Consider the following 62,149-nt stretch of genomic DNA (forward strand, 5'->3'; position numbering starts at 1 on the left):
ATGCATCTGCACACACTTCCTGTCAACCTTTCCCATTATAAATTCCAGTGTCCACATTTTATAATGGAAATGTCCTATGTAAATACGTCACGCTGTAAATACGTCACGCTGTAATTACACCATCCTGCCACTGTTATTGCAAGTAGTCTTCCAGCTCTGACATTAAAATAAGAAAGTCAGAAACTGCAAGTATCTCATTCTTTAGCCCTTCCCAAGGAAATGGTCCATTACTCAACCCTTCAAAGTACTTGCCAACATTTTGTGAATGAAGGTAACCTTGATACAAGTCCTGACAAGAGATGTTTCAGCAGGGATTCACACGGCCTATTCTTGTACCCTATAAAAGAACACCTCGAGTAGTGTTAAGTTCAGGTCCCCACGAGAAATTCAGTGCAAGTTCCAGCCATGAGACATCCTCGGTCTCATTCCTTCTATTTCGAAGTGGAAGAGCTCTCTCTCTCACACTAGTTCTGTGGGGATTGTATGTAAAGAGAAACTGTTCTATGTGAAGACCCTTGGAAAAACCCAGAAGAGAATGGTTTGTGAAGGAGAACTTTATTTAAAGAACTTCTACAGCTAATGGCCAGTAATCTATAATTCTAGTTTGACTAACTCCATAGCTCATAGGCACATCTCAGTGTAATTCAAGGAACTGGCTGCCTGGATCACAGGGCAGAGAGTTAAGCATTCCAAGCCAAGTCAGTAATTCTGGGGTAAAAGTCACAATTACTCCCGAGATTCTTCATGATTATAGCTTTCGAAGGAAGTTGACACCAATTTGTTTACTCTGTGTCTTTAAGTATTATTTCCCTCCTCCACTCCACAGCCAGTGCAGCAGGTGACCTGATCTCAGGTCTCGGTCGTTCAGGAGAATCCAAGTGTTTTCTTTTCACGGGCCACAGACCACTTTTGACCACATGACGTTTAAGTGCATGCTTTCAAGAAGTTGCATTTACATGAAGCTGCACAGTGCTACACACTAGTGAGTATAGAAATAGGAAGATAAGGCAGGTTAATGCATGGCTAGAGACATGGTGCAAGAGGGAGGGCTTCAGATTCTTGGGGCATTGGGACCAGTTTTGGGCAGGAGGGACCTGTTCAAGATGGACGGGTTGCACCTCAACAGAACTGGGACCAATGTTCTCGCAGGGAGGTTCGGTAGTGGGGGAGGGTATAAACTAATTTGGCAGGGGGATGGGCACCAGGATGTAGCATTAGAGAGGAGAAACAAGGTGCACAAAGGATTGGGAGAGACAGATAGCACAAGAGTAAGAAATAGTACAATATTGGGTGGGATCAGACTAACTGAGAATACGAGAAGGTCTAAGATAGGTTTACAGTGCATGTGTGTAAACACACAAAGTGTGGTAAATAAGGTTGGTGAGCTGCAGGCGCAAATAGCCACATGGGAATATGATGTAGTGACGATAATGGAGGCCGGGCTCAAAAAAAGAGCAGGATTGGGTACTAAATATTCCTGGATAAAAGGTGTTCAGGAAAGATAGGGAAGGAAAGAAAGGAGGGAGGTGGCAGTATTGATTAAGGAGAATACTGCAGTGGAGAGAGAGGGTGTCCTGGGGGAGTCAAGGACAGAATCCATTTGGTTAGAGTTAAGAAACAATTGAGGTGCCATTACACTATTGGGTGTATTCTATAGGCCACCAACTAGTGGGAAGGATATAGAGGAGCAAATTTGCAAGGAAATTACAGAGAGGTGCAAAAGCCATAGAGTAGTGATAATGGGGGACTTCAACTATCCTAATATAGACTGGGTCAGTAATAGTGTAAAGGGCAAAGAGGGGGAGGAATTTCTGAAGTGTGTTCAGGAGAACTTTCTTGATCAGTATGTTTCTGGCCCAACGAGGAAGGAGGCATTGCTGGATCTGGTTCTGGGGAATGAGGTGGGTCAAGTGGAGCAAGGGTCTGTGGGGGAACAGTGATCATAAGGTTTAGAATAGGTGTGGAAAAGGACAAGGAGCAATTTAGAGTAAAAATACTTAATTGGAGGGCCAATTTCAGAGGGTTGAGAATGGATCTGGCCCAGGCAAATTGGAATCAAAGGTTGGCAGGCAAAACTGTAATCGAACAATGGGTGGCCTTTAAGGAGGAGATGGTTCGGGTACAGTCACGAGGGGGAAAGGTAGGGCAGCCAAAGCCAGAGCTCCCTGGATGACGAAAGAGATAGAGAGTAAGATGAAGCAGAGAAAGGGGCGTATGACAGATGTCAGGTTGATAATACAAGTGAGAACCAGGCAGAATATTGAAAGTACAGAGGAGAAGTGAAAAAGGAAATAAAAGGGGCAAAGAGAGAATATGAGAATAGACTGGCGGCCAACATAAAAGGGAATCCAAAAGTCTTCTACAGGCAAATAAAGAGTAAATGGGTGCCAGAGGAGTGGAGAATTGCAAATGTTACACCCTTGTTCAAAAAGGGTGTAAGGATAAACCCAGCAACTACCGGCCAGTCAGTTTCTCGGTGGTGCGGAAACTTTTAGAAACAATAATCCGGGACAAAATTAATGGTCACTTGGACGAGTGCAGATTAATAAAGGAAAGCCAACACAGAGAGGGTCGATGAGGGCAATGTGGTTGATGTTTGGTATATCAACTTTCAAAAGGCGTTTGATAAAGTGCCACATAATAGGCTTCTCAGCAAAACTGAAACCCATGGAATAAAAGGGGCAGTGGCAGCATGGATATGAAATTGGCTAAGTGACAGGAAGCAGAGAGTAGTGGTGAACGATTGTTTTTCAGACTGGAGGGAGGTGTACAGTGGTGTTCCCCAGGGGTCGGTGCTGGGACCACTGCTGTTTTTTGATATATATTAATGACTTGGACTTGGTGTACAGGGCACAATTTCAAAATCTGCAGATGTCACAAAACTTGGAAGTGTAGTGAACAGTGAGAAGGATAGTGATAGACTTCAAGAGGACATAGACAGGCTGGTGGAATGGGCGGACAGATGGCAGATGAAATTTAATGCAGAGAAGTGCGAAGTGGTACATTTTGGCAGGAAGAATGAGGAGAGACAATATAAACTAAATGGTACAATTTTGAAGGGGATGCAGGAAGAGAGAGAGCTGGGGATATCCACATAACAAATCTTTGAAGGTGGCAGGGCAGGTTGAGAAAGTGGCTAAAAAAGCATACGGGATCCTGGGCTTTATAAATAGAGGCATAGTGTACAAAAGCAAGGAAGTTATGATGAACCTTTATAAAACACTGGTTCAGCCACAACTGGAGTATTGTGTCCAGTTCTGGGCTCCGCACTTTAGGAAAGATGTGAAGGCCTTAGAGAGGGTGCAGAAGAGATTTACTGGAATGATTCCAGGGATGAGGGACTTTAGTTACGTGGAGAGACTGGAGAAGCTGGGGTTGATCTCCTTACAGCAGAGAAGGTTGAGAGGAGATTTGATCGAGGTGTTCAAAATCATGACGGGTTTAGATAAAGTAAATTAAATAAAGAGAAACTGTTCCCATTGGCGGAAGGGTCTAGAACCAGAGGACATAGATTTAAGGTGATTGGCAAAAGAACCAAAGGCGACATGAGGAAAATCTTCTTCACGCAGCGAATGGTTATGATCTGGAATGCGCTGCCTGAAAGGGCGGCAGAGGCAGATTTAATTGTGGCTTTCAAAAAGGAATTAGATAAATACTTGAAAGTAAAAAATTTGCAGGGTTACAGCGGGGTAATGGGACTAATTGGGGTGCTCTAACAAAGAGCCGGAACGGGCTCGATGGGCTGAATGGCGTCCTCCTGTGCTGTAACGATTCTATGATTAATAGATCTTAGAATTCTGATGTAGGATTTACCCACCAACGAGGCCACAGTGCTGAGAAAAGCCCCATCCAGGGATACAAAACTCAAACAGGACATTCCAATAAATCAGAGCTGAGAATCGGAAGCAGAGTTGCCTGGGCATCATGCTCTGGAATAGCATGGCTCCTGCTCCAACTAGCCAGCGGAGGAGATGTCTGAGGGTCGCCAGAGGTGACCCAGCCTCCAGTTGTTGCTCAGTGCACACCGGGATCGTACGGGGGGGGTGGGGGGTGTCCCCGGATCGTACGTGGGGGGGGTGGGGGGGTGGGGGTGTCCCCGGATCGTACGGGGGGGGGGGGGGGTGTGTCCCCGGATCGTACGGGGGGGGGGGGGGGGGTGGGGGTGTCCCCGGATCGTACGGGGGGGGGGGGGGGGGGTGTCCCCGGATCGTACGGGGGGGGGGGGGGGGGTCCCTGGATCGTACGGGGGGGGGGTCCCTGGATCGTACGGGGGGAGGGGGGTGTCCCTGGATCGTACGGGGGGGGGGGGGGGGGGTGTCCCTGGATCGAACGGGGGGGGGGGTCCCCCTGGATCGTACGGGGGGGGTCCCTGGATCGTACAGGGGGTGTCCCTGGATCGAACGGGGGGGGGGGAAGAGAGTGTCCCCGGATCGAACGGGGGGGGGGGGGGGGAGAGAGAGTGTCCCCGGATCGTACGGGGGGGGGGGGTGTCCCCGGATCGTACGGGGGGGGGGGGGGTGTCCCCGGATCGTACGGGGGGGGGGGGGGGGGTGTCCCCGGATCGTACGGGGGGGGGGGGGGGGTGTCCCCGGATCGTACGGGGGGGGGGGGGGGTGTCCCCGGATCGTACGGGGGGGGGGGGGGGTGTCCCCGGATCGTACGGGGGGGGGTGTCCCCGGATCGTACGGGGGGGGGGTGTCCCCGGATCGAACGGGGGGGGGGGGGGGTGTCCCCGGATCGTACGGGGGGGGGGTCTCTCATCAGACCAAATACTAATAAAGAAACCAAGAAATATTTAGTTTGTTATTGGTGAACAGAATCTCTTGCAAAACAGTTTGTTTTCACAACAATATAATTTACTGTAAGTAACAATCACGTGTTATTACCAGATTAAAAACACTTAATAAAGATTGTATGACTTTCCTTTCTAGCTGAATATTGTGGAAATTTAATTTTCATATTCTTATAGGAAGTGTATGTTTAAGAAAGTGAAGGAAGTATCGGGGAAAAGTGCAATGTCCAGGAGAAAGTCTGGATTGTGTGTTCACCACACACACTGGCCACACAATAATTTGGTACTTCAGTATTGCTAAAACTTGCAGTTTACCTGTTCCTTTCTCCCACTGATAGTCAAGTTACTGATCGCCCATGCTGCTTCCTTCTGTGTCCCAAAATCTCCCTGGAAGGCATGACAACAATTTAATAAAGTAAGGTCATTAGTTATCGAATATTTAAACATGAAAGTCACTTTACATAAATAGTTCTCAGTACCCGAAATACAGCTGCTCAGGGATTAGCTCCAGGCACACATTAGTGGGGAAATGACAAAGGGCTGTAAAGACATGGAACTGGTCGAATAAATCAACCTATTTCTTCACTAAATTCAACAAAAAACACGATAAATAAAACTTGACATAACCAGAGAAAAGAAATGACATGCATTTATATACAGCCTCAAGACATGCAAAGTGCTTCACAGACAATGAATTACTTTTGAAGTGCAGTCACTGTTATACAGGAAAACACTGCCAATTCTTCACAGCAAGGGCCCACAAACAGATGAAGAACCAACTTGATCTGTGTTTGATGCAATTGCTCAGGGAGGAATATTGGCCAAGACATTGGGAAAACAGCCTGTTCTTCAAGTGACGTCATGGAAACTTTAACAACCAACTGAACAGGCAGATCGTACCGCAGTTTAACGTCTCATCCGAAAGACTGACCCTCCGACAGTGCAGCACTCCTTCATTACTGCCCCACCGACACTGCAGCACTCCCTCATTACTGACCCTCCGACAGTGCAGCGCTCCCTCAGTACTGACCCTCCGACAGTGCAGCGCTCCCTCAGTACTGACCCTCCGACAGTGCAGCGCTCCCTCAGTACTGACCCTCCGACAGTGCAGCGCTCCCTCAGTACTGACCCTCCGACAGTGCGGCGCTCCCTCAGTACTGACCCTCCGACAGTGCGGCGCTCCCTCAGTACTGACCCTCCGACAGTGCAGCGCTCCCTCAGTACTGACCCTCCGACAGTGCAGCGCTCCCTCAGTACTGACCCTCCGACAGTGCAGCACTCCCTCAGTACTGACCCTCCGACAGTGCAGCGCTCCCTCAGTACTGACCCTCCGACAGTGCAGCACTCCCTCAGTACTGACCCTCCGACAGTGCAGCACTCCCTCAGTACTGACCCTCCGACAGTGCGGCGCTCCCTCAGTACTGACCCTCCGACAGTGCAGCGCTCCCTCAGTACTGACCCTCCGACAGCGCAGCGCTCCCTCAGTACTGACCCTCCGACAGCGCAGCGCTCCCTCAGTACTGACCCTCCGACAGTGCAGCGCTCCCTCAGTACTGACCCTCCGACAGTGCAGCGCTCCCTCAGTACTGACCCTCCGACAGTGCAGCGCTCCCTCAGTACTGACCCTCCGACAGTGCAGCGCTCCCTCAGTACTGACCCTCCGACAGTGCAGCGCTCCCTCAGTACTGACCCTCCGACAGTGCAGCGCTCCCTCAGTACTGACCCTCCGACAGTGCAGCGCTCCCTCAGTACTGACCCTCCGACAGTGCAGCGCTCCCTCAGTACTGACCCTCCGACAGTGCAGCGCTCCCTCAGTACTGACCCTCCGACAGTGCAGCGCTCCCTCAGTACTGACCCTCTGACAGTGCAGCGCTCCCTCAGTACTGACCCTCCGACAGTGCAGCGCTCCCTCAGTACTGACCCTCTGACAGTGCAGCGCTCCCTCAGTACTGACCCTCCGACAGTGCAGCGCTCCCTCAGTACTGACCCTCTGACAGTGCAGCGCTCCCTCAGTACTGACCCTCCGACAGTGCAGCGCTCCCTCAGTACTGACCCTCTGACAGTGCAGCGCTCCCTCAGTACTGACCCTCCGACAGTGCAGCGCTCCCTCAGTACTGACCCTCCGACAGTGCAGCGCTCCCTCAGTACTGACCCTCCGACAGTGCAGCACTGAAGTGTCAGCCGAGATTATGTGAGGTCAGTAGCAGGACTTGAACCCACATCCTTCTCATAGAGCTGACACCTGGAGTCAATATGAAAAAAGCGGACTGATGCAACTGTCGTTAAAGAATGACAACCACTTTATGTTATCACATTAAATTTTTCAGGCAACAGACTGCCTCAATCCTAATACCCCACTGTAGAAGTTGAAGAGTGCTTCTCTCAAACGAATTCGTATAGAATTGTTGGGATTGAATCAAATGTCAAAAATAAAGCTATGTTCGAGCAGGGGATCATGCATGTAGACATGTGAAAGCAGAGGGTCATGCATATCGACGTGCGAGAGCAGAGGGTCATGCATGTAGACGTGTGAGCAGGGGGTCATGCATGCAGACATGAACGGGCAGAGGGTCATGCATCTAGATGTAGATAAATCTAAATAAAGGAAATTATGAAAGTATGAGGTGCGAGTTGGCTATGATAGATTGGGGAACTTTACTAAAAGGGATGACGGTGGATAGGCAATGGCTAATATTTAAAGAACGTGTGCAGGAATTACAACAATTATTCATTCCTGTCTGGCGCAAAAATAAAACAGGAAAGATGGCTCAACCGTGGCTTACAAAAGAAATTAGGGATAGTATTAGATCCAAAGAGGAGACATATAAAATTGCCAGAAAAAGCCCCAAGCCTGAGGATTGGGAGCAGTTCAGAATTCAGCAAAGGAGGACAAAGAGATTGATTAAGAAGGGAAAAATAGAGTATGAGAGTAAACTAGCAGGGAACATAAAAACTGACAGTAATAAGCTTCTATAAATATGTCAAGAGAAAAAGATTAGTGAAGACAAATGTAGGTCCCTCAGAGTCAGAAATGGGGGAAATTATAATGGGGAACAAAGAAATGGCAGAACAATTAAACACATACTTTGGTTCTGTCTTCACAAAGGAGGACACAAATAACCTGCCGGAAATGTTAGGGAACCAAGGGTTTAGTGAGAGGGAGGAACTGAAGGAAACCAGTATTAGTAAAAAAAAGTGCTAGGGAAATTAATGGGGCTAAAGGCTGACAAATCCCCAGAGCCTGATAATCTACATCCCACAGTACTAAAGGAAGTGGCCCTGGAAATAGTGGATGCATTGGTGATCATCTTCCAAAATTCTATAGACTCTGGAACAGTTCCTACAGATTAGAGGGCGGCAAATGTAACCCCACTATTTAAAAAAGGAGAGAGAGAAAAAACAGGGAATTACAGACCAGTTAGCCTAACATCAGTAGTGGGGAAAATGCTAGAGTCTATTATAAAAGATGTGATAACAGAACACTCGGAGGGCATTAATGGGATTGGACAAAGTCAGCAAGGGTTTATGAAAGGGAAATCAGGCTTACCAAATCTACTGGAGTTTTTTGAGGATGTAACTAGTAGAATAGATAGGGGAGAACCAGTGGATGTGGTGTATTTGGATTTTCAGAAGGCTTTTGATAAGGTCCCACACAAGAGGTTAGTGTGCAAAATTAAAGCACATGGGATTGGGGGGAATATACTGGCATGGATTGAGAATTGGTTGACAGAGAGGAAAAAGAGAATAGGAATAAACGGGTCTTTTTCCGGGTGGCAGGCAGTGACTAGTGGGGTACCGCAGGGATCAGTGCTTGGGCCCCAGCTATTCACAATATATAACAATGATTTGGATGAGGGAACTGAATGTAACATTTCCAAGTTTGTAGACGACACAAAGCTGGGGTGGAATGTGAGCTGTGAGGAGGATGCAAAGAGGCTCCAATATGATTTAGACAAGTTGGGTGAGTGGGCAAGAACATGGCAGATGCAGTATAACGTGGATAAATGTGAGGTTATCCACTTTGGTTGTAAAAACAGAAAAGCAGATTATTATCTGAATGGTGATAGATTGGGAAAAGGGGAGGTGCAACGAGACCTGGGTGTCCTTGTACACCAGTCGCTGAAAGCGAGCATTCAGGTGCAGCAAGCAGTTAGGAAGGCGAATGGTATGTTGGCCTTCATTGCAAGAGGATTTGAGTACAGGAGCAGGGATGTCTTACTGCAGTTATACAGGGCCTTGGTGACACCACATCTGGAGTATTGTGTGCAGTGTTGGTCTCCTTATCTGAGGAAGGATGTCCTTGCCATGGAGGGAGTGCAACGAAGGTTTACCAGACTGATCCCTGGGATGGCAGGACTGACGTATGAAGAGGGATTGGGTCGACTAGGCCTATATTCACTCGAGTTTAGAAGAATGAGAGGTGATCTCATCGAAACATATAAAATTCTAACAGGACTAGACAGACTAGATGCAGGGAGGATGTTCCCGATGGCAGGAGTCCAGGTGAGGGTCACAGTCTCAGGATACGGGGTATGCCATTCAGAACCGAGATAAGGAGAAATTTCTTCACTCAGAGGGTGGTGAACCTGTGGAATTCTCTAACACAGAAGGCAGTGGAGGCCAAGTCATTAGATGTATTCAAGGAGAGAGATACACTTCTTAATGCTAAATGGATCAAGGGGTAAGGGGAAAAAGTGGGAACAGGGTACTGAGTTAGACGATCAGCCATGATCATTTTGAACGGCGGAGCAGGGCCGAAGGGCCGAATGGCCTACTCTTGCTCCTATTTTCTATGTTTCTACGTGTGAGAGCAGAGGATCGTGCATGTAGACATGAGAGAGCAGGGGGTCACGCATGTCGCTGTGTGCGAGCAGAGGGTCACACATGCAGCCTTGTGAGCAGGGGGTCATGTGCGTAGAATTGTGCGAACAGAGCAGAGGACTGTTTGCTTGACCATGGAGCGACAGTATGAATACTGCTGACTCCATGACTCTAAGCAAGTACTTTTCGAACAGGTACATGCAGTATACCAGCCTGATAATGCGGGATTGTTAATGCCAAGGGTTCCAAAGGTTTCGTAAAAAATATAAAAAACATAGTTCATGCAGGTAACTGTTCACAGAGTAGGAACTGTACTTACTTTGGTGAGATGATGGACAATCATCGGAATGAGTCCGGCGTCTATTACAGATTGCACTTGCTGCTGGTTTCCAGCGGTGACATTTGAAAGGAACCACACTGCCTCCTGCACAGAACATTACCGCAGTTTACAGTCTGCTGGACTGAGATCACATTACAGCATTTACTTTACTGCCAGCACTTTTATACGTGCCCCGGGGGGGGGGGGGGGGGGGGGGGGGGAGGGGCGCGGGGCCCCTCCGTGCCCCGGGGGGGGGGGGGGGGGGGAGGGGCGCGGGGCCCCTCCGTGCCCCGGGGGGGGGGGGGGGGGGGGAGGGGCGCGGGGCCCCTCCGTGCCCCGGGGGGGGGGGGGGGGGGGGGCGCGGGGCCCCTCCGTGCCCCGGGGGGGGGGGGGGGGGGGGGCGCGGGGCCCCTCCGTGCCCCGGGGGGGGGGGGGGGGGGGGGCGCGGGGCCCCTCCGTGCCCCGGGGGGGGGGGGGGGGGGGGGGCGCGGGGCCCCTCCGTGCCCCGGGGGGGGGGGGGGGCGCGGGGCCCCTCCGTGCCCCGGGGGGGGGAGGGGCGCGGGGCCCCACTGTGCACCGGGGGGGAGGGGCGCGGGGCCCCTCCGTGCCCCGGGGGGGGAGGGGCGCGGGGCCCCTCCGTGCCCGGGGGGGGGAGGGGCGCGGGGCCCCTCCGTGCCCGGGGGGGGGAGGGGCGCGGGGCCCCTCCGTGCCCGGGGGGGGGGGGGGGGGGGGGAGGGGCGCGGGGCCCCTCCGTGCCCGGGGGGGGGGGGGGAGGGGCGCGGGGCCCCTCCGTGCCCCGGGGGGGGGGGAGGGGCGCGGGGCCCCTCCGTGCCCCGGGGGGGGGGGGGGGGAGGGGCGCGGGGCCCCTCCGTGCCCCGGGGGGGGGGGGAGGGGCGCGGGGCCCCTCCGTGCCCCGGGGGGGGGGAGGGGCGCGGGGCCCCTCCGTGCCCCGGGGGGGGGGAGGGGCGCGGGGCCCCTCCGTGCCCCGGGGGGGGGGAGGGGCGCGGGGCCCCTCCGTGCCCCGGGGGGGGAGGGGCGCGGGGCCCCTCCGTGCCCCGGGGGGGGAGGGGCGCGGGGCCCCTCCGTGCCCCGGGGGGGGGAGGGGCGCGGGGCCCCTCCGTGCCCCGGGGGGGGGAGGGGCGCGGGGCCCCTCCGTGCCCCGGGGGGGGAGGGGCGCGGGGCCCCTCCGTGCCCCGGGGGGGGAGGGGCGCGGGGCCCCTCCGTGCCGGGGGGAGGGGCGCGGGGCCCCTCCGTGCCGGGGGGGGAGGGGCGCGGGGCCCCTCCGTGCCCCGGGGGGGGGGAGGGGCGCGGGGCCCCTCCGTGCCCCGGGGGGGGGGGAGGGGCGCGGGGCCCCTCCGTGCCCCGGGGGGGGGGGAGGGGCGCGGGGCCCCTCCGTGCCCCGGGGGGGGAGGGGCGCGGGGCCCCTCCGTGCCCCGGGGGGGGAGGGGCGCGGGGCCCCTCCGTGCCCCGGGGGGGGAGGGGCGCGGGGCCCCTCCGTGCCCCGGGGGGGGAGGGGCGCGGGGCCCCTCCGTGCCCCGGGGGGGAGGGGCGCGGGGCCCCTCCGTGCCCCGGGGGGGGAGGGGCGCGGGGCCCCTCCGTGCCGGGGGGAGGGGCGCGGGGCCCCTCCGTGCCGGGGGGGAGGGGCGCGGGGCCCCTCCGTGCCGGGGGGGAGGGGCGCGGGGCCCCTCCGTGCCGGGGGGGGGAGGGGCGCGGGGCCCCTCCGTGCCGGGGGGGGAGGGGCGCGGGGCTCCTCCGTGCCGGGGGGAGGGGCGGGAAATGGCAAATCAGCACCTCCAGGAAGAAAACAAATAAAAAATCTACAATAAAAGTTACCTTGTTGATCTTCTCCTTCGGGTGAGTGAGTAGGTTTGGGAAGTGGGAGAGTACGTCACAGTTCAATATGATCTGCGTCTGCTCATCAGTGCCAGTTACTATATTACCCACAGCTCTCAACGCAGCCGTCTGTGAAAGAAAGGGACACAAACATTTCAAACACATCAAATTGCACTGGGCCTCAAACATATCAGTGTCATGTGTCAGCACATCGGAAGAGTTTGATATTTGATTCCAGAGTTATTGCAAGCCTTGATGAAAGCCACAGTTACACTACTTGAACTCAATAAATCTTACAAATTCATTGCAGTATATCGATATATTCATAAATGTATAAAATTAGGTACTTTTTCTGTCACCTGAATTCTAATTGGATTTACTGTGTTATAATTTGAAATTTGAGGTCCCCACTAATCTCCAAAAGGAGGAAGGTGACTTCCTGCTGCTTTTTACACTCGGACCTTTCCCTGAAGGTCCTGAGAGAATGTGGAGGTGTTGATGCTGTTAAGGGATCGAGAGTGTCTGAGGGACCCATTCTGTATTGAGCCACTAAGGTTAAAAGCCTTGACAATGCAGGCTTCACAAGTCACAAACAGCCTGATGGAGGTTACACAACACCTTAATTCTGAACTTTTCCACAATTCATGCACGCCTAGAGACCAACGTTTCTGCAGTATAGCAATAATAGGGTATATTCTGTGCTTTGCTTGACCTAAACACCAGCAGCTTCTGTTAGCCTCTGGGACCACAGATGAGAGATGTTTAGATAGCGTGGAACTTTGTGATAAAGACAGGTAGAAGCTGGTGCAGAGTGTATAAGGGTCATGGAATGTATGTTAAGTGATGCAGTGAGGAAGATATAAAAAGGGCGAGATTATAAAGCAAAGTTAGAAGGGTAAGAAGCAGATTTAGAAAGTTGAGATCAATGATTAACATGTGATCGTCTACAGCAAGGCATCGCCATGCATTCTGGGATGTTGTGTGTGAGTATGTTCACTTAACCCTTAATAAACTTGTGAGCGTTTGACTTTTGAGTCTCGAACTCTCATTGCGTCTGGTTTAGATATTCTCTCGGGTACAGTGGTGCTGTGCACTCTAACAGTATAAGCATCTTCAGAAGCGCGCTCGTACTGTCCAATATCCAATTACACATTAAGGTAACCTGGGGACCCCCTTATGATCTGAACAAGATATTGTGCCTTCCTTCTGCATGAAGTCTAATGTGTGCTTCATGAGAGACACGTTGGTGAGACAGATACGGAATGCTAAGCTGCTTTATTTCACACACAGCAAGTGAATGTACAGAGTAACAGGCAGAGCAAAGTCCAGTTAGTCAGAATGCAATCACATTTTTCTCCTTAAGAAATGGGAGAAAATAATAAACCACATGTTCGCTCCCCTTTGTTTTTGGAATTACCTTTCTTTCAGACAACTTCCACCTATAAAAACTAACCTCCTGCTTTTTAGCTTCCAGTTCCAGAGACTGCAGTCTCTTATTTAAAAACCAGACGGACTCAAAACCTGTCTTTTCCCTTCTTTGTTAATTCGGACCTCACAAAGTAGGGGACAGGGTGTCTCAGTCCTTCCCTATGCAAGGATTCATCAGCAAGCCTGGCACCAAAACTAACCACATCCTCACCCAGGGGTTTTTCTCCAGACACCTCATGCTTTGCCCATATGAACAGAATTGTCCTCACCACAATGGGTGTGAATTCTTGTTGACGAGATAACGTGACTACTACAGAAAGCATACAGTAGTGGTGAACGGTTGTTTTTCAGACTGGAGGGAAGTATACAGTGGCATTCCCCAGGGGTCAGTATTAGGACCACTGCTCTTTTTGAGATATATTAATTACCTGGATTTGGGTATTCAGGGTATAATTTCAAAGTTTGCAGATGCCACGAAACTCGGAAATGTAATAAACAATGTGGAGGATAGCAACAGCCTTCAGGAGGACATGGGCAGACTGGTGAAATGGGCAGACATATGGCAGATGAAATTTAACAGAGAGAAGTGTGAAGTGAAGCTTGCAAAGTCATGAGCAGACACAGGAACACAGTCCAGGAACGGAAAAGCCTGCAGTCTATGGGCCAGTCCTAGAAACTAACATATCTCAATCGCCCACTCCCTTAAATATTGATCCAATGTTTCCACACCACCTGAATCCACTGCTTCACCGGGTGGTCCACTTCACACATTCACACCCTGCTAGAGAAAATTAGTAAATCTAGTTTGACCATGCACCTTTCCTCTTCTAAGCTCGAGTCCATGTCCCTTGGCTGGTGGAAACCTGCAGGCACAGAATTCTCAATTCCATGCCGATCTGCACTTGTGGATGTTAGCAATTCTATAAGTCTTAAATCTTTAAACCAAAAATTCACCACTAAAACTGGATTATATTGGAATTATGTCCACTTACATTATTCCTCATAGTCCCCCACAACTTAGAATGAGAACCCAGCGATTGCTGGTCACTAACAGCAAGATGCACATTGTTAATACCCTCACAAAATGGTCACATCATTACAAAGGGTTTGATGTCAAAGTGGGTGATAGTGGTTTTGGTATCGTGACTCACATCATCACCCACCTTTTCACTGCTATTCACAAACTGGCTAGGAGGTTCAACCAATTTTATTTATTGTGTTCTCGGGATGTGGCAATACCGCATTTATTGGCCATCACTTGTTGCCATGAGAAGCTGGTGATGGGCCTTCTCCTTGAACCACTGCAGTCCATGTGGTGTTAGGTAGGAAACGTCAGCATTTTGGCCCTAGTGACTATGAAGGAATGGCCATATATGTCTCAGTCAGAATGGTGGGTGACTTGGAGGAGATGTGAAGGTGAGAGTATTCCCACAGCATGGTTGCTCTTGTTCTTCTCGGCGGTAGAGGTCACGGGGCTGCGAGGTGTTGTAGTAGTATGCGTGGGGAGTTGCTGCAATGCATCCTGTAGATACCACAGACTGTAGCCACAGTGCAACAGTGGCACAGTGGGTGGATATTGAGTTCAGTGGAAAGGATGCTGATCAAATGGACTGCTTTGTCCTGGATGGTTACGTGCTCCTTGAGCATTGCTGTAGCTGCACCCATCCAGGCGAGTGGCAATTATTCCATCACACTCCTGATTTTAGCCTTGTAGATGATGGCGAGGCTTTGAGGGGTCAGGAGGTGAATCACCTGCCACAGAGTACCCAGCCCCTGCCCTGCTCTTGTAGCCACAGGGTTGATATGACTGGTCGAGTTAAGGTTCTATCTGGTAACTCTGGGGATGTTGATGGTGGTGCCATTGAAGGAGAGAGCGAGGTGGTTGGACCTTTGCTTATTGGACATAAGAACATAAGAAATAGGAGCAGGAGTAGGCCAATCGGCCCCTCGAGCCTGCTCTGCCATTCAATAAGATCATGGCTGATCTGATCCGAACTTCAAATCTAAATTCATGTCCAATTTCCTGCCCGCTCCCCGTAACCCCTAATTCCCTTTACTTCTAGGTGATTGGTGACTGCCTGCCACTGACGTGGTGGGAACGTTACCTAGCAATTGCGAGTCCAAGCCTAGATGATGTCCAGGGCCTGCTCTAGGCTGGAATCTACTGCTTCATTATTGGAGGAGTTTTGAATTGAGCTGAAAACTGTAGAATGATCAGCAAACAGCCACACCTTATGACAGATGGAAGGTCATTGATGAAGCAGCTGAAGGTAACAACACCATGGCTACAAAAGCAGTGTAGAGGCTGGGTACCTCAATGAGTGGCTCAATTCCTCTTCACCATCTACAAGGCTCGAGTCAGGAATGCAATGGAATATTCATCAGGAAGGAGAAGAGCAGCAAAGTCATGAGAGCACCATCACCTCCAAGGTACACACTGTCCTGACAATGATATGTCGCCAACCTTCATCGGTGATGTCCATATCAGGCGTTGTTGACATCACATGCCAAAACAGCGCTCATGACTCACTTGCAGACCCTGCCCTGAACTGATGAATCATTTCTCCTCCAGAGAAAAACAAACACAAAAATGCTCCATGAAAATGCTGTAACGTTGAACAGTAATTCCATATAAAGGGGTTCGACTGGAAAGATCTTGAGAGATGCAGGAAGTATCCTTTTGAAGAATGAAGATCTTACAAGGCAAACAGGCACGAGGAAACATTTTTTTACGCAGCGAGTTGTAACGATCTGGAATGCGCTGCCTGAAAGGGCGGAGGAAGCAGATTCAATAATAACTTTCAAATGGGAATTAGATAAATACTTGAAGGGGACAAATATTTGCAGGGCTATGGGGAAAGAGCAGGGGAGTGGGACTAATTGGATAGCTCTTTCAAAGAGCCAGCACAGGCACGATGGGCCGAACAGCCTCCTGTGCTGTACCTGTTATGATACTATGAAATAGTCTTTCTCCTTTGCAGCAGCAAACATGTCTTAAAAGGAGCTGCTTCCAAGTGATTGTCCTCTGAGCTTACTCTTTTATGCAGAAGATGATGTTAAGAATGTGCAAGATTACCCGCCGCTGTACCAGTTCAGATGAAGCATTAATCCCAATGGCCCATTACAGTCCAGACAAAGCATTAATCCCAATGGCCCATTACAGTCCAGACAAAGCATTAATCCCAATGGCCCATTACAGTCCAGACAAAGCATTAATCCCAATGGCCCATTACAGTCCAGACAAAGCATTAATCCCAATGGCCCATTACAGTCCAGACAAAGCATTAATCTCAATGGCCCATTACAGTCCAGACAATGCATTAATCTCAATGGCCCATTACAGTCCAGACAAAGCATTAATCCCAATGGCCCATTACAGTCCAGACAAAGCATTAATCTCAATGGCCCATTACAATTATACAAAGCATTAATCTCAATGGCCCATTACAGTCCAGACAAAGCATTAATCTCAATGGCCCATTACACTGTAGACAAAGCACTAATCTCAATGGCCCATTACAGTCCAGACAAAGCATTAATCTCAATGGCCCATTACAGTCCAGACAAAGCATTAATCTCAATGGCCCATTACAGTCCAGACAAAGCATTAATCTCAAAGGCCCATTACAGTCTATACAAAGCATTAATCTCAATGGCCCATCAATAGGCAGCCGTGCAGTTTTTTTTTGAGCTTACCTGAACTTTTACCTCTTGGCAACTTAGAAGTGGAATTAGATGAGGGACTACGCCAGAGTCTATCACCATCTGGATCTGTTCATTTCCACCGTCAGTCAAGTAGGACAGAGCCCAGACTGTGTCAACTAGAATCTAAGATAACGAATGGTTGTAAAGTATAGCAATTACAGAAACTAACGTCAGGGTTTACAAACTGCAGGAAGATTTTTCTAAATACTTACATTTGTATCACTGTGCTGTATTAATACACCCAAAGCCGGCAGCAACTGCAGAAGAAAGAGGGTCCTTGTTACATATTATCCATCCATTAAAACGACTGCTGAATTCATTTAATTAAAAACGCTGTCTCAAATAGACAACTAATTCAGCAGTCTCATTGGAGAGTAATCCTGTTTCTAAGCAAACAACTCAATTCTGTTTCATTGCAGTTGGTGTTCACAAGGTGGAATAAGTTAGTTCTAAGGAACGGAGTCCTGTAGGTTCTTGGATGGCACATCACCACATTAATGATGAGATGAGTATTTCCAGGGCTCTGGGTTGGCCTGAATGCTGAAATTAACTCCCAACATGCATTTACTGTGCAGTAAAATCCGCAGTGTGAGCATCAGCCAGCAGCTTATAGTCACAGCCCCTGCATCTAACACCCCACCCCCATCAGACCTCCAGTGATTGTTAGACTAATATAATCTAGTGGGAAAGGGAAACTGTGGAGACACCAGAAGCTGCTGCAGGAGAAATAAAAACAAAAATATGAAGTGAGGTTTCATGGTGAAATAATGTCCTGCCTCTCTCAATACAAACAGCACAGTCGGCATTAACAGGAACTGTAAATCAAACCTACCTCTTGAATGGTCTCTGCTGGTGGTGGTGGGTCTTTATTTCTGCACAGATTGACAATTACCCACGTGACATTCCGTAAGAAGCTGATTGGGATAGAAGGATTAATAAACGAGAGCAGAGGCTTTATCACTCCTAGACTGATGACATAGTCTCTACACTGGGGACCGTCACCTGAACAGAGAGGAAAGGTTTCGTTAGAGAGAATCATAGAAAATTTACAGCACAGAAGGAGGCCATTCGGCCCATCTTGTCCACGCTGGCTGAAAATGAGCCAACCAGCCTAATCCCACTTTCCAGCACTTGGTCCGTAGCCCTGTAGGTTACGGCACTTCAGGTGCACATCCAGGTACTTTTTACATGAGTTGAGGGTTTCTGCCTCTACCATCCTCTCAGGCAGTGAGTTCCAGACCCCCACCACCCTCTGAGTGAAAAACTTTTCCTCAGCTCCCCTCTAATCCTTCTACCAATCACTTTAAATCTATGCCACCTGGTTATTGACCTCTCTGCTAAAGGGATATAGGTCCTTCCTATCCACTCTATTTAGGCCCCTCATAATTTTATACACCTCAATTAAATCTCCCCTCGGCCTCCTCTGTTCCAAAGAGAACAACCCCAGCCAATCCAATCTTTCCTCATAGCTAAAATTCTCCAGTCCTGGCAACATCCTCGTAAATCTCCTCTGTACCCTCTCGAGTGGAAATTACATCTTTCCTGTAATGTGGTGACCAGAACTGTACACAGTACTCAAACTGTGGCTTAACCAGTGTTTTATACAGTTCTAAACAATTTTACAATACCAAGTTATAGTCCAGCAATTTTATTTTAAATTCACAAGCTTTCGGAGACTTCCTCCTTCCTCAGGTAAATGTTCAGGAGCTCCTTGAAGCCTACGCATTTATACATATAGAACAATACATGGTGTTTACAGAATGCTCCTGCAACTGCCCGTTGCCAAGGCAATCACCGTGTTCAGACAGAGAGGTGTCACCTGCAGAACCCCCGAATACACATTCAACAAAAAAACAAACAGGAAAAAAAAGAGAGGCAGAAACATCCGGAAGGCAGAGAAAGCCAGCAAATGACCCATTATATTAAAAACAGATAACATTTGTTCACTGGTGGGGTAACGTGTAGCGTGACATGAACCCAAGATCCCGGTTGAGGCCGTCCTCATGGGTGCGGAACTTGGCTATCAATTTCTGCTCGACGATTTTGCGTTGTCGTGTGTCTCGAAGGCCGCCTTGGAGTACGCTTACCCGAAGGTCGGTGGATGAATGTCCATGACTGCTGAAGTGTTCCCCGACTGGGAGGGAACCCTCCTGTTTGGCGATTGTTGCGCGGTGTCCGTTCATCCGTTGTCGCAGCGTCTGCATGGTCTCGCCAATGTACCATGCTCTGGGGCATCCTTTCCTGCAACGTATGAGGTAGACAACGTTGGCCGAGTCACAGGAGTATGAACCATGCACCTGGTGGGTGGTGTCCTCTCGTGTGATGGTGGTATCTGTGTCGATGATCTGGCATGTCTTACAGAGGTTACCGTGGCAGGGTTGTGTGGCGTCGTGGACGCTGTTCTCTTGAAAGCTGGGTAATTTGCTGCGAACGATGGTCTGTTTGAGGTTGGGTGGCTGTTTAAAGGCGAGTAGTGGAGGTGTGGGGATGGCCATAGCGAGGTGTTTGTCCTCATTGATGACATGTTGAAGGCTGCGGAGAACATGGCGTAGTTTCTCCGCTCCGGGGAAGTACTGGACGACAAAGGGTACTCTGTTGGTTGCGTCCCGTGTTGGTCTCCTGAGGAGGTCTATGCGATTTTTTGCTGTGGCCCGTCGGAACTGTCGATCGATGAGTCGAGCGTCATATCCCGTTCTTACTAGGGCGTCTTTCAGCGTCTGTAGGTGTCCATCGCGTTCCTCCTCGTCTGAGCAGACCCTGTGTATTCGCAGGGCCTGTCCATAGGGGATGGCCTCTTTGACGTGGTTAGGGTGGAAGCTGGAAAAGTGGAGCATCGTGAGGTTGTCCGTGGGCTTGCGGTAGAGTGAGGTGCTGAGGTGCCCGTCTTTGATGGAGATTCGTGTGTCCAAGAAAGAAACTGATTCTGAGGAGTAGTCCATGGTGAGCTTGATGGTGGGATGGAACTTGTTGATGTTATCGTGTAGTCTCTTTAGTGATTCCTTGCCGTGGGTCCATAGAAAGAAAATGTCGTCGATGTATCTGGTGTATAGTGTTGGTTGGAGGTCTTGTGCAGTGAAGAAGTCCTGCTCGAACTTGTGCATGAAAATGTTGGCGTATTGGGGTGCGAATTTGGTCCCCATGGCTGTTCCGTGTGTTTGGGTAAAGAACTGGTTATCGAAGGTGAAGACATTGTGATCCAGGATGAAGCGGATGAGTTGTAGGATGGCTTCCGGAGATTGGCTGTTGTTGGTGTTGAGTATTGATGCTGTCGCAGCGATGCCGTCATCGTGGGGGATACTGGTGTATAGTGCCGAGACGTCCATCGTGGTGAGAAGTGTTCCTGGTTCAACTGGTCCGTGGGTACTGAGTTTTTGTAGGAAGTCTGTAGTGTCGCGACAGAAGCTGGGGGTTCCCTGTACGATGGGTTTCAGGATGCCCTCGATGTATCCAGAGAGGTTCTCACACAGGGTTCCGTTGCCTGATACGATGGGACGTCCGGGTGTGTTGGCTTTGTGTATCTTTGGGAGGCAGTAGAAGTCTCCCACGCGGGGATTACGTGGGATGAGAGTGCGTAGGATGCTTTGAAGGTCTGGATCGAAGGTCTTGATCAGTTTGTTGAGCTGGTGGGTGTGTTCTTTGGTCGGATCTGCGGGTAACCGTCTGTAGTGTTCCTGGTTGTCCAGTTGTCGGTATGCTTCTTTGCAATAGTCTGTTCTGTTCTGTATGACTATGGCTCCTCCTTTGTCCGCTGGTTTGATGACGATGTTGCGGTTGGTCTTGAGAGCGTTGATGGCGTTGCGTTGTGCTCGGGTGACATTCTGGACTGTCTTCTGAGTGCGGCTGATGAATCTGGCATTGACGCATTTCCTGACAGCTTGATCATACATGTCCAGCTGAGGGCAGCGACCCTCCGGAGGAGTCCAGTTTGACTCTTTCCTCTTCGGTTGCTGTACCGCGGATCCCTCTGTCTGCTGTTCCGGATCGTCGATTGTCTCATTGGGTTCGCTGCTGAAATCTTGGGGTTTGTGGTAGAATTCCCGGAGCCTCATTCTCCTGATGAATTCCTCTGTGTCCGCCGCGAGACTAGTGGGGTCCATTTTGGTAGTGGGGCAGAAATTGAGCCCTCGGCTGAGAACTTCGATTTCGTCTGGTTGAAGGGTGTGGTCGGATAAATTGACAATAGACTTCCCTGTGGTTGCAACCGTGGTACCAGGGGAAGCTTGGTCGTTGCTGGTGGTGATGCCGAGTTTCTCAAGCTTCCTGCTCTTGGTTTTCATGTAGGCAGCGTAGTTCCGTTCTAGCATAACCTCCCTGCTCTTATATTCTATGCCTCGACTAATAAAGGAAAGTATTCCATATGCCTTCTTAACCACCTTATCTACCTGTCCTGCTACCTTCAGGGATCTGTGGACATGCACTCCAAGGTCCCTCACTTCCTCTACACCTCTCAGTATCCTCCCATTTATTGTGTATTCCTTTGCCGTGTTTGCTCTCCCCAAATGCATCATCTCACACTTCTCCAGATTGAATTCCATTTGCCACTTTTCTGCCCACCTGACCAGTCCATTGATATCTTCCTGCAGTCTGCAGCTTTCCTCCTCACTATCAACCACACGGCCAATTTTTGTATCATCTGCAAACTTCTTAATCATGCCCCCTACATTTAAGTCCAAATCGTTAATATATATCACAAAAAGCAAGGGACCCAGTACTGAGCCCTGCGGAACCCCGCTAGAAACAGCCTTCCTGTCACAAAGACATCCATCGACCATTACCCTTTGCTTCCTGCCAATTTTGGATCCAACTTGCCACATCTCCACACGCCCGCCCCACCCTCCGCACGCATGCCCGCCCATCCGGAAGCCCCGCCCCTTCCGCACGCATGCCCCCGCAGATACCACCCCTCCGCATACTTGCCCGCCTGCATCTCCCCGCTACACGCCCGCACACTCCTCCACACACTCCTGGTGGAAGCCAGACCAGAGTGTTTGTGAGTTCTCACAACCACCACTTAACTGCCAGTTCCTCAGTTACTTCGTTTTCTTCAGTTCATATAAACATACAAAAACAATAGGAAAAGACCAGCCGGTCCACCGAGCCTATCCTATACTGTTTTGGTGTAACTTAGACACACAGTCACCCCCAATCTCCGCTCCCCACCGCGCACCGTCACCCCCAATTCCCGCACCTCATTGATCCACCGTCACCCCCAATCCCCATCAACGCACCGTTACCCCCAATCCCTGCTCCCCATCGACGCACCATCACCCCCAATCCCTGCTCCCCATCGACGCACCATCACCCCCAATCCCTGCTCCCCATCGACGCACCATCACCCCCAATCCCTGCTCCCCATCGACGCACGTCACCCCCAATCCCTGCTCCCCATCGCGCACCGTCACCCCCAATCCCCGCACCTCATTGATCCACCGTCACTCCCAATCCCCATCGCGCACCGTCACCCCCAATCCCCGCACCTCATCGATCCACCGTCACCCCCAATCCCCATGCCCCATTGACACACCATCACCCCCAATCCCCGCTCCCCATCGACGCACGTCACCCCCAATCCCCGCTACCCATCGACGCACGTCACCCCCAATCCCTGCTCCCCATCGCGCACCGTCACCCCCAATCCCCGCACCTCATTGATCCACCGTCACTCCCAATCCCCATCGCGCACCGTCACCCCCAATCCCCGCACCTCATCGATCCACCGTCACCCCCAATCCCCATGCCCCATTGACACACCATCACCCCCAATCCCCGCTCCCCATCGACGCACGTCACCCCCAATCCCCGCTACCCATCGACGCACGTCACCCCCAATCCCCGCTCCCCATCGACGCACGTCACCCCCAATCCCCGCTACCCATCGACGCACGTCACCCCCAATCCCCATTGACGCACCATCACCCCCAATCCCTGCTCCCCATCGACGCATGTCACCCCCAATCCCCGTACGTTACCTCTAATCCCCGGTCCCCATCGACACACCATCACCCCCAATCCATATCGACACACTGTCACCCCCAATCCCCGCTCATCGACCCACCATCACCCCCAATCCCCACGTCCCATCAATGCACCGTCACCACCAAACCCCCTCCCCAACTCACACACCGTCACCCCAATCCCCACTCCCATCGGCCCACCATTACCCCCAATCCCCCAAACCATCGACGCACCATCACCCAATCCCCGCTCACCATCAACCAGTCACCCCTAATCAACGGACCGTCGCCCCCAATCCCCACTCCCCATCAACCCACCATCACCCCAATCCCTGCTCTCCGTTGACCGGTCACCCCCAATCCCTGTTCTCCATCGACGCACCGTCACCCCCAATCCCATCGACTCACCGTCACCCCCAATCCCATCGACTCACCGTCACCCCCAATCCCATCGACTCACCGTCACCCCCAATCCCATCGACTCACCGTCACCCCCAATCCCATCGACTCACCGTCACCCCCAATCCCATCGACTCACCGTCACCCCCAATCCCATCGACTCACCGTCACCCCCAATCCCATCGATCCACCGTCACCCCCAACCCCTGTTCTCCATCGACGCACCGTCACCCCCAATCCCATCGACTCACCGTCACCCCCAATCCCATCGACTCACCGTCACCCCCAATCCCATCGACTCACCGTCACCCCCAATCCCATCGACGCACCGTCACCCCCAATCCCATCGACTCACCGTCACCCCCAATCCCATCGACTCACCGTCACCCCCAATCCCATCGACTCACCGTCACCCCCAATCCCATCGACTCACCGTCACCCCCAATCCCATCGATCCACTGTCACCCCCAACCCCTGTTCTCTATCGATGCACCGTCACCCCCAATCCCATCGACCCACCGTCATGCCCAATCTCTGTTCTCCATTGACGCACTGTCACCCCCAATCCCCCCTCACCATTGACCCACCATCACCACCAATCCCCATCAACCCACTGTCACCCCCAGTCCCCGCTCCCCATCGACCAGTCACCTCCAACCCTCGCTCCCCGTCTCCCCCAATTCCCGCTCCCCATCAACCCACCATCACCCCCAATCCCCGCTCCCAATTGACCCGTCTCCCCCAATCCCCGCTCCCCATCGACCCACCATCACCCCCAATCCCCACTCCCCATTGATCCACCATCACCCCCAATCCCCGCTCCTCATCGACCCACCATCACCCCCAATCCCCATCTCATGCAATCTCCAGGGAGAGAGAAAAAGAGAGAAAAAAATTTGAGGTCAATTTAGGGAAAAAAACTCCGAAAAATTGATCTCCAACCCCCCCATGGCTCTCTCAAGTTCCAGGAGACACCGGTGATAGAGACACATATCTGCGAATACCCCCTCTGCCTCTATATGAGGTTAGCTTGGCCACACTCAGGATCTCGTCCAGCTCCTGACTGAATGCTTGCAGTGATTCTTCATTCACTGTACGTGCTAGCAACATGTTCCAGAGGTTGGTGACTCTGTGTAAAGAAGTACCTCTTGACATCTAACCGAGCTCTTTGTTCATGTAATTTCGACTTATGTCCCTAACCGACTCAGCTCAAATAGCCTATCCCCATGGATTGAACCTAATCCTTTCATTATTTTAACAACCTCAATTAAATCTCCTCAAAATCTACACTTTTCTAGAGTAAAAAGCCCCAGCCCTCTCAGCCTATTGTGGTAACTGAGAGTCTTCAATCTACTGGCCTCCCCAAAGCCTTTCCACATCTACAAGGCACAAGTCAGGAGTGTGATGGAATACTCTCCACTTGCTTGGATGAGTGCAGCTCCAACAACACTCAAGAAGCTCGACACCATCCAGGACAAAGCAGCCCGCTTGATTGGCACCCTATCCACCACCCTAAACATTCACTCCCTTCACCACCGGCGCACTGTGGCTGCAGTGTGTACCATCCACAGGATGCACTGCAGCAACTCGCCAAGGCTTCTTCAACAGCACCTCCCAAACCCGCGACTTCTACCACCTAGAAGGACAAGAGCAGCAGGCACATGGGAACACCACCACCTGCACGTTCCCCTCCAAGTCACACACCATCCCGACTTGGAAATATATCGCCGTTCCTTCATTGTCGCTGGGTCAAAATCCTGGAACTCCCTTCCTAACAGCACTGTGGGAGAACCTTCACCACACGGACTGCAGCGGTTCAAGAAGGCGGCTCACCACCACCTTCTCAAGGGCAATTAGGGATGGGCAATAAATGCCGGCCTCGCCAGCGACGCCCACATCCCATGAACGAATAAAAAAAACTGTTTCCAGAACCTCTATATCACTCAGTGTGTTTGGGGACCAAAGCTGGTCTGTGTTCCAGACGAGGCCCAGAGCTTTTTACTTTAGAACAGCACCTGAGGAGCATGTTGCAGAACAATCAAAAACTCAAAAGAGGTTGGAGACACCGGTAAATCCTTGGAAGGGATGGTAAAGAGGCTCACAATGCCGGCGCCCCAGCCCCCACACTGCCCAGGCCCCACACTGCCCGCGCCCCAGGCCCCACACTGCCCGCGCCCCAGGCCCCACACTGCCCGCGCCCCAGGCCCCACACTGCCCGCGCCCCAGGCCCCACACTGCCCGTGCATGTCTCCAAAGGGGAACCTTTAGTGCAACAAGGTTAAACTGGTCGTATTCCGATACATACCTATTATGTTCCCCAGGGCCCAGACTGCTTGCTCACAGACGTTTTGATGTGGTGAGTGCAATAAGCTTAGGAAATAAGGCACAGCATCTGTAGTAAAAGATTGAGGTACAGGGTCATTAAAACGGCCAGGCAGAGTACTATCAATCCCTTTAAATGATGCATTTTATTCTCTTCTGTTTAACTGAAACAATTACAGAAAATGAGTCATTTCTTGCAGACGCCGGCAAACCGATAAAAAGACGGTTAAATGTCACTGAGTAGATGGCAATTAATTTAGTGAAACTGGAAAGTGAAAAAACTCTGGTGCAAATAAGCAGAAGCCGTTTAATCTCGAATCACTGAGCACCGACCAATAGGTTTTTAAAATATGTATTACACATCGTTTTCAGACAATTCTCATTTTTATTATATATAAAATATGTATGTGTGTGTATATTCTACAGACAATTCTCCTAAATACAGCCTTCTGATTGAAACTCAGATCCATTAAAAACAGATGTTCTCACCACAGCTGCCTTCACAGTGCACCAACAACCCCAGCACAGAAAGGTACACCCCCAACACAGGTGCGCCCCCACCACAGGTGAAACCCCACCACAGGTGCGCCCCCACAACCCCAATACAGGTACCCCCCCCCAACAACCCCAATACAGGTACCCCCCCAACACCAGCACGCCAACACCCCCAATACCGGTACACCCCAACACAGGCTCAACCCCAGCACAGACAGGTACATCCCAACACAGGTACACACCCCAGTACCCCCAACACCGGTACACCCCCAACACCACGAAAGCAGGTAAACCCCAACTTCTCCCAAGGTTCAAAGCTTTAATTTTAACATTCTGTAGTCACACATCTCCAAGCAGCAATGCTGACTCCACTCCGCAGCTAGAACAGGAGCAAGCTACACATGGGACCAAACTAAACATCACCATGGTAATGCAGACTACCCTTCAACAAACAATGGACGGTTGGGAGATTATAGATGTAAATAATTATATACACACGCTTGAATAAATACACACATACATATTTTATATATAATAAAAATGGATGGAGAGACAGCGAGATACAAGATATACTTAATCGCACAAATCACATTCTTAAGATCCAATAGATTGGTCCAGAAATTTATTGGAAATCAGTGTTTGTTGAAACAAATGTTTTCTGCCAAAGGAATGGAAGGAAAAGTCAGAGGGAGGGGTGATAGAATCAGCATGTTGCAGCTCACCCTCCCACCTGGGCTGGGGTATTATGTAACTATAAGGAGGTGACAAAAAAACATTTTTAGCAAATATTGTCCAAAAAACAAACACTGCATTAGCAAGACCTGCATGTATCCAATGTTCCTTGTATCATTCAGGAATGGTTTACAGCGCTTGTTTAAAATCGGAAGAATCCTCAAGGGAAAAAAATCCAACGACAGTGACATTAGTATTTACTTATTCTTCGAGGAATTAGAACCATGGAAATTTCAGTACAGGAAGCTACCATTCGGCCCCTCGCATCCGTGCCTGTGCCAGCTCATCCACTGGACCAATCCACTCCAATCCCATTTCCCTTTGCTTTCATTGAATCTTTTTATATTCTTCCTTTTCAAAACCGTATCCAATTCCCCTTCGAATGGTGATACAATCCCTGCCTCAATAGCTCCTTGTGGTAAAACATTCCCTGTTCTAATAACCTTCCGTGTGGAAACACTTCTTTCATTCTCCAGTTTATGCTCCCCTTGTTACCAATTCAACCACCAGTAGAAACAATCTTGCACCATTCACCCTCTTAAAGGCTTTCAAAATGCTGAAAGGTTTTATTAGGTTCCACTCTCATCTGTCTCTGTTCTAGTGAGAAAAGCCCCGACTTTTCAAGCTTTTCTTCACCTCCTGGTCCTGGTCGCATTCTAGTGAATCTTCACTCTCCCCTTTCCCTGGCTCTAATATTCTTCCTATTATCAGATATTGTAGCCTAACCAATGTCTTCCACAAATTCAGCATCTCTCCCTCACTTATATATTCAAAGCCGATTCTAAAACCCAGAATCCCATTTGCCTTTTTATGGCCTGTACTCTCACCTTGAGACAGTGTTTTATGTAAAATGAGGTGGGTGGGACTCTGGCCAAATAACATCATAAATCCCAAAAGAGATTTTCCAGAAAATGGCTGTCCTACAACAGAGGGCAATATACGGGTTATTTCATCACTTACTCGCTTTGACGACAGCCTGTGTTTGTGCTGATGTTCCTGATGCTATGTTGGTCAATGCCCATGCTGCTTCAAACTGGAGCGAAGGGCTGGACAACAGGGAACAAAGGAGAAGTGCGTGGGTTAATAAGAAGAATCTCTTGCGTTAAATATTTCTCAGTCAGAATTTATAATTTGCCGCGACAGTTTTAACATAACCGCGCCAGCCGTGGCTCAGTGGGTAGCACTCTCATCTCTGAGTCAGAAGGTCGTGGGTTCGAGTCCCACTCCAGAGACTTGAGCACAGAATTGAGGCCGACACTCCCAGTGGGGTACAGAGGGCGCGCCGCACTGTCGGAGGGTCGGTACAGAGGGCGCGCCGCACTGTCGGAGGGTCGGTACTGAGGGCGCGCCGCACTGTCGGAGGGTCGGTACTGAGGGCGCGCCGCACTGTCGGAGGGTCGGTACTGAGGGCGCGCCGCACTGTCGGAGGGTCGGTACTGAGGGCGCGCCGCACTGTCGGAGGGTCGGTACTGAGGGCGCGCCGCACTGTCGGAGGGTCGGTACTGAGGGCGCGCCGCACTGTCGGAGGGTCGGTACTGAGGGCGCGCCGCACTGTCGGAGGGTCGGTACTGAGGGCGCGCCGCACTGTCGGAGGGTCGGTACTGAGGGCGCGCCGCACTGTCGGAGGGTCGGTACTGAGGGCGCGCCGCACTGTCGGAGGGTCGGTACTGAGGGCGCGCCGCACTGTCGGAGGGTCGGTACTGAGGGCGCGCCGCACTGTCGGAGGGTCGGTACTGAGGGCGCGCCGCACTGTCGGAGGGTCGGTACTGAGGGCGCGCCGCACTGTCGGAGGGTCGGTACTGAGGGCGCGCCGCACTGTCGGAGGGTCGGTACTGAGGGCGCGCCGCACTGTCGGAGGGTCGGTACTGAGGGCGCGCCGCACTGTCGGAGGGTCGGTACTGAGGGCGCGCCGCACTGTCGGAGGGTCGGTACTGAGGGCGCGCCGCACTGTCGGAGGGTCGGTACTGAGGGCGCGCCGCACTGTCGGAGGGTCGGTACTGAGGGCGCGCCGCACTGTCGGAGGGTCGGTACTGAGGGCGCGCCGCACTGTCGGAGGGTCGGTACTGAGGGCGCGCCGCACTGTCGGAGGGTCGGTACTGAGGGCGCGCCGCACTGTCGGAGGGTCGGTACTGAGGGCGCGCCGCACTGTCGGAGGGTCGGTACTGAGGGCGCGCCGCACTGTCGGAGGGTCGGTACTGAGGGCGCGCCGCACTGTCGGAGGGTCGGTACTGAGGGCGCGCCGCACTGTCGGAGGGTCGGTACTGAGGGCGCGCCGCACTGTCGGAGGGTCGGTACTGAGGGCGCGCCGCACTGTCGGAGGGTCGGTACTGAGGGCGCGCCGCACTGTCGGAGGGTCGGTACTGAGGGAGCGCCGCACTGTCGGAGGGTCGGTACTGAGGGAGCGCCGCACTGTCGGAGGGTCGGTACTGAGGGAGCGCCGCACTGTCGGAGGGTCGGTACTGAGGGAGCGCCGCACTGTCGGAGGGTCGGTACTGAGGGAGCGCCGCACTGTCGGAGGGTCGGTACTGAGGGAGCGCCGCACTGTCGGAGGGTCGGTACTGAGGGAGCGCCGCACTGTCGGAGGTGCCGTCTTTCAGATGAGACGTTAGGTCGAGATCCCGCCTCTCAGGTGGATGCAAAAGATCCCCAGGCACCATTCAAAGAAGGGCAGCGGAGTTCTCCCTGGCCAATATATATCCTTCAACCAACATCACTAAAACAGGACGATCTGGTCATTTACCTCTGCTGTTTGTGGGATCTTGCTGTGCACAAATTGGCTGCCGTGTTTCCTACATTACAACAGTGACACTTCAAAAGTACTCAATGGCTGTAAAGCGCTTTGGGGTGTCCAGAGGTCATGAAAGCCGCTGAATAAATGCAAATTCTTTCTTTTGTTTGATGAACATGTACAAAATACAACCATCTTAAACAGCTGAGCATAGCTTTTCCATTACTATGCCATGGTCCTCCAATTAAATGATGCTATAGAGAGGCCAACATTCCTGTTGTGGTTAGAATCTCTGTTTACAGTCCGGGAGGCGAGGGTCCGCCCCGCACCCGGGAGGCGAGGGTCCGCCCCGCACCCGGGAGGCGAGGGTCCGCCCCGCACCCGGGAGGCGAGGGTCCGCCCCGCACCCGGGAGGCGAGGGTCCGCCCCGCACCCGGGAGGCGAGGGTCCGCCCCGCACCCGGGAGGCGAGGGTCCGCCCCGCACCCGGGAGGCGAGGGTCCGCCCCGCACCCGGGAGGCGAGGGTCCGCCCCGCACCCGGGAGGCGAGGGTCCGCCCCGCACCCGGGAGGCGAGGGTCCGCCCCGCACCCGGGAGGCGAGGGTCCGCCCCGCACCCGGGAGGCGAGGGTCCGCCCCGCACCCGGGAGGCGAGGGTCCGCGCCGCACCCTGGAGGCGAGGGTCCGCCCCGCACCCGGGAGGCGAGGGTTCGCCCTGCACCCGGGAGGCGAGGGTCCGCCCCGCACCCGGGAGCGAGGGTCCGCCCCGCACCTCAGTAGGGAGATCTGGTGATACCCACAGTACACAAAGTATTCACCCGTAGGGACAGAACGGCAGATCTAAGGGGAATGGTCCTGGGCCACACAGATCTGCCTCCCAGCAGCTGGCTTCAGAAAACCAGCAGCCATTGCCAGGGAAAAGCTCATGCACAGGAAGACTCAAAGACAGGCAAAAAAATCTTAAAAAGCAGGAACCTCACACAAAAGAAATATTCTTCAAAGTAATGAAAGATTGATAGTTAACATTTAAAATTCCACGCACACTTTCGTAGGTGTTCATACATGCAACTTTTTACAGCAGTTGTTGAAAATGTAGCAGATACAAAGGGAAAGGAGTGAGATGAGTATTAATCAGGAAATAGTCGGGGCATGTACTAAGGGAACAGCTATAATTATGGGGGATTTTAACTATCATATTAACTGGACAAATCAAATTGGGCAGGGCAGCCTTGAGGAAGAGTTTATTGAGTGTATTAGGGATGGATTTCTTGAGCAGTATGTAACTGATCCTACAAGGGGGCAAGCACCCTTGGACCTGGTCCTGTGTAATCAGCCAGGATTAATTAATAATGTCCTGGTTAAGGATCCCCTTGGAATGAGTGACCATAACATGGTTACATTCCATATCCAATTAGAGGGTGAGAAGGTTGGTTCTCAAACAAGCGTACTGAGCTTGAATAAAGGAGACTATGATGGTATGAGAGTGGAATTGATTAAAGTGGACTGGGAAAATAGTTTAAAGGGTAAGACGGTACATGAGCAGTGGTGTTCATTTAAGGAGTTATTTTACAACTTTCAAAAAATATATATTCCACTGAGGAAAAAAGGGTGTAAAAGAAATGACAGCCATCCGTGGCTAAGTAAAGAAATTAAGGATAGTATCCGACTAAAAACAAGGACATGTAAGGTAGCCAAACTTAATGGGAGGATAGAAGATTGGGAAGTCTTCAAAAGACAGCAAAAAGTAACGAAAGGATTGATTAAGAAAGGGAAGATAGATTATGAAAATAAATTAGAAAAAAATATAAAAACAGATAGCAAGAGTTTCTACAGTTATATAAAAAGAAAAAGGGTGGCTAAGGCAAACGTAGGTCCTTTAGAGGATGAGACCGGGAAATTAATGGCGGGAAACATGGAGATGGCAAAAATGCTGAACAAATACTTTGTTTCAGTCTTTACGGTAGAGGACACTAAGAATATCCCAACACTGGACAAACAGGGGGCTCTGGGGAAGGGGGAGAGCTAAATACGATTAAAATCACTAAGGAATTGGTACTCAGTAAATTAATGGGACTCAAGGCGGATAAATCCCCTGGACCTGATGGCTTACATCCTAGGGTCTTGAGGGAAGTGGCAGTAGGGATTGTGGATGCTTTGGTAATAATTTTCTAAAATTCTCTGGACTCGGCAAAGGTCCCGGCAGATTGGAAGACTGCTAATGTAACACCCTTATTTAAAAAGGGTAGTAGGCAGAAGGCTGGAAATTATAGACCAGTTAGCTTAACATCTGTGGTGGGTAAAATTTTGGAGTCTATTATTAAGGAGACAGTAGCGGAACATTTGGATAAACATAATTTAATAGGACAAAGTCAGCATGGCTTTACGAAGGGGAAGTCATGTCTGACAAATTTGCTTGAGTTCTTTGAGGATATAACGTACAGGGTGGATAAAGGGGAACCAGTGGACGTAGTGTATTTAGACTTCCAGAAGGCATTCGACAAGGTGCCACATAAAAGATTATTGCTCAAGATAAAGAATCACTGGATTGGGGGTAATATTCTGGCATGGGTGGAGGATTGGTTATCTAACAGGAAGCAGAGAGTTGGGATAAATGGTTCATTCTCGGACTGGCAACCAGTAGCCAGTGGTGTTCCGCAGGGGTCGGTGCTGGGTCCCCAACTCTTTACAATCTATATTAACGATCTGGAGGAGGGGACCAAGTGTAATATGATACAAAGATGGGAGGGAAAGTGGAGAGTGAGGAGGACATAAAAAACCCACATATAGACAGGCTGGGTGAGTGGGCGGAGATTTGGCAGATGCAATACAATATTGGAAAATGTGAGGTTATGCACTTTGGCAGGAAAAATCAGAGAGCAAGTTATTATCTTAATGGCGAGAAACTGGAAAGTACTGCAGTACAAAGGGATCTGGGGGTCCTCGTGCAAGAAGATCAAAAAGTTAGCATGCAGGTGCAGCAGGTGATCAAGAAGGCCAACGGAATGTTGGCTTTTATTGCTAGGGGGATAGAATATAAAAACAGGGAGGTATTGCTGCAGTTATATAAGGTATTGGTGAGACCGCACCTGGAATACTGCATACAGTTTTGGTCTCCATACTTAAGAAAAGACATACTTGCTCTCGAGGCAGTACAAAGAAGGTTCACTCGGTTAATCCCGGGGATGAGGGGGTGGACATATGAGGAGAGGTTGAGTAGATTGGGACTCTACTCATTGGACTTCAGAAGAATGAGAGGCGATCTTATTGAAACATATAAGATTGTGAAGGGGCTTGATCGGGTGGATGCGGTAAGGATGTTCCCAAGGATGGGTGAAACTAGAACTAGGGAGCATAATCTTAGAATAAGGGGCTGCTCTGTCAAAACTGTTTACAACTGTCAAAACTGAGATGAGGAGAAACTTCTTCACTCAGAGGGTAGTAGGTCTGTGGAATTTGCTGCCCCATGAAGCTGTGGAAGCTACATCATTAAATAAATTTAAAACAGAAATAGACAGTTTCCTAGAAGTAAAGGGAATTAGGGGTTACGGGGAGCGGGCAGGAAATTGGACATGAATTTAAATTTGAGGTTAGGATCAGATCAGCCATGATCTTATTGAATGGCGGAGCAGGCTCAAGGGGCCGATTGACCTACTCCTGCTCCTATTTCTTATGTTCTTACAATACAGGAAGCTGGTGCACGGAATCCCAAAACACGCAGGGCCGCTCTGAATCATTACAAGCACAGAACATACTTCTCATCTCTTTCAAGACACTGGACGAGGATCGGCAAGATTCCCGAGTTGATTAAGTCATCAATGGGGGGATTCCGGTCACTTGACAGAAGCTTTCTGCAGTATGAATTTAGCATAAATATATTACACTTCAAACATTAATATATTACAAATACAGAACTTCAGCATAAAACTGGAATGTATCTTAACTCCCAACAGTTCCGTTCTATGTACTATACACGAGAACATAACTAAGTATCTTTTCCCATTTAAACGAGAATTTTCACAGGACTGCGATCCTAAATACTGTAAAAATCCCACCACAGATCCATTTATCTTTCACCGCACCTGATTGTGTTTCCACTCAGTTATCCAAAGCAGTGGTCTGGCATGGGATTCCCAATTGTTAGCTGCAGTGCAACATGACCAAGAACCTGCACTCACACGGTGAATCGATCCCACTCAATATCACTCACACGGTGAATCGATCCCACTCAATATCACTCACACGGTGAATCGATCCCACTCAATATCACTCACACAGTGAATCGATCCCACTCAATATCACTCACACAGTGAATCGATCCCACTCAATATCACTCACACGGTGAATCGATCCCACTCAATATCACTCACACTGTGAATCGATCCCACTCAATATCACTCACACGGTGAATCGATTCCACTCAATATCACTCACACGGTGAATCGATCCCACTCAATATCACTCACACGGTGAATCGATCCCACTCAATATCACTCACACAGTGAATCGATCCCTCTCAATATCACTCACACTGTGAATCGATCCCACTCAATATCACTCACACTGTGAATCGATCCCTCAATATCACACACGGTGAATCGATCCCTCTCAATATCACTCACACGGTGAATCGATCCCACTCAATATCACTCACACTGTGAATCGATCCCTCTCAATATCACTCACACTGTGAATCGATCCCACTCAATATCACTCACACGGTGAATCGATCCCTCAATATCACACACGGTGAATCGATCCCTCTCAACATCACTCACACGGTGAATCGATCCCACTCAATATCACTCACACTGTGAATCGATCCCACTCAATATCACTCACACGGTGAATCGATCCCTCTCAATATCACTCACACGGTGAATCGATCCCTCTCAATATCACTCACACGGTGAATCGATCCCTCAATATCACACACGGTGAATCGATCCCACTCAATATCACTCACACGGTGAATCGATCCCTCTCAATATCACTCACACGGTGAATCGATCCCTCAATATCATACACGGTGAATCGATCCCACTCAATATCACTCACACGGTGAATCGATCCCACTCAATATCACTCACACGGTGAATCGATCGCACTCAATATCACTCATATGGTGAATCGATCCCTCTCAATATCACTCACACTGTGAATCGATCCCACTCAATATCACTCACACTGTGAATCGATCCCTCTCAATATCACTCACACTGTGAATCGATCCCTCTCAATATCACTCACACTGTGAATCGATCCCTCTCAATATCACTCACACTGTGAATCGATCCCACTCAATATCACTCACACTGTGAATCGATCCCTCTCAATATCACTCTCACTGTGAATCGATCCCTCTCAATATCACTCACACGGTGAATCGATCCCTCTCAATATCACTCACACTGTGAATCGATCCCTCTCAATATCACTCACACGGTGAATCGATCCTTCTCAATATCACTCACACTGTGAATCGATCCCTCTCAATATCACTCACACTGTGAATCGATCCCAGTCAATATCACTCACACTGTGAATCGATCACACTCAATATCACTCACACTGTGAATCGATCCCACTCAATATCACTCATATGGTGAATCGATCCCACTCAATATCACTCACACGGTGAATCGATCCCACTCAATATCACTCACACGGTGAATCGATCCCTCTCAATATCACTCACACGGTGAATCGATCCCTCTCAATATCACTCACAGTGAATCGATCCCTCTCAATATCACTCACAGTGAATCGATCCCACTCAATATCACTCACAGTGAATTGATCCCACTCAATATCACTCACACGGTGAATCGATCCCTCTCAATATCACTCACACGGTGAATCGATCCCACTCAATATCACTCACACTATGAATCGATCCCTCTCAATATCACTCACATGGTGAATCGATCCCTCTCAATATCACTCACACGGTGAATCGATCCCTCTCAATATCACTCACAGTGAATCGATCCCACTCAATATCACTCACAGTGAATTGATCCCACTCAATATCACTCATATGGTGAATCGATCCCACTCAATATCACTCACACGGTGAATCGATCCCTCTCAATATCACTCACACGGTGAATCGATCCCACTCAATATCACTCACACTAAGAATCGATCCCTCTCAATATCACTCACATGGTGAATCGATCCCTCTCAATATCACTCACACTGTGAATCGATCCCTCTCAATATCACTCACACTGTGAATCGATCCCTCTCAATATCACTCACACGGTGAATCGATCCCTCTCAATATCACTCACACGGTGAATCGATCCGTCTCAATAGCACTCACGGTGAATCGATCCCTCTCAATATCACTCACACGGTGAATCGATCCCACTCAATATCACTCACACGGTGAATCGATCCCTCTCAATATCACTCACACGGTGAATCGATCCCACTCAATATCACTCACACTGTGAATCGATCCCACTCAATATCACTCACACGGTGAATCGATCCCACTAAATATCACTCACAGTGAATCGATCCCTCTCAATATCACTCACACGGTGAATCGATCCCACTCAATATCACTCACACGGTGAATCGATCCCTCTCAATATCACTCACACGGTGAATCGATCCCTCTCAATATCACTCACACGGTGAATCGATCCCTCTCAACATCACTCACACGGTGAATCGATCCCTCTCAATATCACTCACAGTGAATCGATCCCTCTCAATATCACTCACATGGTGAATCGATCCCTCTCAATATCACTCACACTGTGAATCGATCCCTCTCAATATCACTCACATGGTGAATCGATCCCTCTCAATATCACTCACACTGTGAATCGATCCCTCTCAATATCACTCACACTGTGAATCGATCCCTCTCAATATCACTCACACGGTGAATCGATCCCTCTCAATATCACTCACACGGTGAATCGATCCCTCTCAATAGCACTCACGGTGAATCGATCCCTCTCAATATCACTCACACGGTGAATCGATCCCACTCAATATCACTCACACGGTGAATCGATCCCTCTCAATATCACTCACACGGTGAATCGATCCCACTCAATATCACTCACACTGTGAATCGATCCCACTCAATATCACTCACACGGTGAATCGATCCCACTAAATATCACTCACAGTGAATCGATCCCTCTCAATATCACTCACACGGTGAATCGATCCCACTCAATATCACTCACACGGTGAATCGATCCCTCTCAATATCACTCACACGGTGAATCGATCCCTCTCAATATCACTCACACGGTGAATCGATCCCTCTCAATATCACTCACACTGTGAATCGATCCCTCTCAATATCACTCACACTATGAATCGATCCCTCTCAATATCACTCACACGGTGAATCGATCCCTCTCAATAGCACTCACGGTGAATCGATCCCACTCAATATCACTCACACTGTGAATCGATCCCACTCAATATCACTCACACGGTGAATCGATCCCACTCAATATCACTCACAGGGTGAATCGATCCCTCTCAATATCACTCACACGGTGAATCGATCCCTCTCAATATCACTCACACGGTGAATCGATCCCTCTCAATATCACTCACACGGTGAATCGATCCCTCTCAATATCACTCACACGGTGAATCGATCCCTCTCAATATCACTCACTCGGTGAATCGATCCCTCTCAATATCACTCACTCGGTGAATCGATCCCTCTCAATATCACTCACACGGTGAATCGATCCCACTCAATATCACATTCACGGTGAATCGATCCCACTCAGTATCACTCACACTGTGAATCGATCCCTCTCAATATCACTCACACGGTGAATCGATCCCACTCAATATCACTCACACTGTGAATCGATCCCTCTCAATATCACTCACACGGTGAATCGATCCCACTCAATATCACTCACACTGTGAATCGATCCCACTCAATATCACTCACACGGTGAATCGATCCCACTAAATATCACTCACAAGGTGAATCGATCCCTCTCAATATCACTCACACGGTGAATCGATCCCACTCAATATCACTCACACGGTGAATCGATCCCTCTCAATATCACTCACACGGTGAATCGATCCCTCTCAATATCACTCACACGGTGAATCGATCCCTCTCAATATCACACTCACGGTGAATCGATCCCACTCAATATCACACTCACGGTGAATCGATCCCTCTCAATATCACTCACACTGTGAATCGATCCCTCTCAATATCACTCACAGTGAATCGATCCCTCTCAATATCACTCACAGTGAATCGATCCCTCTCAATATCACTCACAGTGAATCGATCCCTCTCAATATCACTCACAGTGAATCGATCCCTCTCAATATCACTCACACGGTGAATCGATCCCTCTCAACATCACTCACACGGTGAATCGATCCCTCTCAATATCACTCACAGTGAATCGATCCCACTCAATATCACTCACAGTGAATCGATCCCACTCAATATCACTCACACGGTGAATCGATCCCACTCTATCACTCACATGGTGAATCGATCCCTCTCAATATCACTCACATGGTGAATCGATCCCACTCAATATCACTCACACTGTGAATCGATCCCTCTCAATATCACTCACAGTGAATCGATCCCTCTCAATATCACTCACAGTGAATCGATCCCTCTCAATATCACTCACAGTGAATCGATCCCTCTCAATATCACTCACATGGTGAATCGATCCCTCTCAATATCACTCATATGGTGAATCGATCCCACTCAATATCACTCACACTGTGAATCGATCCCTCAATATCACACACGGTGAATCGATCCCTCTCAATATCACTCACACAGTGAATCGATCCCACTCAATATCACTCACACAGTGAATCGATCCCTCTCAATATCACTCACAGTGAATCGATCCCACTCAATATCACTCACACGGTGAATCGATCTCTCTCAATATCACTCGCACTGTGAATCGATCCCACTCAATATCACTCACACGATGAATCGATCCCACTCAATATCACTCACAGTGAATCGATCCCACTCAATATCACTCACAGTGAATCGATCCCACTCAATATCACTCACAGTGAATCGATCCCACTCAATATCACTCGCACGGTGAATCGATCCCACTCAATATCACTCACACGGTGAATCGATCCCTCTCAATATCACTCATATGGTGAATCGATCCCACTCAATATCACTCACACTGTGAATCGATCCCTCAATATCACACACGGTGAATCGATCCCTCTCAATATCACTCACACAGTGAATCGATCCCACTCAATATCACTCACACAGTGAATCGATCCCTCTCAATATCACTCACAGTGAATCGATCCCACTCAATATCACTCACACGGTGAATCGATCTCTCTCAATATCACTCGCACTGTGAATCGATCCCACTCAATATCACTCACACGATGAATCGATCCCACTCAATATCACTCACAGTGAATCGATCCCACTCAATATCACTCACAGTGAATCGATCCCACTCAATATCACTCACACGGTGAATCGATCCCTCTCAATATCACGCACACTGTGAATCGATCCCACTCAATATCACTCACACTGTGAATCGATCCCTCTCAATATCACTCACACTGTGAATCGATCCCACTCAGTATCACTCACACGATGCATCAAACCAACCCAATATCAGTGAATCAATCCCACTCAATATCATAGACGGTAAAACGATCCCATTAAATATCAGTCACAGTGAATGGAACCCACCCAATATCACACACACAGTAAATCGATCTCACTCAATATCACTCACACGGTGAATGGAACATAGGAACAGGAGTAGGCCATTCAGCCCCTCGTGCCTGCTCCGCCATTTGATAAGATCATGGCTGATCTGTGACTAACTCCATATACCTGCCTTTGGTCCATATCCCTTAATACCTTTGGTTGCCAAAACGCTATCTATCTCACATTTAAATTTAGCAATTGAGCTAGTATCAATTGCCGTTTGCGGAAGAGAGTTCCAAACTTCTACAACCCTTTGTGTGTAGAAATGTTTTCTAATCTCACTCCTGAAAGGTCTGGCTCTAATTTTTAGATTGTGCCCCCTACTCCTAGAATCCCCAGCCAGCGGAAATAGTTTCTCTCTATCCACCCTATCTGTTCCCCTTAATATCTTATAAACTTCGATCAGATCACCCCTTAACCTTCTAAACTACAGAGAATACAATCCCAATTTGTGTAATCTCTCCTCGTAACTTAACCCTTGAAGTCCGGGTATCATTCTAGTAAACCTACGCTGCACTCCCTCCAAGGCCAATATGTCCTTCCGAAGGTGCGGTGCCCAGAACTGCTCACAGTACTCCAGGTGCGGTCTAACCAGGGTTTTGTATAGCTGCAGCATAACTTCTGCCCCCTTGTACTCCAGTCCTCTAGATATAAAGACCAGCATTCCATTAGCCTTCTTGATTATTTTCTGCACCTGTTCATGACACTTCAATGATCGATGTACCTGAACCCCTAAAAGTCCCTTTGGACATCCACTGTTTTTAAACTTTTTACTATTTAGAAAGTACCCTGTTCTATCCTTTTTTGATCCAAAGTGGATGACCTCACATTTGTCTACATTGAATTCCATTTGCCACAGTTTTGCCCATTCACTTAATCTATCAATATCCCTTTGTAATTTTATGTTTTCATCTACACTGCTTACAATGCCACCAATCTTTGTGTCATCGGCAAACTTAGATATGAGACTTTCTATGCCTTCATCTAAGTCGTTAATAAATATTGTGAATAATTGAGGCCCCAAGACAGATCCCTGCGGGACTCCACTAGTCACATCCTGCCAATGTGAGTACCTACCCATTATCCCTACTCTCTGTCGCCTTTCGCTCAGCCAACTTCCTGACCAAGTCCGTACTTTTCCCTCGATTCCATGGGCTTCTCTCTTAGCTAACAGTCTCTTATGTGGGACCTTATCAAATGCCTTCTGGAAGTCCATATAAATAACATCCATTGACATTCCCCTGTCCACTACTTTAGTCACCTCTTTAAAAAATTCAATCAGGTTTGTCAGGCACGACCTACCTTTCACAAATCCATGCTGGCTCTCTCTGATTAACTGAAAATTCTCGAGGTGTTCAGTCACCCTATCCTTAATTATAGACTCCAGCATTTTCCCCACAACAGATATTAGGCTAACTGGTCTATAATTCCCCGGTTTCCCTCTCTCTCCTTTCTTAAAAAGCAGAGCGACATGTGCAATTTTCCAATCTAGAGGAACAGTTCCTGAATCTAGAGAACTTTGAAGATTATAATTAGGGCATCCGCAATGTGCTCACCTCCTTCCTTTAAAACCCTGGGATGGAAACCATCTGGTCCTGAGGATTTGTCACTCTTTAGTGCTATTATTTTCTTCATTACTGTTGCTTTACTTATGTTAATTTTATCGAGTCCCTGTTCCCGATTCAATATTAGTTTTCTTGGGATTTCCGGCTACTGTAAATACTGACGCAAAGTAATTATTCAACATTTCCGCAATTTCCCCATTGTCAATGACAATATCCCCACTTTCAGTTTTTAAGGGGCCAACACTGCTCCTGACCACCCTCTTTTTCCTAATATAACTATAAAAGTTCTTCGTATTGGTTTTGATATCCCTTGCAAGTTTCTTTTCATACTCTCCTTTTTCAGCTCTTACTATCTGTTTTGTGACCCTTTGTTGATCTTTGTATCTTTCCCATTCGCCAGGATCTGTGCCATTTTTTGCATGTCCTTTCCTTATGTCTTATACTGTCCCTTACCTCTTTAGTTGTCCAGGGCTGTTTTTTTTGGCAAGTAGAGTTCTTGCCCCTCAGGGGTATAAACCGATTCTGTATCACGTTAAATGTTTCTTTAAACATTTCCCACTGATCATCAGTCGTTTTACCCATTAACAAATTTGCCCAGATAACTGTGGACAGTCTCTGTCTCATCCCATTGAAGTCGGCCTTGCCCAAGTCTAGAATCTTAGCAGCTGATTCACTTTTTTCCCCTTCAAACACTACATTGAACTCGATCATGTTCTGATCACTATTGGATAGATGTTCGCGTACAGTTAAGCTGTTAACTAAATCTGGTTCATTACTCATTACTAAATCTAGTATGGCTTGCCCCCTTGTTGCCTCTAGGACATACTGCTGTAGAAAACTATCCCGGACACACTCAAGAAATTCACTACCTTTCTGACAGTTGCTAGTCTGCTTTTCCCAATCTATGTGAAGGTTAAAGTCCCCCATTAAGACCACTATGCCTTTGTTACACGCTTGTCTAATCTCTGCATTTATACAATCTAGCACTTCAGAGCTGCTGCCAGGGGTCCTATGCACAACTCCCACTATAGTCTTAGATCCTTTCCTATTTCTCAATTCAACCCATAAGGTCTCTGTTGGCTGCTTACCTCTTGTTATTATATCCTCCTTTATCATTGAAGTGATTTCATCTCTAATCACTTAGGCGACTCCGCCCCCTCTTCCATTTTCCCGATCTCTCCTGTAGACCTTATAACCTGGTATATTTAACTCCCAATCCTGACCATCCTGCAGCCATGTCTCAGTAATAGCTATCATGTCATACCCTCCAATTTGAATTTGAACCTGTAGTTCATTTAATTTATTCCTTATACTCCGTGCATTTGTATATAGAATTCTTAGTTGGGCCACACACCCTGGCCTGACCTTCAGCTTTGATGCTGGGTTAATCGCCTTATGCCTTCTAGTTTTCACTTCATCTGTAGTGCCTAAAGTACACTTTCTTTCTGCTGCTCTACGCTTTTCCCTTTCACTTGTTCTTGAACAACTATTTGTATTGTAAATTTCCCCTGGGTCTTCCCCTCTCTTGCTTCTCTCAACTTTACTCTCTTCTGACACCCTGCTCAGATTCCCATCCCCCTGCCACTCTCGTTTCACACTCAATATCACACACGGAAATCGATTCCACTCAATATGGCAGAACTGACGTATGAGGAGAGATTGGGTCGACTAGGCCTATATTCACTAGAATTTAGAAGAATGAGAGGTGATCTCATCGAAACATATAAAATTCTAACAGGACTAGACAGACTAGATGCAGGGAGGATGTTCCCGATGGCTGGGGAGTCCAGAACCAGGGGTCACAGTCTCAAGATACGGGGTAGGCCATTTAGAACCGAGATGAGGAGCAATTTCTTCACTCAGAGGGTGGTGAACCTGTGGAATTCTCTACCACAGAAGGCAGTGGAGGCCAAGTCATTAGATGTATTGGAGAAGGAGATAGATATATTTCTTAATGCTAAAGGGATCAAAGGGATATGGGGAAAAAGCGGGAACAGGGTACTGAGTTAGACGATCAGCCATGATCATTTTGAATGGCGGAGCAGGCCCGAAGGGCCGAATGGCCAACTCTTGCTCCTATTTTCTATGTTTCTATGTAATATCACTCACACAGTAATTCGATCCCACTAAATATCACTCATGGTGAATCGATCCCACTCACCATCACACATACAGAAATCGATCCCACTAAATATCACTCACAGTGACTCGATCCCTCTCAATATCACTCATGTGAATAGGCAGCACTAAATATCACTCACACGGTGAATCGATCCCACTCACACGGTGAATCGATCCCACTCACACGGTGAATCGATCCCACTCACACGGTGAATCGATCCCACTCACACGGTGAATCGATCCCACTCACACGGTGAATCGATCCCACTCACACGGTGAATCGATCCCACTCACACGGTGAATCGATCCCACTCACACGGTGAATCGATCCCACTCACACGGTGAATCGATCCCACTCACACGGTGAATCGATCCCACTCACACGGTGAATCGATCCCACTCACACGGTGAATCGATCCCACTCACACGGTGAATCGATCCCACTCACACGGTGAATCGATCCCACTCACACGGTGAATCGATCCCACTCACACGGTGAATCGATCCCACTCACACGGTGAATCGATCCCACTCACACGGTGAATCGATCCCACTCACACGGTGAATCGATCCCACTCACACGGTGAATCGATCCCACTCACACGGTGAATCGATCCCACTCACACGGTGAATCGATCCCACTCACACGGTGAATCGATCCCACTCACACGGTGAATCGATCCCACTCACACGGTGAATCGATCCCACTCACACGGTGAATCGATCCCACTCACACGGTGAATCGATCCCTCTCAATATCACTCACACGGTGAATCGATCCCACTCAGTATCACTCACACAGTGAATCGATCCCTCTCAATATCACTCACACGGTGAATCGATCCCACTCAATATCACTCACACGATGAATCGATCCCTCTCAATATTACACCCGAGCAGGACCGGGACAAATGTCCTCGCGGGGGTGTTTGCTAGTGCTGTTGGTGAAGATTTAAACTAGAGTGGCAGGGGGATGGGAACCTGAGCGGGGAGTCAGAAGGGAATAAAGTTGAGAGCAGCAAGAGAGGGGAAGACCCAGGGGAAATCTACAATACAAATAGTACAAACAGTTGTTCAAGAACAAGTGAAAGGGAAAAGCCTAGAGCAGCGGAAAGAAAGTGTACTTTAGGCACGACAGATAAAATAAAAACTAGAAGGCGTAAGGCGATTAGCCCAGCATCAAAGCTGTGGCAGGGGGTTGGGAACCTGAGCAGGGAGACAGAGGAAAGCGTGTCAGGAAGGGACAGAAAGTATGGAGTAAAAGGTAAAGTGTTCAAAAAGGAAAAAGCAGGAACTGTCACAAAACATATTTGAAAGTTCTTTATCTGAATGCACGTAGCATTCGTAACAAAATGGACGAGTTAACGGCACAAATAATGACGTATGGGTATGATCTTGTGGCCATTACAGAAACATGGCTGCAGGGTGAAAACGACTGGGAATTAAATATGCTAGGGCATTTAACAATCAGGAAGGACAGGCAGGAAGGAAGGGGAGGTGGGGTGGCTATGTTAATAAGGGAAGGAATCACTGTAATACAGAGAAAAGATATTGGGACAAAGGATCAGGATAATGAAACAGTTTGGGTAGAGATAAGCAATAATAAGGGGCAAAAAACACTCGTGGGCATAGTATGTAGGCCTCCTAATAGTTGCAACTCTGCTGGAAGAAGTATTAATCAGGAAATAGTCGGGGCATGTAATAAGGGAACAGCTATAATTATGGGGGATTTTAACTATCATATTAACTGGACAAATCAAATTGGGCAGGGCAGCCTTGAGGAAGAGTTTACTGAGTGTATTAGGGATGGATTTCTTGAGCAGTATGTAACTGATCCTACAAGGGGGCAAGCACCCTTGGACCTGGTCCTGTGTAATCAGCCAGGATTAATTAATAATGTCCTGGTTAAGGATCCCCTTGGAATGAGTGACCATATCATGGTTACATTCCATATCCAATTAGAGGATGAGAAGGTTGGTTCTCAAACAAGCGTACTGAGCTTGAATAAAGGAGACTATGATGGTATGAGAGCGGAATTGATTAAAGTGGACTGGGAAAATAGATTAAAGGGTAAGACGGTACATGAGCAGTGGTGTTCATTTAAGGAGTTAGTTTGCAACTTTCAAAAAAATATATATTCCACTGAGGAAAAAAGGGTGTAAAAGAAATGACAGCCATCCGTGGCTAAGTAAAGAAATTAAGGATAGTATCCGACTAAAAACAAGGACATATAAGGTAGCCAAACTTAGTGGGAGGATAGAAGATTGGGAAGTCTTCAAAAGATAGCAAAAAGTAACAAAAGGATTGATTAAGAAAGGGAAGATAGATTATGAAAATAAATTAGCAAAAAATATAAAAACAGATAGCAAGAGTTTCTACAGTTATATAAAAAGAAAAAGGGTGGCTAAGGCAAACGTAGGTCCTTTAGAGGATGAGACCGGGAAATTAATGGTGGGAAACATGGAGATGGCAAAAATGCTGAACAAATATTTTGTTTCAGTCTTTACGGTAGAGGACACTAAGAATATCCCAACACTGGACAAACAGGGGGCTCTAGGTGGGGAGGAGCTAAATACGATTAAAATCACTAAGGAATTGGTACTCTGTAAATTTAAGGGACTCGAGGCGGATAAATCCCCTGGACCTGATGGCTTACATCCTAGGGTCTTGAGGGAAGTGGCAGTAGGGATTGTGGATGCTTTGGTAATAATTTTCTAAAATTCTCTGGACTCGGCAAAGGTCCCGGCAGATTGGAAAACTGCCAATGTAACACCCTTATTTAAAAAGGGTAGCAGGCAGAAGGCTGGAAATTATAGACCAGTTAGCTTAACATCTGTGGTGGGTAAAATTTTGGAGTCCATTATTAAGGAGACAGTAGCGGAACATTTGGATAAACATAATTTAATAAGACAAAGTCAGCATGGCTTTACGAAGGGGAAGTCATGTCTGACAAATTTGCTTGAGTTCTTTGAGGATATAACGTACAGGGTGGATAAAGGGGAACCAGTGGACGTAGTGTATTTAGACTTCCAGAAGGCATTCGACAAGGTGCCACATAAAAGATTATTGCTCAAGATAAAGAATCACTGGATTGGGGGTAATATTCTAGCATGGGTGGAGGATTGGTTATCTAACAGGAAGCAGAGAGTTGGGATAAATGGTACAGTCTCGGACTGGCAACCTGTATAGACAGGCTGGGTGAGTGGGCGGAGATTTGGCAGATGCAATACAATATTGGAAAATGTGAGGTTATGCACTTTGGCAGGAAAAATCGGAGAGCAAGTTATTATCTTAATGGCGAGAAACTGGAAAGTACTGCAGTACAAAGGGATCTGGGGGTCCTCGTGCAAGAAAATCAAAAAGTTAGTTTGCAGGTGCAGCAGGTGATCAAGAAGGCCAATGGAATGTTGGCTTTTATTGCTCGGGGGATAGAATATAAAAACAGGGAGGTATTGCTGCAGTTATATAAGGTATTGATGAGACCGCACCTGGAATACTGCATACAGTTTTGGTCTCCATACTTAAGAAAAGACATACTTGCTCTCGAGGCAGTACAAAGAAGGTTCACTCGGTTAATCCCGGGGATGAGGGGGTGGACATATGAGGAGAGGTTGAGTAGATTGGGACTCTACTCATTGGACTTCAGAAGAATGAGAGGCGATCTTATTGAAACATATAAGATTGTGAAGGGGCTTGATCGGGTGGATGCGGTAAGGATGTTCCCAAGGATGGGTGAAACTAGAACTAGGGAGCATAATCTTAGAATAAGGGGCTGCTCTTTCAAAACTGAGATGAGGAGAAACTTCTTCACTCAGAGGGTAGTAGGTCTGTGGAATTTGCTGCCCCAGGAAGCTGTGGAAGCTACATCATTAAATAGATTTAAAACAGAAATAGACAGTTTCCTAGAAGTAAAGGGAATTAGGGGTTACGGGGAGCAGGCAGGAAATTGGACATGAATTTAGATTTGAGGTTAGGATCAGATCAGCCATGATCTTATTGAATGGCGGAGCAGGCTCGAGGGGCCGATTGGCCTACTCCTGCTCCTATTTCTTATGTTCTTATGTAATATCACTCACACGGTAAATCGATCCCACTCAATATCACTCACACGGTGAATCGATCGCACTCATTGTGGAAGGGAAATCGTGTTTGACTAATTTATTCGAGTTCTTTGAGGAAGTAACAAGCAACGTGGATAAAAAGGATCCTGTGGATGTGGTGTACTTGGATTTCCAGAAGGCTTTTGACAAGATGCCACACCAAAGGCTACTACACAAAATAAGAGCTCATGGTGTAGGGGGTAACATATTAGCATGGATAAAGGATTGGTTAGCTAACAGGAAACAGAGAGTAGGCATAAATGGATCATTTTCAGGTTGCCAAGATGTAACGAGTGGAGTGCCACAGGGATCAGTGCTGGGGCCTCAACTATTTACAATCTGTATCAATGATTTTGATGAAGGGACCGCATGTATGGTTGCTAAATTTGCTGATGACACAAAGGTAGGTAGGAAAGTAAGTTGTGAAGAGGACATAAGGAGTCTGCAAAGAGATATAGATAGGTTAAGTGAATGGGCAAAAATTTGGCAGATGGAGTATAATGTGGGAAAATGTGAACTTGCCCAATTTTGGCAGGAGGAATAGAAAAGCAGTATATTATTTAAATGGAGAGAGATTGCAGAACTTTGAGGTACAGAGGGATCTGGGTGTCCTAGTACATGCATCTCAAAAAGTTAGTATGCAGGTACAGCAAGTGATTAGGAAGGCAAATGGAATGTTGTCATTTATTGCAAGGGGAATAGAATATAAAAGTCGAGATGTTTTGCTACAGTTGTACAGAGCATTGGTGAGACCACATCTGGAATACTGTGTGCAGTTTTGGTCTCCTTATTTAAGAAAGGACATAATTGCTTTAGAGGTAGTTCAGAGAAGGTTCACTCGACTGATTCCTGGGATGCGGGGGTTATCTTATGAGGAAAGGTTGGACAAGTTGGGCCTGTATACACTGGAGTTTAGAAGAATGAGAGGTGATCTTATTGAAACATAAGATCCTGAGGGGACTGGAAGGGGTAAATGCTGAGATGATGTTTCCCCTTGTGGGAGAGACTCGAACTAGGGGCCACAGTTTAAAAATAAGGGGTCTCCCATTTAAGACGGAGATGAGGAGAAATTTTTTCTCTCAGAGGGTCCTGAGTCTGTGGAGCTCCCTTCCCAGAGAGCGGTGGAGGCAGGGTCACTGAATATTTTTAAGGCTGAGTTCGATAGATTCCTGATTAACAAGGGAATCAAAGGTTATAGTAGGTAGACGGGAAAGTAGGGTTGAGGTTGCAATCAGATCAGCCATGATCTTATCAAATAGCAGAGCAGGCTCGAGGGGCCGAATGGCCTACTCCTGCTCTTAATTTGTATGTTCGCATCACTCACACGGTAAATCGATTCCATTCAATATCACACACAGGGTGAATCGATCCCTTTTTGGTTCATAATCAGCCCCACCCCTCCTCTTACTACCCTTTTACTATTTATATCCCTATAGAAGGCTTTTGGATTCCCTTTTATATTAGCCGTCAGTCTATTCTCATGCTCTCTCTTTGCCCCTCATTTCCTTTTTCACTTCCCCTCTGAACTTTCTATATTCAGCCTTGTTCTCACTTGTGTTATCAACCTGACATCTGTCATACGCCCCTTGTTCTGCTTCATCTCACTCTCTATCTCTTTCATCATCCAGGGAGCTCTGGCTTTAGTTGCCCTACCTTTCCCCCTCATGGGAATGTGCCCAGACTATACCCGAACCATCTCCTCTTTAAAGGCCGCCCATTGTTCAGTTACAGTTTTGCCTGCCAATCTTTGATTCCGATTTACCCGGGCCAGAGCTGTTCTCAACCCACTGAAATTGACCCTCCTCCAATTGAGTATTTTTACTCTTGATTGCTCCGTGTCTTTTTCCATAGCTAATCTAAACCTTATGATATTATGATCACTGTTCCCTAAATGCTCCCCCACTGACACTTGCTCAACTTGGCCCAGAACCAGATCCTGCAATGCCTTCTTCCTCATTGGGCCAAAAACATACTGATCAAGAAAGTTCTCCTGAACACACTTCAGAAATTCCTCCTCCTCTTTGCCCTTTACACTATCACTATCCCAGTATGTATTAGGATAGTTGAAGTCCCCCGTTATCACTACTCTTGCAACTTTCTGTAATTTCCCTGCAGATTTGCTCCTCTATATCCTTCCCACTAGCTGGTGGCCTATAGAATACAGCCAGTAGTGTGATGGCTCCTTTTTTGTTTCTTAACTCTAACCAAATAGATTCTGTCCTTGACCCCTCCAGGACATCCTCTCCAGCACTGCAAGATTCTCCTTAATCAATGCTGCCACCACCCCCCTCCTTTCTTTCCTGAACACCTTATATCCAGGAATATTTAGGACCCAATCCTGCCCTTTTTTGAGCCAGGTCTCCGTTATCGTCACAACATCATATTCCCATGTGGCTATTTGCACCTCCAGCTCACCAACCTTATTTACTATGCTTCGTACGTTTACACACATGCACTGTAAACCTATTTTAGACAGTCTCGTATTCTTTTAGTCTGATCCCACCTACTTTACTGTTTCTTACTCTAGTGCTATCTGTCTCTCCCAATCCTTTGTACGCCTTGTTTCTCCTTTCTAATGTTACATCCTGGTGTTCATCCCCCACAGCACTAGTGAACCTCTCCACGAGGATATCCTGTCTCCTCTCGCAGCTCGACACAAAATCTCCCTCACCTGTTCTGCCAATTGTTACCCACCATCCACAAGGATTTCAGAAACCTAGTCATGGTCTTCAAATCCTTCCTCAGGCTCACCCCTCCCTCCCTCACCCCACGACCCCTCCCCCTCCCCTGCAGTCGCAGGAGTGATTGGCACATTAAGGGAATCGTGTTAGTGGCCAAGACAAAAATGAAATTTAAGATTTCATTACACTGCTTTGGAAAATCAAGTTAAACAAAGCACACAAGATAATTTACTGTCAAACTGGAGCAAAATTTAAACATCAGGCGTTACCTGGCTGCTTGAACTGCACTGAGCTGTATCACGGGATTGTCACTTGAAGCACCCTAAAAAATCCAGGATAATTCAACTTAAAGCTGTGTACCATTTAAGAAGCAATATGAATTAACATGTTTTTTTAAATCAATATATGTTTGCTTTTACAAATGATTTTGCTAAAGTGAACAAGCAGATTACAGAAAGAGGATAATAATTTTGTATGGTAGAAGACTGTGTAACTGGAAGGTTATATAGTTAGATGTCTGTAGTGACCTAGCTTTGCCCTTACCTGCACAATCCCAGACAATGTGATTGATTGCTGCAAGAGAACAAGAGACTTATTTATATTTCTGCCCAATGTACACATTTTATTTTAAAAGAAGCTTTTCTAAAGAAATTACATCCTTTTAACGAAAATTAAAATCCTCACAGCAGCCTGCAGACCACAAACTGATAGGAACAGGAGTTGCCCTCCAGGTCCAGCGAACCAACTGTCCCATCATTGGTCAATTCCTGGCCCCCCTCTCCATATCACTTCATACTCCAACTTCCCAATTAACTCTCTCTCTCCCGTTCAAACACCTCATTTGATTTTATACCGATGGTCCCTTGGTGCAGTGTGTTCGACATTCTTGCAAAAAAAGGATAAAGAGGCATTGGAGAAGACACAAAAAAATTCACAAGGGCGACACCAGAACTGAGAGGTTTATAACTATCAGGAAAGACTGAACAGGCTGGGGCTCTTTTGTCCAGAAAAGGGAAGGCTGAGGGGTGATCTAATAGAGGTCTTTAAAATTATGAAAGGGTTTGATAGGGTAGACGTAGAGATGTTTCCACTTGCAGGGGAGACCAGAACCAGGGGCCATAAATATAAAATTGTCACTAATAAATCCAATAGGAAATTCAGGAGGAACTTCTTTGCTCAGAGAGTGGTAAGAATGTTACGGTTGAGAAAGGCATGGATGTTAGGGAACTTGGGGAAATAAATAGTGATGTCTTGAGGAGTGTACATATTACAGAGAGGGAGGTGCTGGAAGTCTTAACGCGCATCAAGGTAGATAAATCTCCGGGACCTGATGAAATGTATCCCAGGACGTTATGGGAGGTTAGGGAGGAAATTGCAGGTCCCCTAGCAGAGATATTTGAATCATCGACAGCTACAGGTGAGGTGCCTGAAGATTGGAGGGTAGCAAATGTTGTGCCTTTGTTTAAGAAGGGCGGCAGGGAAAAGCCTGGGAACTACAGACCAGTGAGCCTGACATCTGTAGTGGGTAAGTTGTTAGAGGGTATTCTGAGAGACAGGATCTACAGGCATTTGGAGAGGCAGGGACTGATTAGGAACAGTCAGCATGGTTTTGTGAGTGGAAAATCATGTCTCACGAATTTGATTGAGTTTTTTGAAGGGGTAACCAAGAAGATAGATGAGGGCTGTGCAGTAGACGTGGTCTACATGGACTTCAGCAAAGCCTTTGACAAGGTACCGCATGGTAGGTTGTTACATAAGGTTAAATCTCACGGGATCCAAGGTGAGGTAGCCAATTGGATACAAAATTGGATTGACGACAGAAGACAGAGGGTGGTTGTAGAGGGTTGTTTTTCAAACTGGAGGCCTGTGACCAGCGGTGTGCCTCAGGGATCGGTGCTGGGTCTGCTGTTATTTGTTATTTATATTAATGATTTGGATGAGAATTTAGGAGGCATGGTTAGTAAGTTTGCAGATGACACCAAGATTGGTGGCATTGTGGACAGTGAAGAAGGTTATCTCGGATTGCAACGGGATCTTGATAAATTGGGCCAGTGGGCCGATGAATGGCAGATGGGAGTTTAATTTAGATAAATGTGAGGTGATGCATTTTGGTAGATCAAATCGGGCCAGGACCTACTCCGTTAATGGTAGGGCGTTGGGGAGAGTTATAGAACAAAGAGATCTAGGAGTACAGGTTCATAGCTCCTTGAAAGTGGAGTCACAGGTGGATAGGGTGGTGAAGAAGGCATTCAGCATGCTTGGTTTCATTGGTCAGAACATTGAATACAGGAGTTGGGATGTCTTGTTGAAGTTGTACAAGACATTAGTAAGGCCACACTTGGAATACTGTGTACAGTTCTGGTCACCCTATTATAGAAAGGATATTATTAAACTAGAAAGAGTGCAGAAAAGATTTACTAGGATGCTACCGGGACTTGATGGTTTGACTTATAGGGAGAGGTTGGATAGACTGAGACTTTTTTCCCTGGAGAGTAGGAGGTTTAGGGGTGATCTTATAGAAGTCTATAAAATAATGAGGGGCATAGATAAGGTCGATAGTCAAAATCTTTTCCCAAAGGTGGGGGAGTCTATAACGAGGGGACATAGATTTAAGGTGAGAGGGGAGAGATACAAAAGGGTCCAGAGGGGCAATTTTTTCACTCAAAGGGTGGTGAGTGACTGGAACGAGCTGCCAGAGGCAGTAGTGGAGGCGGGTACAATTTTGTCTTTTAAAAAGCATTTGGACAGTTACATGGATAAGATGGGTATAGAGGGATATGGGCCAAGTGCAGGCAATTGGGACTAGCTTAGTGGTATAAACTGGGCGACATGGACATGTTGGGCCGAAGGGCCTGTTTCCATGTTGTAAACTTCTATGATTCTATGTGGAACTCGCTGCAAGGAGTAGTTGAGGCGAATAGCATAGATTCATTTAAGGGGAAAGCTAGATAAACACGGGGGAGAAAGGAATAGAAGATTATGTTGGTAGGGTTAGATGAAGAAGAGGGAGGAGGCACATGTGGAGCATAAACGTCGGCACAGACATCTCTACTTCCCCTTTCACTGGTGATGAGAAGACTTCGATCTGAGAACTGGAGTGATCCTATGAAAAATAAATCATGCTGTTTTATATGCAGAAGAAAGTATCTTCAGGGAAAAGTATATGAATATTTAACCCATTTGTGACCGAGCAGCACTGATCTGTTGAAATAGTGGCCAACTTGTCAAGTAACTTCACCCAGCCCAGTTTAAAACTGTTGGCTACGTTTGTTAGTGAGGCTACTGAACTTTCAGACTTAGTGCCCCCAGTAGTTACCCATTTAAAATCTGTACACACATTGTGATCCCATTTGAAAGTGAACCAAACTTCACCCATCTGACTCCTCCTATCTACAACTCTGACATGGACTCTGAAAATAGGAACTACTTACTACTCTGAAGTCACCATCAATGTCAGAATCATCAAGTCCCTCTTCTTGTGGCACATTTCTTCTCTTTAGCAAGTGTTCATCTCGCTTATTCTAGAAATAGAGATTCATTATAAAAACCACACAGAAATCCTGTGACACAAGCACATCCATCGCATCCCATCCCAAACCAACCTGTCGCATCCCATCCCAAACCAATCAACCAACCACCCCATCCCAAACCACCCAATCCCAAACCAACCCATCTCATCCCAACCCAAACCAACCCATCCACCCCATCCCAAACCAACCAACCACTCCATCCCAAACCACCTAATCCCAAACCAACCCATCTCATCCCAACCCAAACCAACCCATCCACCCCATCCCAAACCAACTAACCACCCCATCCCAAACCAACCAACCACTCCATCCCAAACCACCTAATCCCAAACCAACCCATCTCATCCCAACCCAAACCAACCCATCCACCCCATCCCAAACCAACCCATCCACCCCATCCCAAACCAACTAACCACCCCATCCCAAACCAACTCATCCACCCCATCCCAAACCAACTCATCCACCCCATCCCAAACCAACTCATCCACCCCATCCCAAACCAACTCATCCACCCCATCCCAAACCAACTCATCCACCCCATCCCAAACCAACTCATCCACCCCATCCCAAACCAACCAACCACCCCATCCCAAACCACCTAATCCCAAACCAACCCATCTCATCCCAACCCAAACCAACCCATCCACCCCATCCCAAACCAACTAACCACCCCATCCCAAACCAACTAACCACCCCATCCCAAACCAACTCATCCACCCCATCCCAAACCAACCAACCACCCCATCCCAAACCAACTAACCACCCCATCCCAAACCAACTCATCCACCCCATCCCAAACCAACTCATCCACCCAATCCCAAACCAACCAACCACCCCATCCCAAACCAACCAACCAATCCCAAACCAACCAACCACCCCATCCCAAACCAACCAACCACCCCATCCCAAACCAACCAACCACCCCATCCCAAACCAACTCATCCACCCCATCCCAAACCAACTCATCCACCCCATCCCAAACCAACTCATCCACCCCATCCCAAACCAACTCATCCACCCCATCCCAAACCAACTCATCCACCCCATCCCAAACCAACTCATCCACCCCATCCCAAACCAACCAACCACCCCATCCCAAACCAACTCATCCACCCCATCCCAAACCAACTCATCCACCCCATCCCAAACCAACCAACCACCCCATCCCAAACCAACCAACCACCCCATCCCAAACCAACCAACCACCCCATCCCAAACCAACTCATCCACCCCATCCCAAACCAACCAACCACCCCATCCCAAACCAACTCATCCACCCCATCCCATTTCCCTTTCCTTTAACTAAACTCTGTGGCAATTCTCAATCGATGATGACCCCTCATCACTGACTCCCCAAATAGAGGAAACAGTCTTTCCCTACTCACCATCAAAACAACATACTTAGCCGTCTCTGCTGTGGTCGAGTACAGCAACAAGTTTGAATGCAACCCCCATGCCTATTACTGCATAAAGCACTTCTGGAAAACACAGTCTGGCTTTAACTGTAAGGGAACAGCAGGGTTACTGTGGCTCAGTCCAGTAAGGCAATAACTGTGCTTCTGGCTGAAAGTAGGAGCACTCCCGTACCTTTTTAAATACGGATGGGAAACGCTTTTCCTTGCGTGAGTGTGATAGTACTGACAGTCTGAGTGTATCATCACAAGATTGAGGCATTGCCCGGAGAGAGCTGGGTAATTCACAGGGTCGCATACTGACCCTTCTTCTGGATTCAAATCCACACCATAGAGTAAATAAGGAGAAACCGTTTCCAGCGGCAGAAGGGTCGGTAACCAGAGGACACAGATTTAAGGTAATCGGCAAAAGAGCCAGAGGCGACATGAGGAAACATCTTTTTTTATGCAACGAGTTGTTATGATCTGGAATGCGCTGCCTGAAAGGGCGGTGGAAGCAGATTCAATAGTAACTTTCAAAAGGGAATTAGATAAATACTTGAAGAGGAAAAAATTTACAGGATTATGGGGAACGAGACTAATTGGATAGCTCTTTTAAAGAGCCGACACAGGCACGATGGGCCGCATGCCTCCTCCTGTGCTGTACCTGACACTATGAAACTACATAGAATTTACAGCACAGAAACAGGCCATTCAACCCAACTGGTTTGTGCTGGTGTTTATACTCCACACAATCCTCCTCTTACTCTAATTATCTCTTCCCACCCTGCCCCCATATCCCTCTAATCCATTCTCCCTCATATACGTATCAAGCCTCCCCTTAAATGCATCAATACTCTCTGCTTCAACCACTCCATGTGGCAGTGAGTTCCACTTTCTCACCATTCTCCATGTAAAGAAATTACTCCTAAATTCTTTATTTCATCTGTTAGCGACTGTCTTATATTTATACCCTTGTTCAGGACTCACCCACGAGTGGAAACAGTTGCTCCACATCTACCCTTTCGAATCCTGTCATCATTTTAAAGACCTATATCATGTCTCCTCTTAGTCTCTTTTAAGCCCCAGCCTGCTCAATCTTTCCTTATAGTTGCATCCTCTCAGTTCTGGTAACATCCTTGTAAATCTTTTTTGTACTTTCTCCAGTGCTTCAATATCCTTTTTATAATATGGAGTCCAGAACTGCTCATAATACTCCAAGTATCATCTAATCAAGGTTCTATATAAATTGAACATTTCCCAATGGGTGAAGATCTCCTCTATTTACTGGCTGTAACGGTCGAATGTCAATTAGATTTGGCCAGTCTGAATCTCCAGCACTAAAATGCTCTTAACTTAGCACTCACTGGCATTCTTACCCCAAGACCACTGGGTGGCTGGTGTGACAAATGGAAAATGTTACACTGGTGTAAAAAGGGGGTGGGTCTCCTGAACTTGGGAGTGGGGAATATTGCTGCTTGGTATCTAACTGCTCCAAACCTACCTAGCAAGCACTTGGTTCCAACACCTCTCATTGAGAAAGTGGTCATCTTCTAACCGATTTCCTGCTCCAAGGGAGGGTGGAAGCTGATGCTGGTATCCAGCTGAATGGGCCTGGTCTCCTCCCAACTACTTGCGTTTGCCATCCCTCTGAAGAAGCGCCGCTCAGTGCAGCTTATAACACGTTTTACATATGTAATTAGTTACATCCTCGAGCCTCCTCTGCCATTCATAGGATCATGGCTGATCTCTGACCTCAACTCCACTTTCCTGCCCAACCCCCATATCCCTTGATTCCCTTAGAGTCCAAAAATCTATCGATCTCAGTCTTGAATATACTCAACAACTGACCATCCACAGCCCTCTGGAGTGGAGGATTCCAAAGATTCTCTTGGAATACCGAGCAGCAATATTCCCTACTCCCAAGTTCAGGAGACCACTCCCTTTTACACCAATGTAATTCCCCACCACTGACGTTAGGCTGACTGGCCTTTAATTTAGTTACATATTTTCTGACCCAGTTAAAACACGAACATTTTATATACATTACAGTTCATTAAACATTTTAATGACTGCAAAATGTATTGAAGACCAGTGATAGGTAAATTCTGTATTTTTATATATATATATAACATACAGCACAAAAGGAGGCCATTCAGCCCATCATGCCTTTGCCAGCTCTTTGAAAGAGCTATCTAATTAGTCCCATTCCCCAGCTCTTTCCCCACAGCCCTGTAAATTTTTCTCCTTCAAGTATTTATCCAATTCAGTTTATCAAGTTATTATTGAATCTGATTCCACCACCTTTCAGGCAGCGCATTCCAGATCATAACAACTCGCAGCGGGAAAAAAAATTCTCAGGATGCCTCTGTTTCTTTTGCCTAATGCCTTATATCTGTGTCCTCTGGTTACTGACTTTCTGCCACTGGCTCTATCAAAACCCTTCATGATTTTGAACACCTCTATTAAATCTCCCCTTAACCTTCTCTGCTGTAAGGAGAACAATCCCAGCTACTCCAGTCTCTCCATGTAACTGAAGTCCCTCATCCCTGGGACCATTCTGGTAAACTGCCTCTGCACCCTCTCTAAGGCCTTGACATCCATTCTGAAGTGCGGTGCCCAGAATTTGACACAATATTCCAGCTGAAGCCTAACCAGTATTTTATAAAGGTTTAGCATAATTTCCTTGCTTTTGTACTCTATGCCTCTATTAATAAAGCCCAGGATCCCATATGCTTTTTTAACAGCCTTCTCAACTTGTCCTACCACCTTCAAAGATTTGAGCACGTACACCCCCAGGTCTCTCTGTTCCTGCACCCCCTTTAAAATTGTACCATTTAGTTTATATTGCCTCACCTCACTTTTCCTAACAAAATGAATCATTTCACACTTCTCTGCGTTAAATTTCATCTGCCATGTGTCTGCCCATTTCACCAGTCTCTCTTTGATCTCCTGAAGTCTATTACTATCCTCCTCACTGTTTACTAATTTCCAAGTTTTGTGTCATCTGCAAACTTTGAAATTATACCCAAGTTCAGGTCATTAATATATCAAAAAGAGCAGTGGTCCCAGTACTGACCCCTGGCGAACACCACTGTATATTTTGCCTCAATAACGCACATTTTTTTGTGAAATTCTCGTTGGTGGGTCAGAGATTTGGATGATCTTGGCCACTATTGAAACCAGGAACTGAAGTCCTCATCCCTGGGACCATTCTGGTAAACTGCCTTTGCACCCTCTCTAAGGCCTTGACATCCATTCTGAAGTGTGGTGCCCAGAATTCGACACAATATTCCAGCTGAAGCCTAACCAGTATTTTATAAAGGTTTAGCATAAGTTAGCATAATGAGGTGAGGCGAGAGTGACTGCCCTTGACATCAAGGCAGCATTTGACCGAGTGTGGCACCAAGGAGCCCTAGTAAAATTGAAGTCAATGGGAATCAGGGGGAAAACTCTCCAGTGGCTGGAGTCATACCTAGCACAAAGGAAGATGGTAGTGGTTGTTGGAGGCCAATCATCTCAGCCCCAGGACATTGCAGCAGGAGTTCCTCAGGGCAGTGTCCTAGGCTAAACCATCTTCAGCTGCTTCATCAATGACCTTCCCTCCATCATAAGGTCAGAAATGGGGATGTTCGCTGATGATTGCACAGAGTTCAGTTCTATTCGTAACCCCTCAGATAATGAAGCAGTCCGAGCCTGCATGCAGCAAGACCTGGACAACATCCAGGCTTGGGCTCATAAGTGGCAAGTAACATTCGCCCCAGACAAGTGCCAGGCAATGACCATCTCCAATAAGAGAGAATCTAACCACCTCCCCTTGATATTCAACGGCATTACCATTGCCGAATCCCCCACCATCAACATCCTGGGGGTCACCATTGACCAGAAACTTAACTGGACCAGCCATATAAATACTGTGGCTACGAGAGCAGGTCAGAGGCTGGGTATTCTGCGGCGAGTGACTCACCTCCTGACTCCCCAAAGCCTTTCCACCATCTACAAGGCACAAGTCAGGAGTGTGATGGAATACTCTCCACTTGCCTGGATGAGTGCAGCTCCAACAACACTCAAGAAGCTCGACACCATCCAGGACAAAGCAGCCCGCTTGATTGGCACCCCATCCACCACCCTAAACATTCACTCCCTTCACCATCGGCACACAGTGGCTGCAGTGTGTACCATCCACAGGATGCACTGCAGCAACTCGCCAAGGCTTCTTCAACAGCACCTCCCAAACCCACGACCTCTACTACCTAGAAGGACAAGGGCAGCAGGCACATGGGAACAACACCACCTGCACGTTCCCCTCCAAGTCACACACCGTCCCGACTTAGAAATATATCGCCGTTCCTTCATCGTCACTGGGTCAAAATCCTGGAACTCCCTTCCTAACAGCACTGTGGGAGAACCGTCACCACACGGACTGCAGCGGTTCAAGAAGGCAGCTCACCACCACTTTCTCAAGGGCAATTAGGGATGGGCAATAAATGCCGGCCTTGCCAGCAACGCCCACATCCCATGAACGAATAAAAAAAAACTGCAGAGCTGGCTGAATGTCTTTACTCTCACTAAAGTTCAGTCTACTCAGCTTCTGAGCTTTTACTCTGTGAAACACTAAACGTGCCCATGAGCTCTGATTGTCACTGGGAAGTTCAGCCTGGCAGAAGAGCAGAGGATAACTGCCCAAGGACTAGTTGGACTCAGCCAATGCTTGCAGGAAATTTGAGAGATTAAGAGGCAGTAGGAGAGAAAAGTTAGCAAAAAAACAAAGGGCAACAACAAAAATTCTACTTTCATTAGTAAGAAGATAGTTACAGTAAGGATAGGGTCACAAAGTGATGAAGGAGGTAAGCTTGTAACAGAGAATAAGGGAATGGAATACATACCAATAAATACGTGGCTACAGTTTGCACAGAGGAGGTGGATGTTGTGATTTTAGAAGCACCAGAGGTGAGTGTCGAACAGTTAGTGGGGGCATTGCTCAAAAAGGTGGGACTAAAGAAATTACTGAAACCTTAAGGCAGATCCTGTGGGAAGCTAAGGAAGTAACTGAGGCTCTGATACTCACCTTTCTTAATTCAACTGTGATTTCATTTCTCTGTTTTCTCATAGTCTGTAATATTGAAAGGACAAATAATGTAGCATTATTCACTTTGCTTGCAGAAACATCAAGTTTTTACCCAATGATCATACAATTTAAATGTGCTGATTAGCTCACACAGCAACATGCTCATCCCCTGCACGATGGAGTCCCATTTTTCAAATCATAATACATCTTTCAGAAACGACGTGGCAATCTCGACCAATAAGAACTAATTAATATATTTCAGCACTTGTTAGAGGCTGGTTGGGAAAAGACCAGGTCACTATCCCTGGTATAAAAAATCTCGGTGGAACAAACTGATGCTCAGTTCCACTATTCATGTTCCGCAGTATTTGCTGTAAATCCAGTTTGTACTCTTTACCTCTTTCAGCTGCACTGGAGACAACACCTGCTGCTATCTGCAACACTTTCTCTCGTTACCCATCCAGCACATCAAAAAATATAGAAATACAGTAAAATCAGAGTACTCAAAGTTAAACAAACACTAACGAACAGCAAGTAAATTAAGTGTACAAGTCTTTTTTGTATGATTGTATTTTCTCGCATTATTACCCAGTAAACGCAACATTCAACTTTACTCTGGAAATAAGATGCTACCTGACCTGTTGAGTGTTTCCTGCATTTTCTGTTTATAGTTCAGATTTCTAACATCTGCAGGATTTTGCTTTTCCACCATGAAAACGTCCTGCTTTTCTACCAATTAGTGCCATGGGATCTTTTACATCCACCTGAGAGGGCAGATGGGGGCCCTCATTCCAAAGGACAGCACCTCAGAAATGCAACACTCCCTCAGTAATGACGTTCCGGCCGTGCAGCCCTCCCTCTACTGAACCTCTGACAACGTAGCGCTCCCTCAGTACTGACCCATCGACAGTGCAGCGCTCCCTCAGTACAGCGCTCCCTCAGTACTGACCCTCCGACAGTGCGGCACTCCCTCAGTACTGACCCATCGACAGTGCGGCACTCCCTCAGTACTGACCCTCCGACAGTGCGGCACTCCCTCAGTACTGACCCTCCGACAGTGCGGCACTCCCTCAGTACTGACCCTCCGACAGTGCGGCACTCCCTCAGTACTGACCCATCGACAGTGCAGCGCTCCCTCAGTACAGCGCTCCCTCAGTACTGACCCTCCGACAGTGCGGCACTCCCTCAGTACTGACCCTCCGACAGTGCGGCACTCCCTCAGTACTGACCCTCCGACAGTGCGGCACTCCCTCAGTACTGACCCTCCGACAGTGCGGCACTCCCTCAGTACTGACCCTCCGACAGTGCGGCACTCCCTCAGTACTGACCCTCTGACAGTGCGGCACTCCCTCAGTACTGACCCTCCGACAGTGCGGCGCTCCCTCAGCACTGACCCTCCGACAGTGCGGCGCTCCCTCAGCACTGACCCTCCGACAGTGCGGCGCTCCCTCAGTACTGACCGTGATTTTACGACGTGCGCTGACAGCACGGGAGGTCCTTCACCATCAGGCTCCAGAGAGATGCTCAGAGAAGCACTGACCAGAGTAGTTCAGACAAAATAGAGATAATAAAGGTTGCACGATGAAAAAGGATCACCTTTCGGATGACCAGCTTTTACCCCTATTCTGTCTAGGAGAGAGACCTTGTCTTCCCAGAGAAGGGAGCAGAATTCAAAACGGGGACAGACTTGGGGTTTATAGAGAGTGAAGCATTTGGCTGCACTAGAAGAGCTTTAGTGAAGCCAATAGATTCAAAGGAGATAGTGAGGCCCAGATTGTAGCTGGATGAAGGAGAACTGACAGCGGGACTATCGGGGGTAAGTGGTTCCCTCGACTTGGCAGAGTCATTAAGACACCGTGCCTTTGAAGAATTACAAGAAATTAGCCATTATCTAATTGAATGGCAGGACAGGCTCGAGAGGCTGAATGGCCTCCTTCTGTTCCTATGTTCCTAAATCTGAGGCCACTTTCAAAAACCATCTCCAGGTGCAAGTCGAGCATTTTCCAAGCAGCTGATCTTCGATGTGGCTCCTCGTTACAGGGATTTTAGAAAGGAGCGATGGTCTGCTCCTCCCCAAAGGAACTGGTCAATGCATCTTTGGAGAGGCAAATAAACGGATAGCCTGGATCAGGCACCCGAGTTATGGGGAGAGGCTGCAGGAGCTGGGAATGTTCACACTGGAGGAGAGAAGGCTTGGGGTGATTGTACAGAAATCAGGACCCTGAAGGCCTTTGTAACAGTCACAGATTATACAAGAGGGCACAGCCTACAACTGGGGGGGGGGGGCGGGGGAGCGGGGAGGGGAGGAGTGAGGAGGGGGGTTTAAAGAGGGGGGAGTGAGGAAAGGGGGTGAGGAGGGTTTAAAGGGGGGAGTGAGGAGAAGGGGGTTTAAAGAGGGGGGTCTAGAGGGGGA

At 48.2% G+C, this 62,149-nt stretch overlaps 1 protein-coding gene across 1 annotated transcript; it reads right to left on the reverse strand.

Moving 5' to 3' along the window:
• Positions 1-5,030: 5,030 nt before the first annotated feature.
• On the reverse strand, positions 5,031-59,835 carry LOC137333161 (importin subunit alpha-4-like). The gene is made up of 13 exons (XM_067997346.1): positions 59,737-59,835; positions 53,179-53,268; positions 50,291-50,320; positions 50,017-50,069; positions 33,279-33,374; positions 27,761-27,846; positions 25,557-25,643; positions 17,731-17,900; positions 17,111-17,155; positions 16,890-17,021; positions 11,766-11,894; positions 9,933-10,037; positions 5,031-5,179 (listed from the first exon to the last, which is right to left on the reverse strand). The coding sequence occupies exons 1-13, from the start codon at positions 59,776-59,778 to the stop codon at positions 5,090-5,092; spliced, it is 1,155 nt and encodes a 384-aa protein (XP_067853447.1). The 5' UTR covers positions 59,779-59,835; the 3' UTR covers positions 5,031-5,089.
• Positions 59,836-62,149: the final 2,314 nt, after the last annotated feature.

The sequence above is a fragment of the Heptranchias perlo genome, chromosome 15 (assembly GCF_035084215.1).
Source record: "Heptranchias perlo isolate sHepPer1 chromosome 15, sHepPer1.hap1, whole genome shotgun sequence".
In the NCBI taxonomy this organism is placed as follows: Eukaryota; Metazoa; Chordata; class Chondrichthyes; order Hexanchiformes; family Hexanchidae; genus Heptranchias; species Heptranchias perlo.

Coding starts and splice junctions, on each gene's coding strand:
- LOC137333161 (XM_067997346.1), bottom strand. CDS start 59,778: ATGAGAAAACAGAGAAATGAAATCACAGTTGAATTAAGAAAG. Junction 11,895..16,889: donor GCCAAGAGGTAAAAGTTCAG/GTAAGCTCAAAA, acceptor TTTCTTTCACAG/ACGGCTGCGTTGAGAGCTGT. Junction 5,180..9,932: donor TTGTCCATCATCTCACCAAA/GTAAGTACAGTT, acceptor CATGCCTTCCAG/GGAGATTTTGGGACACAGAA.